Source organism: Castor canadensis, chromosome 7 (genome assembly GCF_047511655.1).
Source record: "Castor canadensis chromosome 7, mCasCan1.hap1v2, whole genome shotgun sequence".
In the NCBI taxonomy this organism is placed as follows: Eukaryota; Metazoa; Chordata; class Mammalia; order Rodentia; family Castoridae; genus Castor; species Castor canadensis.
This window is the reverse complement of record NC_133392.1, coordinates 138,634,227-138,690,619: the sequence shown is the minus strand read 5'-3', so window position 1 is coordinate 138,690,619 and position 56,393 is coordinate 138,634,227. Positions and strand designations below refer to the sequence as shown.

General features: G+C 47.5%; 1 protein-coding gene across 2 annotated transcripts; it reads right to left on the bottom strand.

Moving 5' to 3' along the window:
• Positions 1-14,654: 14,654 nt before the first annotated feature.
• Positions 14,655-40,892, bottom strand: Trim62 (tripartite motif containing 62). 2 transcript variants are annotated; one of them, XM_020181841.2, is made up of 6 exons: positions 40,818-40,892; positions 39,846-40,377; positions 27,489-27,584; positions 23,537-23,793; positions 22,683-22,798; positions 14,655-16,958 (listed from the first exon to the last, which is right to left on the bottom strand). In XM_020181841.2, the coding sequence occupies exons 2-6, from the start codon at positions 40,251-40,253 to the stop codon at positions 16,408-16,410; spliced, it is 1,428 nt and encodes a 475-aa protein (XP_020037430.1). In that variant the 5' UTR covers positions 40,254-40,377; positions 40,818-40,892; the 3' UTR covers positions 14,655-16,407. The 2 variants fall into 2 exon arrangements, with proteins under 2 accessions (XP_020037430.1, XP_073936755.1); XM_074080654.1 differs by having other exon boundaries at positions 39,846-40,889.
• Positions 40,893-56,393: the final 15,501 nt, after the last annotated feature.

Genomic DNA, 56,393 nt, shown 5'->3' with positions numbered 1-56,393 from the left:
CCCGGCGGTCGCCCCTCTGCTCAGAGCAGCAGTGTGGAAGCGCGCTGACCTCAGGACTTTCTCGCCGAGTGAATATTAGAAACCCCTTTTTCCAGGACTCTCAATTTTAAAAAAATCTGAATATTTGAGGCGGTCAGGGGTAGAAATGACGCTCTTAACTACAGCCTCACGGAACCATAATCGCGCGGCATCCAGCCACTAAATTTGCCCATTACAGTCGCTAACCCCCTAGGTGTCCGGTCTGGTGACGTCACTTCCGTCACTTTCCCTCCCCAACAGCCTCCTCGGCCTCGAGCTACGTGCTCTTGCGCCCTCTGCCTGCCGGGAGGAGGCACCGACTTCACCAAACTATAAAAACCCAGTGGAATCCATTGGTTGAAAGATAGAGACGCAGCTCCCCCCCACCCCAACCTTCACCAATGGAAACTGACTCTTACTGTGGGCGGGGCTCCCATGGGAAAGAGGTCAACCCGGGACGGGTGCGGCGTGGGAAGAGAGTGACCTGGTCTCCGCCAGTTTAGAAAGGCGCGGAGTAGTACCGGAAGTGGGCTTCTGGTCCATGAGCTACTTCCGCTTGCACTTAAAAGTAGGAAGCTTCTAGAGTAAACGAACCCGAATGCAGTGGTAATGGAAAGAAATTTGTCTCTGGTGTCCTCCTCAATCGTCCATTTCTTACTTTTCTGCTGAGTTCATGCAGAAAACTGGGGGCTCCGATCTGCTTCTTGGTTTGCAGGCCAGGATGTTTGGAATTTAAAAATAATCAAGACTGCCTTCTGTCATTATTTCATTTTATCCACACAAGCCCGTGGAGTGGATTTTATGACTAGAACTCCCACGCCTCACTGCCTGTGTTGGAATCCGGGTTCTGCCAGTTATTACCTGTGTATCTCAGCGCTAGTTACTTTCTGTGCCATGTTTCTGCATCTGTAAAATGGGATACCATGCCTGTGGTTAGGAGCAGAGAAGTTAACATAGTTAAAACACTCAGAACAGTAACCTGTAACATGGGTAACCACCTAAATGACTTCCATTTACTAATCAGAAGGCTTAGATGTGAAGTAACTTGTGTTAAGAACAGATGGTAACCAAGGGAGCAGGTTGGGAAGTGTTTTTGCCTAATCTGAGGGACCTCTCAATCATTATACTAACCCGGGGTCTCCCTGTGCTTCTAGGAAGCCTGTGATGACCACCAGTGTCTTTACAGCAGCATATGTATTATTAGCACTGTAGCACACACACACACACACACACACACACAAGGCTGCTCTCTGGGCATTTTAATAACTCTAATGGAGTAAGTTTCTATAATTTGTTCCTCAAGCAAGTTGCAAGGTTTCTGGGAGAAATAAGAATGTATGACCTCAAGATGCGTGTCCTGCTAAACCCAGTTGATGGAGCAGTAGAAAAAAACTTCTGAACATGTTAAATTTCAGCTCCTGTGAGACATGCAAAAGGAGATAATTGTGATTTGGTGTGATAAGTGATAATTCTCATTTGGTTAAGGCAGGCTTGGCAGAGGCAGTGAGTCTTGATGGGTGGGAAGGAGTTGGTCAGGGAAGAAAGTCTGGGGAGGCTGAAGGGAGCATTCCAGACAAGGGAATAGTCATGTCATAATTCAGAGACCTTGGGAATTGAAGTGCAGAATGGTGATAAGAATGGAGTGGAGATTATGGGGATATTATGAAGGGTCATGTCTTGGATGTATCAGCATGTCAGTAGAATTTCTGAGCAGGGGAGAGAAGAGGTCATCTTTACATTTTAGGTGTTGCACTAGGAGACAATGAAGACAGTGTGGCAGGAAGTCTCTGGAGATTGTCCCCAGTGATCCCAGTATCCACATCTTGATGTGATTCCCTCTCCCTAAGTATGGACTAGGCTTGTTGATTCCATTCTAATGAATAGAATATATTAGAAGTGGTGAGTTGTTATTTTTGAGATTAGATTACCAGAAGACTGGTTTTTGTCTTGGGTGCCTTCTCTTGCTCTTGGGGAAGACATCATCTTGTTATGTGCTGCCTGTGTGTCCAGAAGCTAATGACTAAGAGCCAGACTTGAGACTTTTTTCCCCCCAAACTCTGGATCCTCTTGCCTCACTCTCCAGAGTTGGGTTTACAGACGTGTTCCACCATATCTGATTCAGACTTGACACTTAACAGCTGCAGGAGTGAACTTGGAATTGGATTTTCCCTTGGGAAAGCCTTAGGATTACTGCAGCCATGTAAGAGACCATGGGCCCTAAGTACTGGCTAAGCTACACCCAGGCTCTTGACCCACAGGAACTGTGAGGTAATAAATGCTTGTGCTTTTAAGTTTTAACTAATTTAAGGTAATTTTTAAAGAGATACTATTCTAGAGAGATTACAAGAAGAGAAAGAGAGAGAGAGAGAGAGAGAGAGAGAGAGAGAGAGAGAGAGAGATTAGGAGGACGTTGTTGTAGGCCCAGGGGAGACAATGAGAACCTGAATAATGGCTGTTGGGTGAAGATTAGGGGATGAATTTGAAATGTTTGGAAAAAAGAACAGAAGACACTTGACAATGGAGTTGGATATAGGAATGAAGGAAAAGGCAGAGGAGAGAATGATGCCAGTGTTTGGTAACATGGGGGAGGGTATCTGCTAGAGCTATTAGCATGCAGGTCACTGGGGATGAGTTTAAAAAGTAGTTCCTTAAGATTTCTGTCAAAGACAAGAGAAATCAACAAAGCCAACTCAAGGGTGGGCAAAGAGAAAACAGCCTCTGTGGTCTGTGGGAAGAAATACTGCAGAAAAATAGAATTGGAGGAAGTAAGTGCTGGAGGGAACGCTGTTCCCTGAGTTACATTTTCTTGTCAAAATACATTGTGTACCACTGCCTCTTCATCCAGTCATTCATTCAGCAAGTATTTACCAAGTGCCTTCTCTGTGCCAGGTACTCTGTTGCAGGTACTGGTGGGGGCGCATAAAAGTGAACATAAAAGTCTCTGCCTTTGTGGCACTCATATCTCTGTTGCAAGGAAATAGTCACTCTGACTTGTTTGGTTAGTGTGATAAATGCAGATTATCCATCCAACACTGTATCTTCTGTTTCTTGGCCTTCTTCAAAGATCTTGTCTTCTACCAACACCAGTTACTCGCTGCAATGTTCAAGCCCAGACCTTACCATTAATCTACATTTTTAAGTGATACTTGCGGTATTTCTAGTTATTTTTTGTTGTATTCTGACTCTATCACAGGAATTAGAATCTATTAATCCTACATTTTGCATTATTTCTCTCTGTGTTAACATTCTTTTTTTTCAGTTATGTACATCAGAATAGACAAGTGGTACTGCAATAACAATTTCTAAATTTCAGTGGCTGCACTGTAAGCCTTACACAATAAAGGTTTATGTCTTGTTCATACTACTTAAACACTGTGGGTCATTAGAGTGCTGTGTTTATTGGAGACCCAGACTGATGGAAAAGCTACCATCTCAAATAATGCTGGTCACTATGCCAGAAGGGAAAGAGAACTCTGCAGGGTCTCCCTGGCAATTAAATGGTCCAGCTGGGATCTGTTGCCAGATAATTGGCGAGAAGTAGGCATATAACCATATTCAATCTCAAGTGGTCAGGGAAGTGCTTTTGTACACAGTGTCTAGAAGTGGGGTGGTATTGGGGAACTGGAATATTTGTGAACAGCACATAAATGTTCTTATGACAGCTTAAATTCCATGGTTAGTTTTTGTAATAATTCCCTTGCATTCATCCTTAATGCCCTTGCCTCTTTCATTTGTTGAATTGTCTTAGCAAAACCACAACCCTAGTTAAATACAATTCTCTGTCTACATCCATGCAACCAAAAGTATTGCTTCTCCCAGAGCTGCCAACAGCTTCCCGGGACAGGAAGCTGTCCCTAGATTGGGGGACACCAGTATTGTTCTTGACTTTCATATTTCAGGATCAGGGCTGTTTAGCCCCTGTGAGCTGGAGCATTCAGAAGATTGAATGAGGAAGTAAAGAAACATTTACTGATCCCCTTCTGTGCACCACTCTGTGCATGACTGCCAAGAAAGATTTCTCAAGGACTGGGAAGGATTTGCCTTTTTGGTTGCCAGAAAGAAAAAGGGAAGATATTTGGGATGGGGTGGGAGGGAGAAGATGTACAAAGGTGCACAGATTGAAAATGGCTTAAGTAAGTGGGCTTTAGTAAGTGGTGGTGATGAGGCATGGAGTGTCTCTTGAATTCAGCTGCGTTTGCATATCACTGATGTCGCTAACAAAGCGTAAGGCACCATCATCTCTTATTTATTTCAGCCACTTCCTGTCCTGTCTCTCCATCTCATCTCAGCTTTTCTCCAGTCCACTCTTGAAATGTAAATCAAAGTAATCCTCCTAAAATGAAGTTTTGGTCATTTATTTCCTAGCTTGAATCTCTTTAAGGGATGCCCACTGCTTTCAGAATGTTAGACTTTCACACCCATCAACATGGCCCTAAGAGTCTAAATCCGTGCTGTCTGTTACGCTAGTCACCAGCTTTTGGTTATGGGGTATGGCCTAAGGCTATGGAGCACTTTAAGATTGGCCACTTGAAATGAGGCTAGACTGAATTGAGATGTGCTGTAAATGTGAAATACACACCAAATTTCCGAAGACACAATTTAAAAGAAGATTGTAAAATATCACATTAGTAATTTTTAAATATGGTCTACCTACTGAAATGATTATATTTTATGTATATTGGCTTAAATAAAAATATACTCTTAAAAGTAATTTCACTGCCCAGTATGGTGGCTCATGTCTGTAATTCTAGCTACTCAGGAGGCAGAGATCAGGAGGATAGAGATTCAAAGCCAGCCTTGAAAAATTTGGGAGATCCCCCCATCTCAACTAATAAAAACTGTGTGTAGTGCATACTTATCACCCCAGTTATGATGGGAAGCATGAACAGGGAGATCACAGTTCAGGCTGACAGGGGCAAAAACATGAGACTATTTGAAAAACGACTAAAGCAAAATGGGCTGGGGGTGTGGATCAAGTGATGGAGCACATGCCTAGCAAGTGCAACACCCTGAATTCAAACTCAAGCACTGCCAAACAAAAATCTCAAACCTTATTTTACTCATTTTTTTAACTTTTTAAAAATGGTATTAGAAAGCTTAAAATTATATATGCGTCTCACATTGTATGCTGACTAAAGCTGCATAATGCCAGCTGCATCTCTCTCCACTCTCTTAATTTTAGTTAATTGAAAGTTTCCTTCATTGAAAGTATCAAAAACTGACTGACGGGAGATAAAGATTTAGGGTAATTGATTGCAAGGGACTTCTGTGTCAAAGGAAGTGTTGATTAGCTAGTCTGAGGAAGAAGCAGGGCAGCTAGGGGACCTCAGCAGCATAGGTCCACAGACATGAATGTGACTGACCTCCATTTCTTGATCTGACATTCTGTATTTCAAATTCCTGGGAAGAGAGAATCTGGTTAGGTCAGTTTAAATCAGGTGTATCTACTCTTGGTCAGTCCACTGTGGCTACAGAAGAAGGACTCATTGTGAGCTGCTTGCTACGTATCTCCCACTTCTACCCTTCAGCTACCATGGTCTTTAAAAGGCACTATGAAATCTCTAAACTTAAGGGTCAGCACACCTTTTGGGCCAGGTAGTAAATTTTTTCTTGCTTTGTAATCTATAGGGTTTCTGTTGCAATTATTGTGTTCTGCTGTGCAGAGCAAAAGAAGCCAAACAATACATAAAGGTTTAGACATTACTGTATTGCAATAAAACTTTATTTCTGAGACCAGGAGGTTAGCCATTGTTTACCAGCCTCTACACTGTACTTCCTGTTTCCTCTACCTAGACCATCCTTTTGTTGTTTTCTTCCAGCAAGCTCCTTGTCTCAGGTCTCAGCATAGATGCCACTCCTTGGAAGTTTTCCCTGAATCTTTCTCTCCTGGCTGTCTAGTTGTCCCTCCTCTGTGTTCCCACAGACCCTGTACCCTATTAAAGCACTTCTCTTATCCTGCTGTCATTGTTTCATGTTAACCACTGGATTGTTGGTTCTGGGTTGCATTTGTTATAAACTCATCTGGCTTGTCTGGCTGATGGTTCACACTTGGGTCCCGTTGGAGGAGTGGAAGAATCTGTGAACTTTGTGGCCAGCAGACAACCAGATCAGCCATTTTGAGATCTTGAGTTCTGGTGAGAATTCTGGGTTTATAAGATTATCCGTCTTGATATGTAGTTTAGGCTGGCCTGGAACTTATGATCCTCCTGTTTCAGCCTCCCAAATGATGAGACCAAATGGATCTTGTTTTCCAGATGGGAAAATGGAGGCTGGCAAGGTGAAGTGTCTTGATTAAGGTCACTTAGCAGGGAAGTGTCAAGGCCCAGATTCAAACGCAGGCTGACTTCTTTTTCCATGTAAGCTAAGGTTCTTAGGTAGCAAAGGATTCACTGCCCCTGCCTCAGTTTATTCAGTTGAAGAGTAGGAAAGAATACTTGGAAAAAGAGTAAACAGAGGACCTTGAAAGGTCTGTCCTGTGGAAAGGAGGTCAGGCTGATCTCAGGGCTCAGAGGACAGAGCTAGGACCAGTAGAGACAGGGGTCCATGTAAAGAAGGAGTTCCTCAGAGATTGTCCAGTAGAGCGGTGAGCTGCAGCACAGTAGTGAGCTTCCTGTCACCACACCCAGGATACAGTGACAGGGCAGACTGCACTCCCATGTGTTCTGGGGTGCCAGGAATTACAGAGGCTGCCAGCTTGCTGAGCCTTTTCTCTCGGGGCTCTATGAAATAGTTGGGCAAAGATGACTAATGCAGCTTTAAAATGGCCTCCAGTGCTCCCAGATAAATCCCTGGCTCCTTACTTCTTCCATCTTTCAGTTTTTCTTCCATTTCACCCCACACTTCAGCCTCACCGGCCTTGTAACCTTCTCTCTGATCTCCTTGCCTCCAGATTTGGTCCACTTCACACAAATTGGACCACACTCTTCCCTTCTTAAAACCCTGTCATGGCTCCCTATTGCTCTCAGGATAGATTACAGCATGTCATGACCCAAGTCTTCTTTTCATCTCCAGCTTCATTGCTCTGTCCCTTTGCCTCACATTGAACCCTTAGCCACAGACTCCTTTCCTACCTTCTGTCCTGACATATGTAATTCTCTCTTTCTGGAACACTTTGCCCAACCCTTCCTCATCTTGTAAGTCTCAGTTTCCAGGAAGCATCTCTTCTCTGAGTTCCTGTAACCCCCTTCTCCATCCTGGCCCTCAGCATATTACTGTGATTGGTTAATATCCACTCTTTGATAGATCCTGGGATGCGTCTGTGGTTGCTTATTTTGGTGTCCAGCACATAGTGGGCACTTGATAAGGGTTTGTAGGGTAAGCAACTGAATGAATGTGTGAGTGAGTTAAGACCACTGGGGGGCTCTATTAGAAGAGCATGGAAAAAAAGGGAGGTCCCTGTCCCAGCCATTCCTCAATCCACAGGTAATGTCACCTTTCCTTTCTGTAGGACTTACCCAAAGTTAAGTCTGCTCTGAACTGACCTGGGGGAGGGTGGCCCTAGGCTGGGCTGAACAAACACAGCCTTCCCTAGCTGACTGCACCACTGCTGCTTCGTCCTGACTCCAGCCCAAGGGCTTCTGGTTTCGCAGCATCCCTTTTCTGAAAATTAGCCTGTGCTGAGCAGGAGGTGAGGGTGAGCCGGGAAGCACAAAGCCTGCGTTAACCCAGCTCTTCCATGGACTTGCCCTATGTCCTTGAGGAGGTCACCTCCCCTCTGTAGCCTGAGTTCTATCAACTGTAACAAGGGAAGAACTACCCTATAGTTATCACAAAGTAGAACAGGAGCTGGAGGACATTAAGGAGCATGTTTTGGGAGTCACCCAGCCCTGGTTCATCAGAGCTCTATTGCTGAGCTGTAACATTGTCTTAACTCTCTGGACTTAGTGTTTTGATCCGTAAAATGGAGATAAAGATAGCACCTCCTCTTAGGATAAATTGTGAGTGTTGAGTAATAATTATCATGTTAATAATGTCTCAAGGCCAGGTGCATAATTGGATTCATGGTAAGATATGCAGAGACTCTGAGAGAAAAGAGAGTATTTGAAATTGGGCTATATCTCAAATATAGAGTATTTGAAAGAGAGTTTGAACTGGGCTATAGAATTCAGAGATGGGAAGTTATCTTAGGAACCACATGGTTCATATTTCGCATCATATAATTGGTGGGGAGACTGAGACCACAGAGCAGAGATCTTGTTCCAGATTACACTTAATTCCATACTGTTTAGCTCAGCTCTTGTCCTGTCCCATAGCTGGTACCCAACTACTCCTGTCCCTTCCTTAGCCCATCCATCTGAGGGAAAGTTGGTCAAGGTACAAGGGCATATAGCTTTGCCATCTGCTCTGTTTGAGTCCAGAGGCCCTCCCCTGCCTCACAATCAGGACCACCCAAGCACCCTCTCCACTCCCCACTCTGGATCTTGGGTTGGCAGAGGATTGGAGGAGTCCAGAATCCAGGGAGTGGCAGAGGAAAGGAATGGGCATCCTTTCATTGTTCTGGTGGATAGCAGTGGAGGAGCTGCAAGAGGGCTGCACACTACTGGTGGGATTCTGGCACTTCCACTTAGGGGTCCTGGAGGAGGCAGGTACTCAGAGCCTTCCAGGGCATTTCATTCCTGAAAGGGAGTGGGAAGGAAGAGTTGAACCCTGGCTCCAGCCACCTGCTGCAGTGTGCTCCTTACTCAGGATGGGGTCCAGACAAGTAGGCTTATCCCAAGGTGAAACACCATATTAAACTGAAGCTTTAGAAGACTGACAATATGGACAAATGCTCACAGTCTTTTATTAAGTGAGAAAAAAACACAGTCTGTGGAATAATAGGTAGAGTCCATTTTGATTTTTTGTAAAATATGCACACATGGGAAATTTTATCACCAAGATGCTAGCAGTGGTTATTGCTGGACAGTGGCTGATGGTTTACTTTTACTTTGGGCAGCTTCATTGTATTTTCCAAATTTTCTACAATGAGCCTGTTAGGAAAACAATACATTTTAAATGAGCAAACCTTTTGACCCACAATTACTTTAGAAAGAATTTGCTGCAGAATGCCTACAATGATTAATAACAGTACGCAATGCTGGGCACGGTCATGTGTGTCTGTCATTCCAGCACTTGGGAGGCAGAGGCAGGAGGATTGGGAATTCAAAGCCAGCTGGGGCTACAAAAGGGAGTTAGTTCAAAGCCAGCATGAGATACAAAGTGAAACCCTGTCTCAACAAACAAAACAAGTAAACCAATATAAACAAACAAACAAAAAACCAAATCAAAACAAAAAAACAGTTTGTGAAGAATGATTGTGTTTTTGTAAAAGAAAATGACACTTGTTTATATATAGGCAAAAATACCTGGAAGGACCTATACCCCTGTCGGCAGCTTCTGACTTCTGGGAGTAAGATGAGAGGACTTTCTATTTTCTATAGTTACTTGATTTTTTAAACAATGGACATAAGTTATTTTATAATTTGTTGCAAAAGCAGACAAAGTACTTTAGTAGTCTCTGCCATCACTCTGTGATTCTCCCTGCACACAGTCTGGCTGGAGATGGTCCATGAGGTTCCTCCCTGGGCATTCACCTTCCATCTGGGCATCTCGAGGGAGGGAAATCTCTGATCCCAAGATCCTTCCCAACTTGGAGATAAGATGTTTTATGATTCCAGCTTTGGCATTACCAGTTTAAGCCAGCATGCATTTTTTGAGGTCCTCTCAGAAAGTAAAAAACAGGGTCCCCACCCCAAGACAGTCAGTGGTAGGGTGAAACCCAAAGAGCTTCAGGAATGTAAGAAAATGAATGCTGCTGAACCTATACGATGACACGTCTGCCTTGAGTGGGACATGAAGAGTAAGATTTAATAGGAAAGAAAAAGAGGGCACAGGTATTCTAGGTAGGAGAAGAGTCTTACAAAAGCAGATGTGTGAAGGACAAAAACATGCTAACCATTGTCTGTTTGGGATGTTAATGACCTTAGTCCTCTGAATCTGACATTACATTCCTCTGGAGGAAGCCCCTGGAAACAGGAAGACTGTGGTGTGGGCCGTCAGCCTGCCTTGGGGTGGTGGTGAGAGGACTGAGGGCTCAAGGCCAGACCAAGAGCAGGACTGATTGACTTGGTAAGCAGGAGCCCTGTCATTTCTAGCCTGATCTGTGCCCACACAGTGACAGCTGCTGTAGTGCTGTGCTCATACAGTGTCATAGGAAGTCTCCTTTCCCTTTCTACACCACCCTGCCCCCTGTAATTTTCTCCTACCTGCTCATCACAGTGTCTAAAATCCCACTATTAGCTATTACTCTCCTGGGAGTGGCTCTTTTCATAAATGTCCACATGTCAGGTAGGGGGAGACACTTTCAACGCTAGTTACCCTGAGGAACACAGGAGGGTAAATTAGGATGGAGGAATGAAAGAGGTGGGGAGGGCATTTCATGAATGTGACAGAGGGAAACCCCTAAAGAGGAAGGGAGAGACTACAAGGGGTGAGCACTATTGGACAAACTCCACGAAGCTGCCTCAGGCTAGAAACTTAGAACCAGGGGCTGCCTCAAAGCTCAGGCCACCCATCTCTCTTGCTGAGCCCAGTAAGGAATGGAAACCCTTAAGGTAGAAACCCTTAAGTGTCCAGGGTCACTGGTGAGTCAGGGACACACTGGAGCTCACCCCAGGTTTCATAAGGTTGGCCTAGGTCTCCAACCCCATGAGTTACATATGCCCTTCAGCCTGTCTTTGTTTTTCCTGGGGCTTTTATCTTCCTCTCTCTCGTTCTGATGGCAAGAAAAGCTGCTGGGCCCCAGGACCCCACTCCTGGTTGGCAAGTCTCGCAGCTTGGTCAGGGAGGGGATGTGGCCTGCATATGCAGTGGGTAGAGGAAACAGGCTTAGTGTACACAGTGAGAGGGGTGAAAACCTCTTTTCTAGGACAAAGGGCCCCCAAGCCTCTAAATAATCAAGGTCATAGGGCTGACTTCAGTGCCAGTGAATCAGAGGACACCCTTGGGCCATTATTCCTCATCCCCTCACTCATCTGGGACTCCTTACAGATTCCACAGATGCCTGGGCTGGACTTTGTCCCTGCTGTGGCTAGTGCTGGCCCAGACTATTGCCAGCAAAGAAGGAACCAGGTATGGGCACGTACCAACTGACTCTGCCCAGCAGGAGTGAAGTTGGGTCCAGGTTAGCTCTTCCTTCCCTTTGGGGAAAGAGGACAGAGGAAGGCTTTTGATGCTTGGGGGGTCCTGCCCACTCCCCTTTCACTGATATTTCAGGTTTCCAGGGGCTGGGAGAGGATGCTGGGATCTGCATGGGGTATGGGAGACTGAAGGTTGGATGAACATTGCTAAGGGCTGGGAGCCAGGTGGCCTGGGGCTGCCCTTGCCTGTGCCCCATGGACTGGTGTCTTCCTATCTGGGCGTCAGTTTTCTTATCTGTAAGAATATGGGATTGAGACCACTGGTCTCTCAGCAGTTATACTGGAGCCTGTGGTGTCAACCAGCATGCCAAGTACTCTACAGAGAGTACTTCCTGATTCTGTCCCCCATCTGGCCCTGTCTTCTTTTCTGAAGTGCTGCAGGTTCCAACTGATAGGCATCACTACATCTCTGCACCTTTTTAGATGTGAGGCCCTTTCCTTCTGAGCCCTGCCCCTACCCCTTCCAGCCAGCCCTTGGTGCTCCTTTTCATTGCCTGGGCTGGGGCCCTCTCAGCTAGCCATTCTCCCTCCTCTGAGTGCGATTGGGAACTAGGACAGCTGCATTCAGGTCTCACTTCTGCAACATACTGTGTACCTTGAGCTAGAAAATAACCCTCTCCGGGCTTCAGGTTGGACTAGAAGATCGCCCAGGTCCGCTGTTTTGAGGAACTCACTGGTACCTTTGACTCTGACTTCAGCCTCCATTACCAGCTACCTTTACTGTGACATTAGGATAGGGACCTCCTGTCCCTCTGGCCCCAACCCTTCCCTCACTTCACTGGATTTTTGTAATAATCAGAAATATGACAGAAGTGTCAAAAATTTGAAAGCAAATATAAGATTGTTCTAGTCTGCCTTTAGGTTAAAAAAACACAATTTTCATAAAAATGGAAGAAAATTAGGAAAATAAGTACATTTCAAAATACAAGCATTCTCTCTCTCTTGCTATTTTGGTTATGTCACCTAAGTCTCTCTTCTCTCTCTCTCTCTCTCTCTCTCTCATCCTGCTTCACTTCCCCCACCCCTTCTTCCTTTATGAGGTTGAAGATCCCCAGAGAGATTGAGTAGGATCATTGGTCCACAGTAAGGATACACAACAGTGTCCTGGTGGGCAATGAGGAATCCGATTCAGCACCTTGGTCAGTACTTACCCCTTTTTCTCTTCCCTTCCTGCCCCTACCCCAGCTCCCAGCATTTAAGCCTGTGACTCAGGCCTTTGCAACCGATCTCCCAGTGGGGAATGGTGGGGAGCTTGGGGGTGGTGAACCGAGTTGGGGTGCAATCAGGAGGGAAGGAAGCAGGAACACTGCTTAGGTATGCACAGTCAGCCTCCCAGGTAACCTCCCTGGCAATCAGGAAGGCCTGTCCCCAGAGTCCCTGAGGTGAGCTCTGTGCTGCTAAGAGACCTTATCCCTGTTGTTTTCTATCTCTGCTGCCACCCCAGGGATAATGGCCTTGTTAGGGGCTGAGTAGGTCAAGCTATAGTAACTCAGACTTAACAGGATCCTGGACTGTTGGGGCTAGAACCCTGGCAACCCATCAATTACATCCCTGAGCTCTCCTCAGTAGACACAGGGAAACTGAGGCCCCTCAAGGGAGAGGGACATGCTCAATGTCACACAGGGTCTTCATGAATTCACCCATGAACCATGAAGACACATGAAGCTTGGCTTGCAATTAGGATTTGACTCAATAGTACAGTTCCACGATGGCTGGTTCAAGCTCTATTTTAAAGCCCAGGGGATCCCAGTTCTGGTGGCTGTTGAGAAGTGTTTCCAGAGAGGTCCAGTGGAGAAGTTGGCTTTAGCTTTGGACAGACCCAGTCTGATTTCTAGCTTTGCCAAGTAAAAGCTGGAGATCCTGGAGCAGTGAGGCTTCCTTGCTCAAACATGAGATAATAACCCTAACTTCATGGGCTTCTGTCAGTGGTTTCATAAAGTGCAGAAAGTACCAGTAAATCTGGAGAACTCAGAGTGGGGTTGCTGTCAATCAATCCTGTCCTACCCTCAGTAAGCTCTGTACTGGTCCCTCCTTCCTGCCAAGGTTGGATTCCTTTGTCCTCCTTTTATCTGTGTTAAGTGTGGTGTTCCTGGTATCAGCCTAACAATCCCAGTCTTTCATTCAAGAATTCTCTGGAAACTTATGCAACTATCTTAGAGGCAGCCTAATTTCTTGCAGTCTCTAGGGAGGTATGCCAATGAGGCCCCTATAGTTAACCCCCAGACACTTGGAAATAATGAAGGCTTAGAAGTGGCCAGTTTTCTTGGACCTGGTGCTGAGCCTGAGGGGAAAAGGGGAGGACAGACATGGAGGGGATGTTGCTCCCCCAGAGGGAGAAGATGTTTACTGAACAAAATCAGAAGGGCATGGTTTGTGGGGAGCCACAGGGATCTGAGAGGATGGGGGCGGTTATCTTAGGGATAGTCTCAAAATCATCCCTCAGCAATTGCTTAGCTGTAAACTGTGTTGCTGTCCATCAGTCAGTCAGAGACCCCTTTGTCTACCTTGCAGCTAGCCCCTCCTCCATCCTTGTTAGTGATTGGGGCATTCCTCTCTTCCCTCCCACCTCCATGCTATAGATGAAGAGCCACTTGGTGACGTAGAGCCTCCAGTCTAACCTCCTCATGCTGCAGGCAAGGAGAGATGAATGGAGCTTTAAGGTGAAATGAGTCACTGAAAAGCCTAGACTTGGCAGGATTCCTGCCATACCGCGCAGCTGCTGAGGCCTTGTGGCCTTTCCACTGCCCCTGGGCACAGCCTGTATGCCCATGTGCAGGACCCTGCTGAACTCCTGGCCCATCAGGTGGGAGTGGGGTTGACTTCCTTCCATAGCAGATCTGGGGACTTTCCTGGTCTACCTGGTCCCTTACCCTCACGGGGCATAAGGAGGAAAATGAATTTCTCAGGGTCAGAGCCAGCTCAGAGGTTCAGAAAACCTACTAAGCTCCAGACACAGACTCCAGAAGGCAGCTGGAGGAGAGGCAGGGTCTCACTAAGTGCACTGCATTTTATAGCTTGCCAATAAATCATATGATGTTGGTACTGTTATCCCCATTTTCACAGGGGCAACTGGGGCCCAGAGAGGTTAAGTCATTTTTCTAAAGTCACACAGTAGTGGAGTAGTCCCAGAAGCCAGGCTCTCGCCACTGTCCCTGCCTGCTCCCAAGGATACTCCTTTTCTCCTCCAGACAAAGTTGCAGTCATCCCTGACTGGTAAGTTTCTGGACAGGGCTATGGTGTGAGTTGGTATGGAACTCAGTTCTCATATTCCAGTGTGGGCATTGGGAGCCTTGGCAGTTGTATCCTCTCTTTGGACCTCACTCTTCCTCCTCTGTAGGAGGAGGAGCATGAGGTTTCCCCAGGAGGGCTGCCTGCGGACAGGACTAGTGTCCCTGCCTCCTTGGGATGGAACAGTTGGGACTTTATGTTTCTCAGAATTAATGGAATGGACCACTGACATCTTGTAACTTTAATTTAATAAAAATCGATAATAACTCACAAAATGGGTAACATTTTAAATAAAAATACTGCTGGGGGTGGCCCAGATTCTAGGAGTTGGATTCTGGGGGTGGATGAGGGCTGAGGATTCCTCTTGCTCAGGGGAGGCCCCAGTGCCTGGCAAATGTGATTTGGAGCCCCCCATGTCCAGCTATTCTGTCTCCTTTGGAATAGGTGTGCTCAGAGACCCCAAGCACAGAATCGAGGCCCCAGGATTAGAAAGAAAGGCCAAGGCTAAGGAGACATTTTGGCTCCATCTTGGAGGCCCACTCCTCAGGTTGTTGCCTCTGGGCAGAGATTCAGCCACAGTGGGACACCTCCAGCCTGTGCTGCTTCAAGGTCAAGGCCTCGAGGTGGACTCTTCTCTCCTGAGTTCTTCATGGTTGAATGCCATGACAAAAAGTGCAGATGGGTTTGCTTAAAATCCATGCTAACTTTCTTGTAAGTGTGCCTTTTTGTATGGCTGAGGTTGGAAAGAGGAAAACTACATTCCCCAGACTCCCTTGCAGCTAAGGGTGGGGATTTGACTCAAACTTCCACCAACAGAAGCCCTTCTAGAGGTGTGGATTTGGGACCTGAGTTAAGTGGAGAGAGGCAGGCCTCAGGACAGCCACTCGCTGGTGGGGACAGTGGCAGAGGAATCACAGTTCTGCAGTCAACAGCTTCTGATGCAGTGGATTCCTGCAGGTGGGAGCAGCTTTCTGGTCACAACAGACATGATGAATCTGGCAGCTGGAGTTGTTCTTGGAAATTCAACAAAGACTCTGCTCCTCTAGCCTTTCCAATGATTTTGCAAGCAGCCAGGGAGCTGGTAGTAAATCCCTGTCTAATTAAGCCAGTTAAAATGGCTCTTGTTTCTGCAGCAGGATCCTAAGTGAGATAGATGCCAAATCTGAAAAGGGTCCCAGCCTTTCAGGCTGTCCTAGCAGGTCACAGAGGCCTGGCTGACAAGGGCTGGCTGGACCCTCATCCAGAGCTGCTTGGGACCTTGTTCATCCAGTGATGTGTGTCCTGCTTGTGCCTTTAGCTAATGGGCTCTATATCAGCCTGTGGGAAGAGGGAACCCTCATCCTGCCTTTTGGCTGTGGGCAGGAAGGTGGTGACACAGTGGCTGTAATTTGTGAGCTCAACTACTTTGTGTCTTCCACAGGCCAGAGCATCATTTCTGACTGGCCAATCCCTGGAAAAGAAGAACCATGTAGCTCTGGGTACAGGGGCAGCAGGAGAAGGTGGTTCTCAGACAACCCAAGGACCAGCTGCTGCCTGTGTCCACTGTGAGCTGAGGTCAAGGGTAGATTGGCCCATCACTGGTGTGGTTAGGGGCAGGTCTTAGGTCATGAGCATAAGAGGATTCTGTGTCCTTTGGGCTGCTAACTATTGGCTACATCCTGAGGCCAGGGCAGCCGGGCAGGAGGAAGACAGAGGGAGGTAGTCCCCCGCCCTTAGGAGGATGGGAATGAGGGCTGGGCAGGGCTGCCCTGAGGAGAATCCATGTCACATCCCCATCAAGGTCAGACCTACAGAACATCACTGCTGGAAGACATTGAGGAATCATGGAGTACCACCTCCATGTCACGAACAGAACGACAGTAAACAACCAGCTGGAGGTCTCAGAGTGGCTGAGGTGGGCTCAAGTCCAGACCTCCCATTTGCTGGGCAGGGCGCTTGCTGGTGGTAGTGGCCCCAGGAGGCTGTGGTCCCCCCTTGGCCAAGACTAGATGCGAACAGTATTGATCCGCAGTGGCTGGACGTTCTTGCCATTGGCGTGGCTCTGGCCGGGGCTGAAGTAGGAGCAGAGCTTACCAGGGAACTTCTCACGGAAGGTGTAGAGCCAGGACATGTCGTCGGCATTGTAGAAGATGAGCAGGCCCTGGTCGTAGTCCAGGAAGACACCCACCTTATCAAGCTTGTCCCGGACGTTGAGCCGCGTCCAGGGCTCTGTGCAGGCGCTGTACTGGTTACCGTCATGCATGACGATGCAGTAGAAGCCACGGCTTGGCTGGATCTGGATGCTTCCCTTACGGCTGGCAGCCTCATGTGCCAACCCGATCACCCACTGGGTCTTCTCCGCCACCACTACCTCCCAGTAGTGGACGCCACTACTGAAGGCCTCAGAGCCCAGCACTGACACCTCCACGTCAAAGCGCTTTGGGGAGTCCTGCAGAGGCTGTGGGTGCAGGTTCCCATAGGCCACAATGGTGCAGTCGTCGGATAGGATCAGGCGCTGGTGAGCAGTGCCTGGGTCCAGGGTCAGGGCGGCTGGAACTGTGGGAGGGGGGTGAAGGAGGGAGAGATCAGTAGAGAGAAGGCTGACTCAGTGTGTGACCCTGACTCACTGTGTGACCCTGAATACAACCCACCCTCTCTAAGCTTTTCTTCCTACCCTGTAAAATGGAAGGGTGTTGGCTAAGGTCTGCCTGCTTTATACTCACCTACAGGCCAGCACTAGTCTGGCCGCTTGGTCATTGGCTGATGCCTGGGCAAGGCATAGAGTGACTACTCCACTAATATTTGTAGAATTAACCAGAAGGAGGTTCAGAACTGGAGAATTTCAGAGTTGGGAGGGAGCATAAAGATTGGCCAGGTGCTACTGCCCCCTAGAGGGTTGCTTTGAAATCCCTGAAGGTGTTTGGATTGTCTCCTCCACACATAGGATCCAAGGATGCCAAAGACCTTGAATGATTCTTTTTTTTTTGGCAGCACTGGGGTTTGAACTCAGGGCTTCATTCTTGCTAGGCAGGAGCTCTACCACTTGAGCCACTCCACCAGCCCAAGACCTTGAATGAAAATGCACAGGTTTGTCCTGCCAAAGAAAGGACTATCTCACTGCCTACTCCCACCAGTGATGTCCACATGTCCCCAGGTGTTCCATCAGACATTCATATAGATGAAAAATCTTTTTATAATGACATGAAACTATAACCTAACTCCATTGCATGTATAAACTTTAAATAATTTTTTCAGTTTTAATATACACTGAGCATTTTGGAATGCAACTACTAAACTGGGGGAAGGCTGAATTTTTTTGTTTGGAACTTCACTAAGAATTGGTCACCTTTTTAGAAAATATAACCCTAAGGTCAACTCCTCTGACTGATCCAACCTCCCTCCGTGGGCCAGCAAGTGAGTTGGAATAGTGTTTTATCTACAATATGAGTGCCTGACTACAACACTGTTTTCCAGTGTGGTTCTACCTAATGACAAATGTTTTATTATAAACAATTTCCTTCTATTTTTCCTTCGTATGATAGTCAGAATATATATACACACATATTATATATGTAAACACACATATATACATTATATATATAAGGATATTCTTGAAATTGTGAAAAAGTTAGGTGATCTTTGAGACATTACTAATTACTTGTTATAACAAGTAGACATTGTGTCTGAAAAAGTTGAAAACCACTAATTCTAAGCCAACTTTTCATTTGACAGATGGAAAGACTGAGACCCCGAGAGGAGACATGACTGATCTTAAGTCAGCAAATACTAACAGAGCCACTGGCCTCCTGGCTCCAGCCCTTTGTACCAGTCCACTTCTCACTCACTGCCCCACTCTGCTCAGGCCCAAATTCCTTGCTCACACTGTCCCTTCACACCTCCTCTCTGCTACTGTGATCACCCCCAAAGGTCAATTCAAAGGGCCCACTCTCTGGAAGCCTTTCTGGCAGCCCAGCAGGCATGTTCCCTTTCACTTCTGAAGTTCCTAGTTATGTCTGTGCCCCTGTCCTGGCATGGAACATGATCTCCTGTGCTCAAATCTTACCATGCTTGCACCAAGAGGTCAAGGGCTAGGTACCCTTGAACTTAACTTTCCCCTGTGTGCACAGTGCCCAGCACAGGGCCTGGCACAGGGCAGGCCTCTGGAAATGTTTACTAATTTAAGTGATCCTGTTTGTGTTGGGCAGATGGTACAGGCTGGGTCTCCTGCCTCTGGGCTGGCCATACCGGCTAAGCAGGTCAATCTCAAAGTCTCAAGAACCCTTGTCAAGACCTCTGTTTACTTTCTTCTTATTCTGATGACTAGCTAAAGGATCAGAGACAATCTGGGATTGGTGCCCCTCAGTCTAGATGGCCAACTCCAGGCCAGAACAAGACAGAGGGGAGAAGTGGGAGATGGGCTCATGCCACAATTCATTGGTTGAAGGACATCTCCATCCAGCTCCCTGGCCCTTCCCTTCTCTATGTGAGCAGGGACATCATGACACTCGCTGGAGTTTTACTCCCTACTTCAGTCGCCTGTGGGCTGCGTACATGCAGAGAAATAAAATGCCTCAGTGGGGGTGATGGTCCCAACAGGGAGCAACAGCCAGTGCCTGAGCTGCACTTCTGTTAACACGTCCACTAACGAACTGGCCACTGACCCAAATCAAGCCCCTTCTGTGGTCTGTTGGAGTAAATTTAATTTCTACTCTTAGAAGTCAGAGAGCTGAATGAGAACAACAAGCCCTGTGAAGAGAGGGGCCAATGGAAACAGTTCTCTATCCGGGCACATAAAAGAGAGACAGCTGTGAGAAGAAAGACACCGAGTCTACAGGTGAACCTTGCCTGTAGTCTGACTGGTCACAGGGCAGCTGGTTAGAAGCAGAAGGCTCCTGCCCTGTGCAGTGTGTGTGTGCGTGTATGCGTGCGTGTGTGTGTATGTATGCATGTGTGTGTGTATTGTATGCGTGTGTGTGTATGTATGCATGTGTGTGTGTATTGTATGCGTGTATGTCTGTGTGTGTATGTGTGCGTGTGTGTGTATTGTATGCGTGTATGTATGAGTGTGTGTATGCATGTATGTGTGCATGTATTGTATGTGTGTGTGTATGTATGGGTGTGTGTATGTGTGCGTGTGTGTATATTGTATGTGTGTGTATATACATATGGGTGTGTGTATGCATGTATGTGTGTGCGCATGTGTATTGTATGCGTGTGTGTATGTATGTGTGTGTATGTGTGCATATGCGTGTGTGTGTGTGTGTGTGTGTGTGTATGGTGGGGGACAGATGGGGAGAGAAATTCCTAATCAGATAGAGATGGGGTTAGCCCAACACACAGTACAATGTGTCTGCAGCAGAGGGCAAGGGCTGAGAACAATAGCAGTTTGGAGTGCCCTTGCTAGGCAAGTGCTCTACTGCTTGAGCAATGCCACCAGCCCCTAACCCTCCCTTTCTTCTTTTTCAAATAGGGTTTTGTGTTATGTCCAGGCTGGTCTAGACTTCAGTTCTCCTATTTATGCTTCCCTGGTAGCTGGCATAACAGTTATGAGCCACCAGGCCCAGCTTATTGGTTGAGATGGGGCCTTGGTGACTTTTTGCCCAGGATGTCTTCTAACTTCAACCCTCTGATCTCCACCTCCAGAGTAGCTAGGATTACAGGTGTGAGTCATTGGCCCATAGGCTTCGTATTTTACAGGTCAGAGCTCATTTCTAGGTGGTAGGACTCTGAGTTCATAACCACAGAGGCTGAGTTGTGAGGGGGCCTGTCTGGCCTCTTAGGTATGTTGTCCTTCCCTGAAGCCTCTAAGCCAAAAGGCACTCAGGAAGGGTCACTACTGGGGGCCCTGGACATGCTTCCCTGCCCCTAGGCCATTACCACCCAAGAAGCATAGCCCAGCACCATTGCTTGGCAGCCAGTGGCTGGATTTCTTTGTTCTCAAGGATAGTGGCTGGCCTGCAGGGGCCTGACAGGACAGGAAATGTGTCAACTCTTTTCTCCCACCAGGCTTTTCAAAGAATCCGTTTCCCCAGGCCCTCAGCTGCATAGGGTAGGCACCACAAGACAGCTTCACATTCCTGACACTGAGAGGAACAGCATGACAGTCCTGGAGGCACAAATTACTGTACCCATTTTCTTAGGAGAAAAAATGGAGGCTCTCTGAGTTAAGTGACTTGCTCAAGTTGCCTCTTGGGCTGAAAGTGGAGTTGGAACATGAGCTGAGTCTTTTCATGTCATGTTCTGACCTTCATGTGGCCCCAGAAAGCCTGTTCAGTAAGACTGAGGGAGCAAGGATCTGATGATTCATGATAATGGTTGCAAATAGTAGCAAGTCTTACTAAGTTGCAGGATTATTACCCCAAATTAAGAAGTTAATGTAATTCTCATTCCTGCCCTGGGAAATAACTGTGGCTATCCCTGTTGTAGAGATGAGGAAACTGAGGCTCAGATGGGGGGGGGCTCTTTGTCTTGGGTCACACGGCTAGGCAGAGAACATGCTGGACTCCAAAATGATTGGATCCAGATGAGCAGGGAGTCGAGAGGAGCAGTGTCCGGTGTCCTTGGGACAACAGGCTGTCTGACCACTGCAGAGATTTGGGCCTGGGAGCTGCGTGATCAGACCAGGTTGGCAGAAGGATGGCTGGGGGGGGATGGGCAAGGGGTGGGTGGTGGTCAGTGGAAGCTAGCAACAGGTGCTAAGTGCGTCTTGCAGGCAACCTAGTAGGAAGCCTGAGCTATGGAGGGGAGAGAGGAGGCAGGAAGTTGCCAGAAGCCACAAGCTAGGTCCCTGGGGGCACCCCTCCCATCTGGACATAAAGGGCTCCTATGCTGGCAGAGAAGCCAGAGTGACTTCACAGGCCCCACAGACAAAGGAAGGGGCCCAGTCAACTGGGTCCCTGTTCTCTGACATCCCAGGGGCCTTTGTTGTGGGCCGGATGTTCAGGGTGTACACTGGTGCTCCCTCAGCCCTTTGGAAGGCAGCATTCTCTGCTCAGTGGTTTCAAGTAGGGCATTTTTGCTTCCCAAGGGAACGTCCAGAGACACTTACATCTAGTGCATAGAGGCCAGGGACGCTGCTAAGCATATTGCTGTGCACAGGTCAGTGATAACAGAACGTACTCAAGGGTCAGTGGTGCTGAGGCTGCGAAACCTGCCTGGGGCAGCCAGCAAGTCTCCCATCTATTTGCCTACCTGTGAGGATGGTGAAAAGGAGCCCTGGCATCTGTGTTAGTCAGAGGAGGAAACTGAGGCTCAAAGGAGGAAGGGGCTTATCCAAGACTGTGCAACAAGCTCCTTCATTCAACATTTAGTAAGCACCTGCTCTGTGCTAGAAACTTCTGGTACCAGAACCAGGACAAGGTCTCTTTTCTTCATTCACCATGACTGTGCTGGCTGCTGGTGATGGATTAGACCCAGTCTGACTCCTCAGAGCTCACAACAGAGACACCCCAGGGGGATGGCCCAGAACCACTGCCCTGCCCTGTCTGCTAGAAAATGGGCCCTTCCCTCAGCTGCTGCCCCGCTGCTGCCCCCCGCCCCCCATGTCAATGAGGGCATAGAACTGGGCTTTCAAGAACTAAGGGCTTCCTTTCACATCTATGACATCAGGAGTGACATATCAGATGAGGCCTGTGGTCCAGCACTTACATGTTCAGCAATTGTCCCCAGCCCTCTCTGTCCCTCCAGGGGCTTGACTGTGAACATCCTGGGGTCAACCATGTCCCTGCCTACCCCCCGCTCCTCACTCAGAAGCAGCGCCCAGTTCAAACATCATCTGTTCTGAACTTCCCTGGCCCCTAGACTATGGCCTCACCCACAGTCTCCTGTTGGGCTTCCATGGCACATGTAGTCCCTTGCCCACTGGACTGTCAGAGTTTGGTTTCTTGCTTGTCTCCCTTGACTCCTTCAAGTACCTCAAGTGACTTTTATTGTTAATAGAGTGGAGAATGAATCCAGGTGGAAGAACTCTGACTCCTGTGTGACCTTAGGAAGTCAGTGAAGCCCCCCTGAGCCTCCCCAGTTGCCCTCAGTGGTACAAGTGGAAGAGCATCTATACCACCACCTGGGGTACAGGTATGCTAACAGAACTTGCCTCATGTAGCTCAACAGGAGTCCACTGAGCTGAGTGGTTGTGTGGGTGCCCAGCATGGGCTCTGGGGTACAGCAGGTGCTCAGCAAGGCATCTGTGCATGTTCCTGCCCTGCCCACCCCCTCCTCCCCATCCCATGCTAATCCATGCATGTTACTGGGCTCCTTTAGGGATGGTGGGCAGAGCCTCACCTGGGTGGATATCCTGGAACAGGGATTTCCAGATGGTGTACTGCAGGGGACCCGTGTACTTGGAGGTCGGGAAGTCTTCATACGTCAGGTTGGTCTCATGGATTTTCCCCTTAAGCCTAGAAGGACAGCAGGGGAGAAGGCTACATGGGGGACAAGATTCCTGACCTCATGCTGGGGCTCTTTGGCCGCCTTGGGGCAGCTGATAAAAGGTGAAGTCACGAGTGATTTGTCTGCAGGACTCGGATACACGTGCCTGCTTGTGCCAATTCTGGCCTCTCTAGCTATTACTCTGCTTTCTCATCTTTAAAGTGGGTGCTACACTAGCATCAGCCTTTGAGGCTGTGTTAGCAATCAGTGTTGCTCCCCAATGAACCAATAACTGTTATTATTAAAGGCAGCTTTGGGGTGCAGGTGCCTAGAAACCTGGGCTTCAATCCTGGGCCCATCACCTAGCTGAAGGGCCTTGGCCAATTGATCTAGCTTCTCTAAACCTCAGCTTCTGCATATATGAAGTGGGGGGTGTCAGTGGTAACTACCACTGAGAAGGTTGTCATAATGTAAAACTTTTATAGAATAATACGTAACATCAACACCATTATAAATAATACAAGTAAACATTACATGATTATAATTAAATCACTTACCCTATATAATATAGACGCAATGTATTATATATAGACTAACATATAAAGCCTTCAGCCCAAGCTCTGGCACACATAGTTGTGCCATAAATAATTGCTAAAGGTGTGAATGAGTGGATTCTCTGCTGACAACCCTATCCATCAACCCCACCACCTCGCATGGGCTGGGAGAAGCTGGCCTCCTGGGGAAGACCACTGGCAGGTGGCACTTACCGCTCAGACAGGGAGGCCACCCCAGCCAGGAAGGTGTGCCGGTCGGTTTCAGCCAGCCGCTCCTGCAGGATCTGGGCACCCTCCTGCACCTTGCGCAGCTGCTGGCTGTAGCGCTGGACCTTCTGTTCAATGTCAGTCAGTGTGCGGGCTGTGTCTGCCTCCAGCTCCTCCAACATGGCCTTCTGCCTCTCACGCAGCAGCCGGTGCAGCCGCTCGAAGGCCTCACCAATGGTGGTCCGCAGGCTTTTGGTGGAAGACTGTGTGTGGGGGGACAATTGCCGGTAGTTATGGCAGGGGGTGCAGGTGCTAATGGAATGCAGCATGAACCCCACTGTGTTCAGTCCCCAGGGAGAGGAGGAAGCTGAGAGCCTCAGCTCTGCAGAGAGGGAGAGTGGGAAAGACATGCTAGGTGGGGGCGACTTGAGCATAAGTGTAGCTGTGAAAAAGGACCGGCACAGTGGGGACAGCACATAGTCAAGTGGCCAGTTAGGAAATGAATGAAATGGTCCAGGAGAGACACCAGGCCATGGAGGTAAAGGGGAAGGTATTATTATGCCCAGATTTCCAGCACACCTTCCTCCTTCCTGGCTGGGGTGGGAGCAGGAGGAACGGGGAAGCTGGAGAAGGAGAAGGAGCAGGGAGAAGATGGGTTCAGCTTGGGATGGAAGCTTTCATTTAGAATGACTCATCCATGAGGCTCAAGGGAAGATGACAAGGACATCACAGAGGTCACAGAGCTTCATAAATTGAAAGATGCTTGGCAAACCTTGGTGGTCACTTGCCTGTCCTGCTACCCCTAAGATCCTTAGCTGAGAAGATTGTAAGGCTATTGTCAGTGAAGGACAGCACGGACCTGTATGGTTCCCTCTGCCCTGTGGGCATGGAAAGGCCCAGGAGGACAAGGATGAGGAAAGGACACAGGATTTGGTGCCTGGCAGCCTGGAAGAGTCTCAGCTCTGGATCTCTAACTGTGGCTTAAGCTTCATGAACCTTAGTTTTCCTATTTGAGAAAGGAGTAGCAAAAATAACATCGCGGGAGATGATGAAGATAAAAATGGGTGTCCATTAAATCTGTGACATGGTCCCAGATATGGAGAAAGAACCTGGATATAGAGAAGGAACAGGTTTTATTTGCATCCTGGGAGTCAGTCCTCATGAAGAGATGCTTCTGAGCAGGGGTCCTGAGGATAGGCAGGTCACCAGTTGCTGATGGATGGACAGGCAGAGGGAACAGCCAGAGGAAAACTGAAAGTCAGGCGACACAGGACACGCAGCATGTGGGGATTGCCTCTGCAATTTCACTTTGTGGGCTTTGGGCTGGCAGTTCATGGAGTCAGACACCCCACTGTGTTCAGTGCCCAAGGCTCTGTGGGAGGCTCCACAAAGGCTCAATTAGGGCTTGTTCCTTCCCGTAGTGGCTGCTGGCCTGCAGGAAGAGTTGCTGGCAGTGGGCCAATCTCCCTGCGCATGCCCACCCAGCACGCCAGGCAGACAAAGAGGGGGTGGAGGAGAGGCTGGGGATGGACAGCCAGGCTACAGCTGCCTCCTGGAGCCCCTCACCCAGGGAGGGCTGAGGCTGCTGCTGACAGGGAGGATGGGGTCTGCCTCCCCAGCCCCTCTGGAGCTGTACTTCACAGTTCCCAGGTCCCATATCCACTTGGTCTGGCTCCTCCTAGTCCACCCTGCAGCAGTGTTCACCCACTGGTCACTTTCTGCAGATGGAAAGTCCTAGTTTGCCTCCCACCTCAGGGGCCACTCCTCATTCCAGACCCAGCTTGAAAGTTCCCTTCCCCAAGATGCCTTCTTTACCTTTTTCAGAGAGTTAGATGTCTCCAGAGCATTTGCAAAAACACTTCTAATACACTATGCTCCCTGGCTAGCGGGTGAGCCCTTCCTGGGTAGGAAGGACAAATCCCCAGCTCTGTCCCCCAGGGCCCATCTCAGGGGCCTGGCACAAGGCTGGCAGTCAGGAACAACTTGAAGGGTGAAGGAGGGAGGGAAGGAGGGTCATGATCAAGATTATGCCACAAAGCTGGGTGTGAGCTGCACCTTTTTTCCAGGCTGGGGCTTCCAGTGTCCCAGGACAAGGGTTATGAGTAGAAAAAGAGGATGGAAGGCAGCAGCTCAGAAGTGGCATGTCAGAGTGACAGCCAGGAGCCCCCATTGTGTCTCTGATGGGCCCTCCCAACCTCCCCAGTTTGCTAGCCACAAGGCCATACATCTTGCTGAGGACAATCCAGGAGACATCCTATTGTGAGGCTGGAATACACACTACGTGGAAGTCCCCAACTTGTCACTTACTACCGTGGGGCCTCAGGTTGATCCATCAGTTTCCTCACTAATAAAATTTGGATAACAACAGTTCCTACTCACAAAGGTGTTTTATTTTTCTTTTTACTCATTCGCTCTACAATTACTTATTGTGGATCAGACACAGTGCAAGGTTTGGGAGTCCCAAAGTAGTGGAGGTGACAATGAAGGGGAAACTCAATTCTCAGTGCTTTCCAGGGCAGAGACACCCTGCCCCCAACCCTCCTTTTGGTACCTTGGCTGGGAAAACAGCCCCCAGCCCAGCTCAGCCTGCAACACACTAGGCCTGGGGCAGCTGAGGCCCTTTCAGAAAAACACCCTGTCAAGAACATGACACCCTCAGGGTCGACCAAGGAAAACACAGGGCCAGAGGAGGGAGACTAGACAGGACCCCAGGCAGGGCCACTGGAGGGCAGGCACTGCAGGAAAGCCAGGCAGGCACCAGGTGAAATATGGCCTCAAAGCTGCCATTGGCATTTCTTGTATAAATATCCTAGTCCAGACAGGAAGCAGGGCTGGGGGAACTGGAGAGGGAGGCAGCCCTCACAGGACCCCCCAGAGGCAGACAGATGGACAGGAAAGCAGGGCAGGAGGAGGTCAGTGGAGAAAAATAAATGTGAGGGAAGAAGAGAAGGGAATGCTGCTGGGGTGGGGGGGGAGCGGGAACAGACCCTCAGATCCACGCTTCTCCAGAGAGAGGCTTCTATTTGTTCCTTATCACTGGAGAAGTGCAGAGTCACCAGAAATGTGGGGGAAACTGAGGCTGTGAGAAGTATTGAGGCCACAGCCCTGTGCCTGTTTCTCATCTGTTGCCAACTGAGCGTCCTGCCCAGAGGCACTCTGGAATGTTCTCTGAAGAAATATGTGTCATGACCTCCCTGAGACTTCACAGCATGTTGGTGGTCACGCTGGGGTACAGATCTAAGCTTCTAAAGGCATATCAAGGGCTCAGGGTGACCGCTGGAGGTCTGAAGTTTCCCGGCTTTGCTCCAGCTGCTGCGGCTCTCCTCTAATGGGAGGGGGCAGCCTGAGCCCCCCTAGATCTCATTCCTCTTTTCACAGGGATTCTGCAGGGCTCCTTCCAGCCCCGGAGTTCTGGGTTGAGCCCAGCAGAGTTTCCACTGTACAGATAACAAGGCTGGGGGCCCAGAAAACTAAACTATACAATTTACTCAAAGACCCGCCCCCCATCACTGCAGCTAGACAGAAGGATTTTGCCTTACTTTATGGCCTGAGCAGAAAAGGGGAGATGACACCAGGGCTGGCTTAGAGGGGACATGCCCAGGGTTGGCTTGCTGGGCAAAGGACATGTTTAATAAGGGGAGCAAAAAGAGACTGGAGACACTCTCCAAGCCCATCAAGGCACTGGAGATTTTGGGAAGGTTCCTGGTCCCATCCCAATTTCCATCTAAAATAGGAAAGGAGAAATGGTCCCATCCTCCCCCCAGGCATCAACCCAAATCCTTGACCCCTCACCTGGGGGCCATTGACTGTCACAGAAACCCCACCCTCAGCCCCCTGCCCTGCTTCTCTCATGCCAGGTTTGGCTCCTCAAGTCAGATCCCCTCTGGGGACCCGAGGCCCGCCCTTCTCCTTCCCAGATGACCCTGCCCCCAAAGTCCCACCCCAGTGCCAGGCTCACCTTGGTCTCCGCCAGCTGTCGCTTGAGCAGCTGCAGAGCCTCCGTGTGCTCCCGCTCGCTGTCCTGAAGGGCCTGAAGCTGCTCCTTCAGCTCCCTCTAAAACACATGCACGTTAGCACAGGGGAGCAGTCCTCACTTGGCCTGCAGAGTCCAGCCTTGCTCTCCATGAAGGGCATCATTCTGACCCAGCCCTTCACCCCAACACCCCTCTCCCATTACACTCCTGTAACCATCAAGTCCTGTACAGTCTGTTTCCTAGACAGCTATAGAATCATCTCTATCTTTCATCTGGATTTTTGGTAACAGCCTCCTCTCTGCGTATCCTAGGAGTTTTGGTCTCCCTGAGTCCAAATTACCTCTCCATGCATGCTACCCTGTCATATCCCCACTTAACCATTGGCTTCTCGCTTAGACCTCTAATGGGGAACACAGTTCACAGCTACAGACTCGCCCCCACATTCTCTGAGCGCTCGCCTGGGCTAGGCACTGGTCTCTGTCCTTAATTTGTAATAATTCACTGGAGGCTTTCGCTAGCCTTAAAGTCAGCACTACGATTATTCCGATTTTTGGATGGAGAAAAAGGTACACAGAAGAAATGTGCAACTACACATGTAACCCTAAGGCCAGAATGGGAACCCAGGCATCTATCTGATCTTGAGGCCCATGACCTAAGTCAGGGGACACATTTTCTACAATGGTGATACCCACGATGACTAACGACAACAAACCCACAATAGTCGAGACATCACCACGTGAAGTAAAAACAGGATCACTACACTGATTTTCCATTTGTCTCAGGTAGGCCTTGCCTACATCGCTGATACCTTATTTGTGATGGACTTTTTGCACTAATTTTGGTGAAGAAATATTGCATTAAATATGGTTCATGTCGATACTGGAGTTGTTTGGCACCTGCTCCGATCCTGTGCCTCCCGCCCTTCACCCTCTGTCTCCATCCTCCTCACTCTCACTCTCACTTTGCCAAGTGGGCTTCTTCTGCTGCTCTGGCATCCGAGTTTATTCTAATTGCAGGACTTTACACTTGCTGCTTCTTCGGGCTGGTGCCCTCCACTGTCAGCTTTTCTCATGGTGACTCTTGTGTCATTTTCTCACCAACTCTGAGTCTTGTCTGACCACCCCGTGGACGTGGGCATCTCCTTACACCTGTCCCACACCTAACTTCACAGTCCTGGTAGCATTATCCCCTGTCCGAAGTGAGTACTCATTTACCTGCCTGCATGTTTATTGCTGCCCTTCACTGGGATGTGATTTCACGAGGGCAGGAATCTTGTCTGGCTTGTTCTCTGCTGTATCCCAGGGCCCAGAATGGTGCTAGCATGAAGCAGGGCCTCCGTAACTATTTCTCAAGTAAATGAGTGGGTTGTGGAGGTGGGTGTTCTCCTGCACAGCATCCAGCTGCCTGCACTTACTGAACCCCTAGCCTTTGTACCATATCCAGTTGACCTCCTGTCTGTCCCTCTTCCTTCCCCAGTTAGCCCACAAGTCCTCCAGAGCTGGCCTTACTGCTCTCTCCCTATGCCCTGTACCCAGCAGTGGCCTTGCCCAGAACTAGGGCTAGAAGTTTGCTGTGTGAATGAATTTCCATGGAAACAGCCTCTGAGCAGGGCCTGGGGTCCTCAGTCAGCTTCAGCTGAGTGATCCCAGAGATCAACCCACTCTCCCACTCATTTACCTCCTCAGAGTAGGTAGGATCCTCAGCAAACATCTGGCTCGACTAATTTTACAGACTAGGTAACAACATAGGCAAATGGTCATGATGACATGTGGAGGGAGGAATGCAGAAAATAAAATTATCTTTGCTGACTATCACTTATTCATTCAACAAATATGTATTGAGCAGCTATTATTTTCCACTGAAGACAGATACAGTCCCTGCCCACAAGGATTTTCCTGTCTAGTGGAGAAGACAGACCGTATATAGGAAAAGTGATCACAGAGCAAGACAATTATCAGTGTTGTCTGTGTTATATAAAAAATAAAATAGTATGGGGTGGGGGAAATTTTAGATCCCGTGGTCAGTGAAGGTTTCTGAGAGGAGGTAACAAGAGCGATGACAGCTGAATGATAAGGAGGAGCTAGCCATGAAGAGAGGGTAGGAGAGAAGGATGGGAGCAGTGTGTTTTGTGGGACACCATAGTGTCTGCCCATTTCCACGGTGTAAACGCTCCTGCCGAAGTGGACCTCTAACTGTTGGTGTGAGCTCACCGGACACAGGGGCTGGTGCAGCACACCATGGCCTGGAGCCCTCTCCCAGGGACATGTTTTCTGGGAGAGAGACAGACACCCCATTGAAGTCAGCTATGGTTAGGTCTCTAATGGTAACAGTTGATCCCCATGCATCTGAGTCTTCAGAGCAGAAGACCCTCATACACCCGAATGCACGATGACCTCGCGTCAGGCCTGCCCTGACAGCCTTGGGCCTGTCCAGCTTGGCACTTAGTTTGGCCAAAAGAGAGCTACTGGAGGCGATGGGCCAAGTGTTACCGTTCTCCTCCTATGTGGTCCCCCGGGTCCACGGAAGGCCCAGCCACATGGGCGGCTCTTGAGTATTTCTCAGAAACAGCCCTGGAGACCATATTCCTTTGCTCAGGGCACCCAAGGGACTTGGACAAATTCCTCCCTGATGTTGGACTCAAGGAATAAGGAGAGCTGGCTTGCCCCTTCCTTCTGAACTCCAGGAGTGACAGAACACTCATTCAGTCATTCCACAAATGTGCTGAGGGCTCCTCGGGCCCCCATGGTGCCACATCAGGGGTGGGGAGAGGGATGAGGGACAAGTCCTGCCCCGTGATGGCATAGGGCATGCATGAATTGGGGAGATGGGGACACAGACACATCACAGCAAATGATGTATAGTGTTAGGGGCCCCCAGACCTGCCCCTCACTAGGGAGAGATGCTTCCATCTCTGTGAAAGGCATCCCACCCACACCAACCAAGCCAGAAAGGCGTCATCTTGACACCTCCCACCCCAAACCAGCCCAGTCACAGGTTTGCCCCGCCATCTGGTCCCTCCTCTCTTTACCATGGTTCCTGATTCGGTTTTTATTACTTCTCTTCTGGGCTGTAGCCTCAGGCTCCTCCCTGCCTTTGCACTCTCCCCACTGTCCCAAGCACCCCACACAGCACCTGGAGTGACAGATGTGAAAATGGTTCTCCCCCTACCCTATGCCCCTCTGCAGTGTCTGGGAAGAAGGGCACAATGACCTTAGAGCAGCAATCAAGACCCTTCACCCCCTTCCCCAACCCTTGCCAGTCTTATCTCTTGGTTTGGATCTGTGCTGTCCAATATGGTAGCCAAGAATCCCATGTGGTTACTTAAGTTGCAATTAATTAAAATGAAATAAAATTGAAAATTCAGTTCCTCCAGTTGCACTGCCCTCATTTCAAGTGCTTAATAGCCACCTAGGACTAATAGCTACCGTATCAGACAATGTAGATGCAGAACTCTCCCATGTTCCAGAAAGATCTATCAGACAGCACTAAGCATCTCACAGTGCTCACCTCTGGGCCTCTGCATGTGCTGTGTCTGCAATGCTCACACACAAGAGTTTTTTTCCCCTACGTGTGGGACTTGTGGACCAAAGGTTGCCTCCACTGAGAATTCATCTGCCTCCTCCCACACTGTGGTCAGACACTTCTCTGTGTGCACAGGCCTGTCCTTGCGACACTACTTTAATTGCCAGATTAGCTGTCAATCTCCAGAGGGCAGAGACCATCTGGGAGATTTTTATACTCTCGGTACCTACAACAGGACCAGGCACAGCCTAGCCTTCTGTTTTGCAGGGTGGACCTGCCCAGGGATGAAGCAATGCCAGGTGTCCACTCCCCTCTGCAAGGATGGTAGGAGCCAGCCATAAAAATGGGGTAAGACAGGAGAATGGGGGCAGCAGCCCAGTATGCAGCTCTCCCCAGGTAGGCCAGGTTTGGAGCCTAGAAAACAGCCACCTTAGGAAAACCAAACACTGGGACCTGCTCAGATAGGCTAGGTTTAGGAAGCAGTCAGTGCTGTGTCACCCTACCCCACAGGTCTCCTTCTCATGCTGGGGCCAGAGAGACTTGGGTTAGGAGGCTGGCTCTGCCACCCACTAGCTGTGTGCTCTTGGGTTGTCACCTAATCTGTGTCCTGATCCCTTGTTTGCCAAGTGAGGATAATAATATCTTTGAGGGTTGGGAGGGCAAAATGGGACAACAGTAGGGAGTGTTCACCCTCCCAGGGCACAGAACCTGGCATATACCAGGTGCTGAGGTATGTGATGAGGCTCCTTAGTCATTTCATGTCCTTGTCCCATACTGTGTCCAGGCGGCCCCTTCCTGCCTCCTCCTATGCCAAGAGCAGGAAGGGCCAGAGGGACCATCTGTTCCAACTCCCACAACTGCCAGGACAGGAAACAGAAGTCCAAGGAAAGGGAGTGACTGGCCCACGGCCACACTGCTCACCAGTGGAGAGTAAACCGGAAAGTCTACTCACAGCAGCAAGGCCAGACAGGAAACAGGATCTGTTGATAAACTCCTAAGTGACAGAGCCAACCCAGAGGAAGGACACTGTGACTACAGCCATGCCAGAAGCTCAAGACCAGAGGGGTTGGAGGTGGACATAGTTTGGATTTGAATTTCACAGGCGTCGCATCATCTAATTCTCACAACAGTCCAGTTAGGGTCCATCTTATGGAGGGAGGAATTGAGGATCAGAGAGATTAGGCAGCTTGCTTGAGGCCACACAGCTAGTAAAAGACAGAGGCTCCGAGTGACTCCAAAAATCCACGTCTGAAACCACTCAGCCTCTCTGCCTCCCATTCAACTCAAAACAGCAATGATTTCTGAGCACCTGCTGAGCATCAGGCTTTGTGCTGGTGACCCTGGGACTAGAGGTACAGTCCATGTCCCTGAAGTGTTTACAGTTAGTTGAGGAGGCAGAACCTCAAACAGGTACAAGGAAGACTAGGATTCACATGGGGGATTTGTCTAGAATCTGATGCAGCTGTCACTGCCTGGCCATGCCTGTGACACCTTTCCTCTACCTCAGTTTCCCAAGCTGAGTAAGACTTAACAGCTTCAGCTTCTCATGGTCACAACAAGCATTAAATGACTTAATTCCTGACCTGACATGCTGCCCAGGATGGGCTCAATCTAAATTGTCACTATCATCGTAATTATATGCAATCGAGGCTCGGAGCTGGGGGAGCATGGAGGGTGGACTTTATTTCTGGTGAAAGGGTGGGGAAGGCAGATGGGAAGAACTCCTTCAGTCTCCAGGCCATTCCAGGCAGAAAGGATTGGTCAAGCATGGGTACACTGTGTGTGCAGGAAGTGGAGGGGTTGGGAATGGCCAGAGCCACTTACGTGACAAGTAGGTGGAGTCACAAGCTAGAAAGGCTGGCTGGGGCTAGCGAGGCTGGGGTAGGGGTGGAGGAGGCCTTAAATGTCAGCTGGGAAGATGTGGACTTGGCAGGGCCCCATCAGAGCTGGGGCAGGGCAGGGTGAGGGACCTGGGGAAGGACACATTTCAGAGGGCAAAGTGAGCACAGTTACACGAATCTATCAGCTGCAAGTCTCTGGGGCTCCCATTGGTTTGGAGAGGTCAGGACTGGGAAGTGACCAGGGGAAGGCAAATAGCAGGGCTCCTCCCTAAGGGGAGGACAGAGAGCCAGGGCTCAAATGCTTTCAAGGCCAAGACCAGCCTTCTTCCCAGCCCAAGGGACAAAGATGCTGTGGAAGACATCTTGGCTCTGGCTTTGGGGACCTTTCTGACTCTGGAGTCAGAAAACCTGGGTTTGAATTCTAGCTGTGTGGTCTTGAGCAAATCACTTCTTGCCCTCCTGGGGCCCGGCTCCAGAAGTCTTATCTGTAAAATGAGGGTAGGAGCCCTTACAGGGTTGTGACAAGAGTCCTGAGATGCCAGCTATGAAAGCGTGAGGCATGGCCTTGGGGCCTCCCCTATTCTCCAGGCCTGGGCACTGCTCCCATCCCCTCTCCCACCCAAGGACGCCAGAAATCTTAACATGGTGAAGTGGACACCCCTCCCACCTCTGTGCTCAAAGACGCAGATGCACCTGCTCCTGCTGACAGACATGAGTTCTCTGGCTCTGATATCTTTAAGCCTCAACACTTTTGGGTCCTTTGGAGCTGCAGAGACCCTGGCAACAAAGGCTACCTCCTGCTCCAGGGCCTCCCACAGTCTACATATTCTGCCCTAGGGAGAATCCAACAGGCCATACTTGCCTGTTCAAACCTGTCCCTGGCTCCCCAGTATCTTCAGGATCAAGTTGTGTGTATGTATGCATGTGCAAGTGTGTGTGCGCGTATGCTAGTGTGTGTTTACACATACATGCGTTCAAGGTCTTTCCTGAGCTGGTTGAGCTTCTTTCCCATTCTTGTGCCCCTCCCCCACCCACTCTTCCACTCCAACTAAAGGTGTGCTCACACCTCCTCCCTCATCCCTGTCACGCTCATAACCTGAGTTTAAGTTCCAGCTTCCGGGGTACATGGTGGCGGTGTTACCTGAGACACAGCAGGGGGTTGCTCCAAGGATTAAATGAGAGCCCTGTCCCTTCTCAGTGCATACCCTAGCCACCGAGTCTGTGGATGTGTTCACTCCTATGGCCCATACCCTCTCTGCTCTCACCACAAAACACTCGGCACATCGTTCAAGGCTCGGCTCAGCCAGATAAGCCTTAGTTGCAGCAGTCTACCAGCGTATGGGTCTGGCTCTCAGAACCACTCTGGGTCGGTCTTACGTGGCCCTTGTCCTAGGCCCAACACTGGGCTGGCCTCAGCAGCCATGTTGGGAGACACGATTAAGTGCATCACTGAATCCACACAGATCCCTCCTCCAAATCCTCCACGTCCACCCTCTGTGTCGTGTCCCACAGAGCTCAAGGTCAGGAGACAGCTGACAATGCAGAGAAAGCAACCCTGGACTGAGCGGGGACAGAGCTCTGGTTCCCCTGCAGTGAGCCAGTTTCCCCATCTGTAATGTGGGGAGAGAGTTGGCCAGATGGCTTTTGGGGCCCCTGCCCTTTCAGATGCTCCCTGAGGTGATTAGAATGCTGGTGAGGAGGGGCTTCCAAGTCAGACAGAACCAGTGGATCCCAGCTCTTCCTCCTACTCACAGTGAGATTTTGGTGAGTTCTGAGTCTCCCAACCTCAGGGTCATCATCTGGGAAATGGTGCTGATCCTCATCCCTCTCAAAGGAAAAGGGACTGTCACAAGGATTAAATGCCCCTCACACAGCACCTGACACATAGTGCCCAAAGCACTTTACTTTTTAGAGTTGTTATTCTGTTATTGTCACCTTTTGTCACTAGATTCTTTTATTTCTAGAAAATAAACATCTTGGGGTCACCAACTTCATTGAGTTTCAATACTGTGGCCTGGCAGAACTGGGCTTTCCTGGCTGTCCAGACAGCTGCAAAGAGGGAAGCGCACATGCCGGCAGCCAGCCCTGGGTTTGACCCCTTCCAGCCTCGCCCCCACTGATGCTGCTATGTGCACAGAGACCTTGTCCTCTCCTGGGAAAAGTGACAGGAGAAGCTGTTTCCCTAGAATGCAGACAACCCAGCTGCCTCCCTGAGCATGGTACACAGTAAGTACCTTGGCACCCGTCATTTCTTGGAATAGGCAGCATCTCTCTCTCTTAGATTGAGAAAAAGGCGGCAGAGAAGGCCACACCTTCTACCCCACAGGAAGAGACCAGAGCCAAGATCTAAACCCCTCTGCTCCCATCCCTGATCTTTCCTCATGGAGTGGCCTTGGCCTCTCTGGATCACTATGCCAGCTCATCAGGGCTCCCATCCAAGGCCCATCCCCTCTCTCTGCCTTTGTTGGCATGAAGGAGGCCTTGGGAAAAGCTCCAGTAGTCACATGAGGCCTGGAGGGGGTGGCTGAGATGAATTGGATCCTCTCTCCAGGGGTCAGGAACCTGAGATGGCCAGAGAACCGGATGCCATGCCTGAACAGGATGACATCCCAGTCACCTGCCCTTGGGGCATCAGCTGGCACCAACAGACTATGTCCCTAGTCTGGTCCTGTGCTGAGTGTTCTCAATGCAAAGACAGGCAGGGTGGTGGGGGATGATCCCCCAACCCCTGAGGCAGTACAGAGGCTGCATTCAGTCCAGTAGATTGTTCTCAAGTCCTGGCCCTGTCCTTTACCAGCAGTGTGACCAAATAAGTCACTTAGCTCCTCTGAGCCTGTCTCCTTGCCTGTACAAGGAACAAATGACAACAGTACCCATCCTACAGGTGCTATGAAGATGAAGCCATATAAGAAAGCTCATGAGGATTGGCTGAGAAGCCCCAAAGCCTTTGGAGATGGGTTTCACCCTTTGCTCTGTAGTCCAGGTGCTCAGCAGTGGTAGGAAAAAAAAAAAAAAAGAAGATACCAACACACACTTCTACACAACCATATGGTAATTGTAGCCATGGGTGCAATTCGGGGGGGGTTTTGACTTTTACATTGTATTACTTCACTTCCCATGTAAATTTTATCAATAGAATAAATGATGATATTTTAAAATCACTGGGTACCTGCTGTGCCAGGCACAGTAGGTCATATTATCCCCATGTTATAGATGACACTTTGAGGCTTAGAGAAGTGAAGTGACTTGACCAAGGACATGCAGTATGCAGGATCTGACCCCTGAAATCTGAAGTACAGAGCAGGTCTGCATGGCAGGTCAGGGAAGAAAACAGCTGCGGATTAAAATTCGAGTTGAATCTGGAAAGCTGAGTGAGATTTCCCTAGGGTAGGTTCTTGACCAGGGGTGATTTTGACCCAGGAGACAGTTGTCAATATTTGGAGACATGTTTTGCTGGTTATAACTTGTGGGAGAGTGTGTTGCTACCAGCACCTATTGAGTAGAGCCCAGGGATGCTACTAAACGTCCTGCAATGCACCGGGAGCCCCATACAACAAGGAATTTCCTGGCCCCCAAATATCATTAGTGCTGAGTATGATGCAACTTGCTATAGCTGTCACTCACTGAGTTTTTATGCAGCAGCTCAGTACTAAGTTCTTGTAAACATCACTTTATTTAATCCTAACCCCATTAGGGAGTTAATGCTGTCAATAAAGGACCTGAGGCACAGATATGGCAAGCCACTTTCCTAAGGTCACTCAGCCAGGATGGAACTGTCTGAGTACAAAGCCAAAACATTTAATTTTTCCACTCTGCTGCCTCTAGGCTTTAGAATAAATGTAGAAGCTCCATGCTAACTGCTAGGTAGGGTGTCCAGAGACTCCAGCTGAGAGCCTGCCTCCTCTAGCTTCAAGGCCCTGGGCATGTCCCCTCCTCCCCCCTACTGTTTCTCCATCTGTCAGTGAACGTTGCACCAGATGATCTCCAAGACCCTGCCAGCTCTGAGACTGTCATTTTCCAGCACAGAGGCCCCAGCCCAGACTCCAGCAGCTGCTAGCTGCTAGGGGAGGTGGGGAGTGAGGGTGGGTGCAGCCTCAGTCCCAGTGCATTAATTAATAGCTAATGAACCCTGCTCCCCAGCCCTCAAGGAGGAAGAGGTGGGTGGAGGAGGGTGGCCCCAGGGGGGAGGCAGATTTCTCTGCCACCACCTGGCCAAGCCCAAAGGGGATACAACTCAGGCCTCCTTTTCAAGTGAGACAGGTGGAGCTGGGCATTCACCCAGTGGGGCACATAAGCTGTCAGAGTCAGGAGGAGAAAGGATGGGAACATGAATTGACCCAGCCCCTACTAGTGCCAGGCACCTTGAATAGCAGGTTCATTTCAGGATGGCCTCAGGAAAGTCCAGGTAGGAAGGGATCATTCTGACTCTATTTCACAGACATAAGCATCAAGGTTTACACAACACTACTTGCTGAGTTACACAGACAGTAGTGTATAAGGCAGGTCTGGGACCCCAGGGTGTCTGACCCATAGGACAATGCACTAGAGAGTGAGTGACAGTCTTGTTTCTCTTCTCACCCTAGAATGAAAGTGTTTAAATAATATTTAGAGAGGATTGGAGGTATGGCTCAAGTGGTAGAGTGCCTGCTTTGCAACCACAAAACCCTGAGTTCAAACCCCAGTCCCACCAAAAATAATATTTGGAGAAAATATATACTAAATTTCTCCTGCATTCCCCCATTACATTCCAAGACATTAATTTGGATTTCCTGGTCTGCACATAGGAGAACCAAGGGTTCAGATAGGGACAGCCTATCTGAAGTCAGATAGGAAGGGAAAGGGGTAAGCAGCAGGAGACGTATCCAGCCCAGACTAGCCTGGGCTCTCTAGACCTGGTCTCTTCCTGTCTGGCAGTGTGGCCTTGGGTAAGTCACAGCATCTCCCCAGACCTGTTTTCACATCTGTAGAATGAAAAGGTTAGGCAGGTGACTTCAAACTCTCACACCTGTGCCCAGTCCTGCCAAAGGCTCCTAAGTGACTTCACAGATGGGGAGATGGGGATACCAGCACCTTGTACCGGGGGCTCTGGTAGGGAGACTGGCCCTATACAAGCTCTCAGAACCCCCAGTCTTTGTTCACCCTCTGATGGGGACTCCATCATCAGGCAGTCAGACTGGAAGGGGGTTAGTGGTGTCTGGGGATGAAAGGAACTGGGGAGCAATGATGGTGAATATGGGGCCTTTCTCCTGGGGTGCAGTGATTGTGAATATGGCCCTTTCTCCTGGGAACAGTGATCATTTCCATGGGCATCTGCTAGATGCAGGCTAACTTGAAGAAACTTATGTATGGAGGGGGATGAAGGAGGAAGCTGAGACCACTTACAGCGCAGGGGAAAGTAATTATTTAGCTCCTAATTAAGTATCTTCAAGTCTGAAGAGTTTACAGCCTCCCAAGCTAGCCTGCTGCATATTAATAAAGTATTTTAGTCAAAAACCTTCCACTTTCAAACATTCCATAGTGTGAGGCAGCTTAGGCCAGGACTGGTCATTCATTCATTCATTCATTCAGCTCTTACTGGTATGTAATATGGGCTTAGCCTTGTGTCAGGCTTTGGGGCCATTAATATGAGAAATAAGAGACTGTGCCTGACCTTTGGGAACTGTGTACTAGAACAATATCCAAAGGCTAGGAATATGGGGCTGCTGGGTTGAAATGGTTTAGCTTAAGAAAAGGATTCCAGGTTCAAATAAGCTTGAGAATCAAGAACAGAGGAAAACAGATTACTTTGCTGAAAGATTTCCCTAAGCGTTTAGTTTCAAATGAACACCAAGAATCCTCCAATTGGGGGGAATGGAAAATGTTATACTGCCCAAATATAGCTGATCTTGGAACACACCATACTTATTGATAAAGAACATTCAGGAAAGTACGGTTCTGGTGCTATTGCTTTTGGCAGTGAAACCTGAGGAAGGCTTAGTAGGGAAGACATTTTAACAGGGCCTTGAGTTGAGTAGCAGTTGGTCTGTGAAGATAGGAAGGTTTAGGCTGACTGTGCTCCACAGACTTTCACTGAGTCCTCAAAGATCCGGATGTGGGTGAGAGAGACAAAGAGGCCATCAAAAGCCCATGGAGAGGGCTGGGGGCGTGGCTCAAATAGTAGAATGCCTGCCTAGCAAGTTCAAGGCCCCCAAGTTCAAACCCAAGTACTGAAAAAAAAAAAAAAAGCTCTGGAGACTCCTAGAGATACACCTTCCCCCACACCCAACATTCCCAAATCACCTCTTGACTTTATTCTCCAAATCTGGAATCTTCAAGCCCTGGCTTCACTCTGAATTGGTCTATCCTCTGACTTCACTTCAAAATGGTTCTTGCAATATCTAGATTTGATCCCTTAACCCCTCACAGACCTTGGCCTAACCTTTGGCATCCGAACCTGCCCTTTCAGTAGTTTGCTGATCTCAACTCCTACCCCTATCTTGGACTTAACCCGCACAATCCAGCCTCGTCCTCCCCCTAGGTCATGATGCACACCTGATCCAGGGTCTGCCCCACTATGCCTGCAAACCTGCTATAGCTCAGCTGTAAATATATGCAGACACCGCTTCGTGGCCACGCCCCCAGTCTAGCCCTGACTGTGGTCCTGCCCTTATCCAGCTCTGATGTCTCCAAATTTGCCTCAGCCAGTAACTCTAATCTAATTTGTTCCCGCAGTCCCACCGCACCCTCGACCTTTCCCCAACCAGGGACACAATCCCATGCCAGATCTGTGTCAGACACGGCTTGGCACAGACGGCCTCAGGCCCCGCCTCAGGTCCCGCCCCTTGCCGAGGTCCCGCCTCATCCCGCATTTAGTCTCATCTGGCCCTGACCCTGCTGGCAGCCCCGCCCCGTGACAATTCTGACTGGGTCCTGCCCACGGCCCAGCCCGACCCCACCCCCGTCCGGACCCGCCCCCGTCCGGCGAGTCCTACCACACACCTGCAACTCCTCGAAGGCATCGTCGATGCCGGTGACCTGGTGCTGCTCGTGCAGCGCGGGCTCATCGCAGAAAAAGCACAACAGCGCGCGGTCGGTGAGGCAGAAGAGCTTGACCTTGTCGTGCGCCTGGCACGATCGCGCGGCCCGGCGTGCATTGAGGATGGCGTCCAGCGGGAAGGCGCTGTAGCGCTCCACGATGTTGGCCAGCTTGAGGCTGGGCGCGAGCGCGGGCTCAGCAAACGTGCGCCGGCACTCGGGGCAGTCGCGGGCGCCCTGCGCCTCCTGCCGCACCCAGTGCTCGGTGATGCAGCGGCGGCAGAAGTAGTGCTCACAGCCCAGGCTCACCGGGTCCTGGTAGATGCTCAGACAGATGGAACAGAGCAGCTCGTCCTTGAGGCTGCACGCCATGGCGCCGGGGGCGGTGGGGAGGGGGGCCCGAGTGGCAGGGGGACGACGGAGAGAGCGTGGCGCGGCCGGGGACAGCACCCAGGGAGCTGCGCGGGGCCCAGGCCCGCAGAGACACAGGCAGCAGCTACCGGGGAGGGAAGGGGGTGCCGTTCGGGAGGGAGGCGACAGGAGGACCGGATATGGGGTACAGACTACCCGGGATGCGCGCCCGGGAGGGAGGTTTCGAGGTAGTGGGTACCCCAGAGCGATGGGTGCTGGAGGGAAGAGATCGAGGGTGTCTGAGGGGAGGGGCTTCTGATGAGAAGGTTTTAGAGGACGGGACAGTCCGAAGGGACGAGGGCTGGGAGAAGGAGATCCAGGAGGGGGGCGGAGGCCACAGAGGGGCTGAAATCTCTGGACAGGGGCAGCTGGGGGAGGGGGATAAGCTGGGGATGGGGAATTCTGGGGGAGAGGGCAGTAAGATCGAGTCGCACCGCGGCTGGGCCGGGCAGAGGCGAGGAGTGGCACCGGTCCGCTCAGCTGAGCGATGCCGGCCACAGGTCCCAGCCCAGCGCGGTCCCTTACCCCCGCCTGCTCAGTGGCCACAGCTTCGGTCCAGCGCAGCCTCTCAACCCGGAACCAGCCGAGCCAAGCTGCCGGCAGCCGCGGCTCCCTCCCCGCCCCCGCGGGCGGGACCGAGAGGCTCCGCCCCCGCAGCGGGCGGGGGGAGGGGAGGAGCCTCCTGACTCCAGACCCCGCCCCGCCTCCACCATCCTGCTCCCAGGAAAGTGAACCCCAGCTGTTCCTTCAGGGTTTGCATAGCATCCAGGTTTTGCATAGGGTCCCCGCGGCAGGGGGCGAGGAGGAGGGCAGCTAATGTGAGAGGGACACCGACTACATAAGGAGCATCTTTCTGGATCATCAGTTTGAAGAGCTGGAAAAAATATTTTTTATTAAACAAGAACATGTATAATTTACATAGAAGGTAACTTTTGCATAGATTATAAAGATGAAACTCGAGAAATGCACTCACACTCTTAAGCTTTGGGTCCCCTTTGCTCTTCACTTTCTTAAGGACTGCTTGGGGGAGAAGTTTGGGGGAGTCCTGGCTCATGCCTGACCCCAGGGCTTCCTTCCATACAGGAAGCATTTCTGCAGTGCTCTGTGTGTGTGTGTGTGTGTGTGTGTGTGTGTGTGTGTGTGTGTGTGTGTGTGTCTGTGTGTGTCTGTGTCTGTGTGTGTAAGGAGGGTGGAGCAGGAAAGAGGGAGAAATAGTAATGGGAGATTGTCTTCTGTGCCAGATGAGGCGAGGGATTTCTAAGCAAATGAGAGGGTGTGTGCAAAAACAGATGCGTAAAAAGGGAAGGCGCATTTGGGGAAGTGCGAGTTGAGTCTACTGTACTCGCACAAAATAGGGTGGGGTGAGTAAAGGGCTGGGGTGAGGTGGAGGGCATCCAGGGTCATGGTAAAGAATTTCTTGAAGGAACTGGACTTTCTAGCAGGGAAATAATCTGGCGACATTTGGGTTTCATGAAGTGTTGGAGATGCTCATCATGCCCTTAATGAAGTGAAGTCAGGGCCCCCTTTGCCATGTGTTTATATATATATATATATATATATATATATATATATATATATATATGTCCTAGCGCTGGACAGTCAGTAAAGATGTGCAGCTGAGTAATAGCAGCAAAGCCTTGGATTGCAAGAGGAAGGAAAGACTGGCCCCTAGGGAGGTCGCTGTTACCATAGTGCATGCAGTTGAGACCTGACTGTAGGTCAGGAGAGAAGGCCAGAAGGCTAAACATCAGAACTTGCATTCAAACCCCTTGTTCACTCCATTCCAACAGTACAGAATGACTCGCACTTCCCGAAGGTGCCCTCCCCTTTCTCACCTCTGTTTTTGCACAAACACACCCTCATCTGCTTAGAAATCCCTCACCTCCTGTCCATCTGGGACTGGAAGACACTAGGAAATTTAGTGATGGATTGGGTATGGGAGTGAAGGAGAGGAGGCATTGAGTGAGGGTGGCTTTCCAGTTTCTGTCTCCTCCAGACATGTCTTCACTAGAGTTAATCTTTATTGAGTTGCAATTTAAGAAAGAGCTCTAAGTTTAGCCCTTTGCTGTTGGCATGTCCTCCATCACACCCTCATCTGGTCCTGTGTTTCCATCATTGCCAGAAGCAGGTTGGTTGCTCATACAACAGCCATTCCTGGAGTTTTCCTTGCACTCAGAGTCCTGATTTTGTTCAAGTGGTCCCCTTCCCCATGTGACCGAGGGAAAACTGACCCCAGCTCAGCTCCAGGAGTGAGTTCTGTCTGGTCCAGATCCATCATGGGGGTTGTACTCTTCCTGTCAGTGACAATTTGGGCAGATCTGTCTTAAAAAACTAGGGGGGAAGACTATGGTGGAGAGGAGACTTCTGGAAGGAGTCTCTTCATGCATGGAATTTCGGCAGCCATCTTGCTCCCAACCTGAGGATGCAGCCAGTACCCAGGGGTCTTAGGGAAGAGGAGCTGTTGCTTTGAGCCAATCCTGGACTTTTGAGTATGTAAGATGGTCCATCTTACTGCTCAAACAACTTTTTTATTTTTCGCAGTACTGGGGCTTGAACTCAGGATCTATGCCTTGAGCCACTCCACCAGCCCTTTTTTGTGATGCTTGTTTTTTAGATAGGGTCAAAACTAGTTGCCCAGGGTTGGCTTCGAACCATGATCCTCCTGATCTCTGCCTCCTGATTCTCTAGGATTACAGGTGTGAGCCACCAGTGCTCAGCTCTCAATCAACTTTAATAGTGGCAGACAGTAACTTGGCAACCCAAGAAATTCTAACTGATTCACTGACATGCATCCTCTCCCCTCCTTTTTTTTTTTCCAAATAGGTAGGAGTCTAAATTATTGAAGCTTTTCAAGTGAAATGGAAAAAGCTTGATGATGGATAAAACAGTGGCTTCATTAGTCAACATGTATTTGCTGATAGTGACTCTAGATAGGCCTTGTGTGAGGGAATGGAATAAACTATGCTTCTTACTCCCAAGGAGCAGTCTAGAAGAAAAAATTCTTATCAGGCACAGTAGGGTGCACTGAGAACTCTCACACATATTACTGGATCTGAGTGTTAGCAATCTTAATTTATATATGTATATAATTATCTCTATTTTATAGAGGAAGATAGTAAGACTCAGAAAATGGAGATGCATTGGAAATTGCCAGTTGTCCATCAAAGGCCTTCCTCCTGCTCTGTAGTAGTAAAGCTGGAGGAGTGGCTGGTCTGCTAGAGAGTGAGTTTTTCTGCTTCTCTTACAACAGAGCATGGCTTTGTGACTAGCTGTTTCCAATAGATCAGAAATAGAAAAAGGCCTTAGGGCAGTGGGCTTTTGCTCATCCATGCTCCATTTCCTCTTTCCTTGCGTTGGAATGCAGATGTGCCAGGGACCCAGCTTCACCAATACTCCAAAAGGGCTGACAAAGAAAACAGAAGGAAAATCTGGGTTCCTGAATGACTATGTGGAGTCACATCCCATGACATGAATGTGAATTGAGGGTCTGAATTAAGAATTAGAGACCCTGGCTGCAGTGTCTGTCATCTGCCTCTATTCATACTCTAAGAAATAACATCAGTAGTTTTTGTTTGTTTTTTTTGAACAGTCTCAAAGAGATAATTGTTGAGTGAATGAAAAAAATAAAACAGGGAGACACAAATGCACATGGATATATAGACACAGACTTATACATGTGCAAGGCATAATTTGCATAGCAAAAATTCTGCAGAACCATCTAGAAATTCTAACTGGGCTCATCTATGGACTGGGATTATGAGGGGACTTTAACTTTTACATTATATAGCTCTGCTTATTACATGAATTTATAATCAGAAAAATAAAGGTATAGTTGATCCTCATGATTCATGGACTTCATGTTTGCAAATTCACCTACTTCTTTTTTTCTGGTACTAGGACTTGAATCCAGGGCCTTACACTTGCTGGGCAAGTGCTCTACTATTTGAACTACAACTTCAGCCTCAACTTCACCTACTCTTAAAATGTAACTCCCAAATCAGTACTTGAGGCACCTCTGCAATTATTTGTGGACATATGTATGGACAGAGAGGAGAAAATGGGGCTAGTCACAGGTCCCTTCCCTAATGAGATTGAACAAGGAAACATTCTGCTTTCTTATTTCAGCTCTCAGGTGTAAATAAGTATCCTTTTTTGTGACCTATTTAGTGCCACATTTTTTTCATTTTGGGGGATGTTTTTCTTGGTGATTTTGTTATTTAAAATGGTCCCCAAGCCTAGCACTTGAGTGCAAGAAAGCTGGGATGTGTCTTAGGGAGAAAATAGATGTATTTGTTAAGTTTTATTCAGACATGAGCTATAGTATCATTACCTGTGAATGTAATGTTTATGAATCAAAAATATATAGTTGCCCTTTGTAATCACAGGTAAACTATATGTAGATCCAACCAACTGCAGCCTGAAAATATTTGAAAAAAATTGCATCTGTACTGAACATGAACAAACTTTCTTCTGATATTTTTCCCTAAACAATACAGTATGGCTTCACATAGCATTTAGACTATATTAGGTATTACAAATAATCTAGAGATGATTTAAAATCTATAGAAAGATATGTGTAGGCTAAATGCCAATACTATTCTCTTTTATATAAGAGATTTGAGCATCCTTGGATTTTGGTATCCACAAGGAGCCTGAGGATATTGTGGAATAACTGTATGTATTAAATAAAGAGTCTTTAAATAGAAGCACACATAAAACAAAGTTATGTATTGATTAATTTCTGAAAATGTGGCCAGAATCTTGCAGGAACCTGATTTTATCTTCCCTCTTGGGGCAGTGACTCAGTATTTGCTAATTCAGTTTTTGCAGTGACTTTGTAGAATAACTACCATGAATGATGAGAGTGAAACAGCATCCACCAATCCAAAGTACCAACATCCAGGTAACATCGCTCAGGCCCACTCAAAGGAGGAAGGATGGGAGGGTGAACAGTATCCAAGCAGCTCTCAGTACCAGGCACTGAGCTAGGTGTTTCATGGCATTGTTTCATAATCACAAAAGCTCTCAGACTTGACATTTTTCTCTTTTACTTTTTTATTGGCAGTACTGTCATTTGAACTCAGGGCCTTGAGCTTGGTAGGTAGCCACACTTTAGCTTTTTTTTTTGCTTTTTGATTGTACTGGGGTATGAACTCAGGGCCTCACACTTGCTAGGCAGACACTGTACCACTTGAGCCACTCCCCCAGCCCATAGCCCTTTTTAGATTTAGTTATTTTTCAGGTAGGGTCTCACACTTTTCCCCTAGGGCCAGCTTCAGATCGTGATCCTTCTACCTAGGCCTCCCACCTAGCTGGGATTATAGATCTGCCCTATTTGTTTGTTGAGATGGGGTCTCACTAACTGCTTATCCTGGATGGCCTTGAACTGCAATCCTCCCAATCTCTGCATCCCAACTAGCTGGGATTACAGGCATGTATCACCACGTAGAACTTTTAATGTTTTTCTCTCTATTTGCAAGTCAGAGCAGGGAAGTGGCCCGTCTAAAGCCAGAGCAGTACATGCTTCTTTATCCCAACTGCTGGAGCAGTTTCCACAGCTGTGCTGCCTGGACCTTTGTCAAATCTGGGCTTTAATTTCCATCCCAGAAACTTTAGAAATGTTCCAGGAGGGTCGTCTCTCAGTCCCTCCCATCATGCCAAACCTTTGCCCTACTCCTCTAACCCAGCAAGACACCCTGCTGCTTCTCAGTGGGGAACCTGGCCTCCTACCCCAGGGAGGAAGTACAGTCCCTCAGTGAGGACTTGCCTACCTCCAATCCCCCTCAACCTACCAATGTATCTATGGGAACACTGCATATTAAATAAACTGATGAAGGAAATGCACCTCTAACTTTATTTTCACCTCCCTCCTCCTTCAGAGTATGAAGCTTGCCTTCTGTTCAAAACTCGCTCCTCCACCTGGGTCCTGGTCTAATCTTTGGGACAGTAACTCCTTCAGATATCCTCCTCTTGGCTCTGTATGTCTCCTTCCTCCTCATTGGCTGTGACACATACTCTATAGCTCCCCCACCCTTAGCTACCATCCATTCCTTGCCGTCCTCCAGCCCAGCTTCTTGAAAGAATGGGCTGCCATGCGCCAGTCCACCACTCCCCCGAGCTCATTAATAATCTCCTAATTGCCAATTAAAAATAGCTTCTGATGCACAGTGGCTGCTGTACAAAAACTAAGGAAATTTGAAATATTCATGATTCCACTACCCAGAAAGAACTGCTATTAATACTTGGATTATATCCTTACAGGCCGTTATCACATATAATATAGGCACACACACATAGGGAGGATGATGAGAGAGAGAGAGAGAGAGAGAGAGTTTTAAAAATAGAAATGAGTTTACTCTTAAACCAGAGCTGTTCAGGACACAGTCCTTGAATGGCATGTCTTAGTGTGGGCTCTTCCAAGAGCTAATATGGAGGTAAGGACTCTAGTAAAGAGTTTATTTGGGAAGTGATTCCCTACTAATAACATTAGTAGGGAAGTGATTGGGAAAGTGATGCAGGGAAGGGTGCATTCTTACCACCAAGGGAGCCCCGAGAAATGGACAAAGCCCCTGCTTTAGAATTATCCCAGCAGAGGGACACAAGAGCCCAAGTATTCATCTGCCATGCTGGGGTGTTGAAGCCACTCCTTAGCTGTGTTCAACTCTTGGGTACTTGTGAGCTGTGATGTGTGCAGCCAGCTCTTGTTAGTTTTGGGGTGATGCCCCCTCAACCATGATGCAGATCCTGACAATTAGGTCTTGGGAGCACACTAACAGGTTTCAAGGACAAGGGTATGTCAGTAACACAATTTGTTACCATTCCCCCTTGCACTTGCTCAGATACACTGGCAACCCGCAGTATGTTCGTGGTCTGTCACTGCTTCTCACCATTTGTTAAAAGAAGAAGGAACAGGAGCTGGGCAAAGTGGTACCCATCTGTAATCCCAGCACTTGGGAGGCTGAGGCAGGATTGAGAGTTTGAGGCCAGTCTGAGATACATAGGGAGGACTTGTCTTCAAAAAATAAATAAAAAGGAAAAAGAAGTCATGAGAAGACAAAAATATGATGAGGAATATAGAAGAAGCTCCATAGTTGGTTCTTAGGCTGAAACTCATCATCTCATCCTCTTCCTCCTCCATCATACACGCTAGACACCTCTTGTGGCCAGTAAGGATTACCAAACTGACAGTGCAGTGACTCCTTTCTACTGGCATGAGGAGCCCGAAATTGCCAGGAGCAGATGTAATTTTAGGCTTCATAAAACCATCACTAGGTCCTCTGATACATGTGTTTTCCTCCTACCCTCTGGGAACTAGGCTCTTCAGTCTAGTTTAAGCTTTGGAGATAGAATGTATCAGTTTAACAGAGGAGTCATTAGGAATGAAGGTGAGGACGGTCACTTAGTTTCCACCCTTATGCATTCTGCCTACCAGGGATGCAGCACAGATACAGTGTTATTGGATCAAGGGTCAGCCCTGTCTTCCAGTTGATGCCTTAGTTCTGCCATCAAGCGGTTCTTTCAATATTTTATCATGATGCTTCTGGCAGTGTATAGTAGGACCAGTGAGTAACAGTCATGTGCCCACTTCCTTCATGGTTGTGTCATGGGGGATCCCATACTCATAAATTACACATTGTCAGGTCACTCCGATAGGGGTGCTAGCCAAGATATTATGGACAGAGTCCATATGTATCAATCCTGTAAAATTCTGGAACCACAGCCCTTCCAGAGCACTTGGGCCCAGTGTAATCAACCTGACTGGGTGCTTTCCTCCAGGTTGGTACCAAGTCAAGAGCCCAGATTTAGGCTCTGTTTACAGGTTTGACATTTAGTGGTAGCAATACCTAGATCACCCCTTGGTGACAGGGAGCCTGTGCTGTTTGGCCATGTGTGGCTTCCGTTCTTGCCACCATGGTTACTTACTTCATGGGCCAATTGTGCATGCTTTAGGGTGGCTGAGGAGCTAATCAGCTCATTTCCATTGGATGAGTCATCCTATCTACCTGGTTGTTTAGTGCCTACTCTTGCCAGAGGCACTCCTGTGTAGATAATAAAATAGGACAGAAGTCTACACATTTCGCATCTTTTCTCAGATATCAGTCCACATGTTTCTTCCCCAGACCTGCATTTTTTCCTTCCTTCCTTCCTTCCTTCCTTCCTTCCTTCCTTCCTTCCTTCCTTCCTTCCTTTCTCCCTCCCTCCTTTCCTCCCTCCCTCCCTCCAGGATCTGGGGATTGAAGTCAGAGTCTCACGTTTGCAAGGCAGGTACTCTACTACTTGAACCACACCCCCAACCCTTTTTTGTTTTAGTTATTTTAAAAATAACTAAAAATTTATGCCCAGGCTAGCCTTGACCATGATCTTCTTATTTATTCTTCCTGAATTGTGAGATGATAGGCACACACCATCACACCTAACTTTTATTAGTTGAGATGGGAGTCGCATGAACTTTTTGTCTGGGCTGGCTTCAAATTGAGATCTTCCTCAGCTCTGTCTTCCTAGTAACTAGGATTACAGATGTAAGCCATGGTACCTGACCAATTAACTGCAATTTTTCAATTTTGTTCTTTACAAGACCCCAAGCAATTGCCCAAACCACTCACCACTGCCCAGGAGTCCTTGACTTTAGGCTGCTTCTCTTTCTGCACTTAGTTGATGATACACTGGTTGAGGTCCTGCCTCCTAGGAAAAATTTCCCCTTGCCACTATTCTTTCAGGAGCCCCTGGGTGGGACTCAGTGCAACAAAAGTGCATTTTTGTCTTTCACTAACCTATGGTGCCAAGCTGTCCATAAGCCACATCCACGCTTTTCCTCCTCTCTCACCTGATCATAAGGAATCCTTCAGTAGTCAATAGCTATAAACTGAGGAAGAGATTCCAGCATAAACAGAGGTGACAACACAGGGGTCTTGGCATGCTTATGTAATTTATTTTCAACCTCTGTTCCTGCTCAGGCCTAATCCTGAATGTTCCACTTCCAACCTGAAATGGATTGCTATTGCCCCTGCCTGACTATGGCTCAGAGGATCTGAGAGGACACAGCATGCACTAGGAAGCTCTGGTCACACGGTAAGTTCATCCGCTATGGTCAACTGCTCCATTTTTAGTGGAACCAATGCTAGGCACTGATTTTCAGATATTGAATGGTTCCCTGCTATGCTAAAAGGCCTTTTACTCCAAAATCCTAGGTCCCAAGGCTCCATAATGCGTCTTCATTTACTATGAATATTGCTATCACAGAGCATCTGATACATAGATTAGAGCAATGTTCCCACGTGAGATGCATGCTGTCTCTAAAACCCAAAGAGTCTACGGAGTGCTTTACTCTTGCTGGTAAGAGGCGCAAGGCTCAATTACTGTCCATTACTTTGGAGGGGATGTCTCTGCAGATCCTAGACCATTTAATCCTAGGATTTTACTGTTGGGCAGACCCCTGAATCTGTTTATAGTCCACCCCTCATGTTTATATTTAGAGAGCATCCAGTGTACTTTTCTTGCACAGCTCTGATTAGCATGGTATCCTCAGCAGAGTGAACTGGAATGCTCTTCTGGGAATGACAGGTGCTAGACTTGTGACAGAGGAGGGAAGTGAATGTAACCCTAAGGTAAGACCATGCAGCCACAGTGTTGCCTGTTCCAAGTGAATGCAAAGTACTTCTGCTCTTCCTTCTTAAAATGACTGAGGGAAACAAGGAAAATGCACTTTCCAGAACAATTGCTGCATACCATATTCCAAAGGTTGTCCAGGCTAATTTTAATCAAATTACCACAGCTGGCACAAACTACAATTGAGGCTACAAATTGGTTAAGTTTATGGTAGCACTCAATTACCCACTGTAATGTTCAATTTTTTTAATTGCAAATAATTTTTTGTAGTGACCAATGGGGATACCATGGGGTCACCACCCCTGGTATCAAGGATTCTTCAAATCCTTGAGGGTGTTGCTAATCTCTGCCACTCACTACATAGTATAGAATTATTTCCAATTTCTTTTTTTCTTTTTCTTTCTTTCTTTCTTTCTTTCTTTCTTTCTTTCTTTCTTTCTTTCTTTCTTTCCTTCCTTCCTTCCTTCTTCCCTCCCTTCTTTCCTCCCTCCCTTGTTTGTTTTTCTTCCTCCTTCCCTCCCCCCTCTCTCCTCCTCCCTCCCCCCTTCTCTCTTACTTCAGATGCTTCCACTTGGTCTTCCTACCATTATGGGGATCTTTCTTTACATATTAAGAAACCCATATGAGAGTTCTACTATGTACTAAGCTTGATCATCCCAATTAAGTATTCAGTGATGGAGAAATGGTCATAGGAGAGTCTGCAGACTCATTGGGCCCACTGTGAAATGGGCTTTGGCAAAGACCCGTTTGATCGTCTTGCCTCATATCACCCTACTTTAACAGGGGCACCATAGTGGCATTTTAGATCCCTAGTATCACTGTCAGACCAGGCCCTGTGTCCAATCAGTACGAAAATATCAGGATAGTCTTCATTCTCCTCTGTATAGTTAATAAGGTTAAATAACCACAGGCTCCCCCTGAGGAAGGATTGGGACAATGAATTCTGTATGTACTATTGTGTGACATTGTGAGATCCTTGCTCAAAGGACCCAGTCTTTCCTTCAAACAAGAGGGTCTGGGTCCCAGGACCAGCGTGGCAAAGAAGATTGTGATTTTCCATAGTAATAAGTTCCCTCAGCCTTCAGATCACAGGCTTTTGATCTGGTTTGATTATAGTGGTCAATAATACCCTTGTTGGTTTCCCACTGATTTTACCTTTAAGAACTCCAGATGGCCACAGATCCCTGTGGATAAGGGCCCGTTGGCTTTCTGATTTTACTGCCCATACAGTGATGCTATTCATGTTGCTCCTGATGAACAGCCTTGGCTGTTCTGCAATCCAATGGTCACCATCAACAAACACTAAGGAGTCTGGTTCCTTAGCACCCTCTCCTATTGTCCACCTAGCTTAGAAGAGACAGCTACCACTGAGCTGCTCAATGATGCCAGTGCTCATTCCTTTCCCCTCCAGTGAAGGGAGAGTACTGGGAACATATGCAGTGACTGTGTCCTCTGGTTTTACATAATGAATTTCTTCTAGCAGGCCCATCTCTCTGAAGCCTTTGACAGCTTCCTCTGGTTCTAGCAGTTCATGTGTGTCTTCACCATTTATTTTAACTGGTCTATTGTCTCTTAGTGCCACAACAAGTCTTCTGTACCACATCATATAATGATGGAACTGGGACTCAGAAAAATCACATTTCAGTATTTCCAGTTGCTTCCTGCTAGGCCCTACCAGTGAGGAGTGCAAAAGGGAACTGACAAGGCTACAGCCAGAAGAAGGACTTGTTTCTCCTATTGGCTTCCTGTTCCTGTGAGCGTCACCCTAGCAACGCTTCTTCACCCTGGCATTGGTAGTGCCTTCCTTTGGCAGCAGCTGAACCTAGTTTGCAGTTTTCCCAACACTTGGTAGAACCAGTTTCCAACATGTTGGCACCCCTCAGAGTCTGAGTTTCTGTTTCTTGGAACTCTTCCTCTAAGCTTCTAAATTTGATAATGTTGTGGACTTACCTTGTTTCACCAGCCTGGGTGTACTCCCACCATTGCTTTCTGTATGATGACTTCGCACTCTTTTCACCTTTTCAGTTACCTGAAAGTAGGTATAATAACTTGATACCTACTTCACAATAATTTATGTTAGATTCTCCATTTAAACTAGTGCTGTCCTTTCTGACTCTGATGAAAGAAAGTCATCCTTCCCCAAGGTTTCCAAAGCCCAGCCCAACTCTGAGCGTTCTTGCCAGGATGGTAAATGCTGTGACTCAGAACAGTCTCTCTTACCAACAAGCCCTTCTCTTCTCTGTTCCTATGTTTTATCCCCTTCCCCACTCAACACCCCAATATCCATTCCCAGACATGTCCTCCAGCTTTCTTTTGGTTCCCATTAGCCAGGTTCTGCATGCCTTTTAGTAAAAAAAAAAAAATCCATTTTCTTCAAGCAGAGATAGTTCTTCCTCAGTGGTACATTATTGAGATACAACCCTAGTGATTGTCTTAAAGACACAGAGGAGATAGGGCAGGTCCTGAGGAGGATAAGAATCATCTTATAAAGTATCTGCTTAGATGAGGCCTCTAAACAAAGGGAGGGAGACTACTGTCCTCTGGCAAAGGGAAGTGGGACATTTCTGCTATCCTTACTGGGTCTGATTTTCAACCCTATCTGTTCTCCAGCTTCAGGAGATTGGGGATTTAAAAAATAATGTCATGGGGGTTTTCTGTTTTTCGTGCTATGCCTTAGGTTGGTAGTTGGCTCATTTGACCCTATAATTTTCTTCCTTCAGTACAGTCAGCACACTCCACCAGTTACTTAGTTACCATTTCCTCCATAACACAGGTGCCAGAGAGAGATACATAACCCAGTGTGCCCCTTTATTTTGTGTCCTAGTCCCCAGTTCGCCACAAGTGAGAGTCCTTATAATGGGGCTCCTACCACATGTTAAAGACTGTAGGCATGGGATCTTGCTGCCATTGGCTGGCAAGTTATGAGATTCTAGAATCCATCCTCAGGATTTGTTTTTTATGACCATTTCTGGTAAAATTGTCTTATCTGAGTCTGAGACAAAGAATTGAATTAAATTAGCTTGCTTGGGAAGTGTTAGTTACATTGGTAGAGAAGCAGGAAGTGATAAGATAAAGGAAAGGAAGGCAGCCAATAAGAGTGTACCATTAGGGAGAATTTGATCAAAGTATATTATCTTCATGTGTGGAACACTCACAATTAACCCCTTGTACAATTAATATACACTAATAAAAAATAGAGGAAAAGAAAAAGAGTGTACTATTTACTCAACTGCCATAGTTGGCTATTAAAGTTTCCTCCAGCAGGAAAACGCTGAGAAAAGGTGCAAAACATAAAATATATTTAATATATAAAAATATTTTTCAATATTAAACATATATTAAAATAATATTATTATATATTAATATATCAACATAATAAATTATTAAAGTAATATCTTATATTAATATTAAATAATATTATTTAATATTTGTCTATATTAAATATATAAATATATTTAATATTGAAAAATAACCTCTCTGAGGAGTGAGGAAGCTGATATACTTACAAACCACCACTGAGAGTCACTGGTTAAGGGTGGACACTACCAGGTGGCAGGAAGATCCAAGGGATATGGGTGAGAAACTGACAGCACCTGCAACAATTCGCATCCATATTTGAGCCATCTGATCACTTTCTTCAAGTGTAGGTTCCTGATTAGGGGAAATCATGTGGAGAGTTTATTTCAAAATAAAAAGGTAAAAAATAGATAATAAACTATATGGAAATGCAGTTAAATACTATATATGAATATATACTACCTATAAATAAAAAAAATTTGTTGGAACTAAGGTTTGAACTCAGAGCTTTGTCCCCAGCTGATGGCTACCTTCCCAAAGATTTTATTACCTTCCAAGAGTGCCATCAGCTGGAGACCAAGCCTTTAATACATGAACCTTGGGGGGACAGTAAGATCCAAAACATAACAATAAGGAAGAGAAAAACCAGTTAATCAAGATGGCCCCAGAAATGACACATGAAAGAATTAGGAGGCAAAGACATTTAAATACCTTGTAACTGAGTTTTATGTGTTCAGAAACTAGAGGCAGATTAATCATGTTAAACAGAATATAAATCAAACTTCTGGAAAAAAGTAAGAATGAGATGAAAAGCATACTGATAAGGTTAATGATAGTTATGACAATGAAGAAAAAAAATGTAGACATAGGAATAGGAAGTATCCAAAATAAAGCACAGAAAGACAAAGAAAAATGAGTAAAAAGAGCATCAGTGAGTCATGAGATAATTTAAACCAGTCTAGTGTATGTATATATAAAATCCCTGAAGGAGAAGAGAAAGGAAAGGACAAGAAAAAAATTTGAAGAAATGCCTGAAGAATGTCCAAATCTGATGAAAATGGTAAACTCACATTTCCAAGAAAGTTAACAAGCCACAAACACAAGAAAGAGAAAAAAAAATCATACATTATCAAGTGATAGTGAGAAAATCTTAAAAGCATTGTGTGGAAGAAGACATTACATATAGGGGAACAAAAATGATAGCAGATTCATTACAATAAATAATGCAAGTTAGAAGACAGTGCAAGAACATCTTTAAGTTACTTAACAAAAAAAATCTGTCTACCTAGAGTTCTACACCCAGTGAAAATACAGTTCAATCTGAGCTCAGAGCATGGCTCAAGTGATAAGGTGCCTGCTCCAAGTTCAAACTCCAGTACTGCCAAAAAACAAAAAAAAGAAAGAAAATATATAATTCAAAATGAAAGTGAAATAACTTTTTCAGGCATACAAAAATTGAAGGAAAGAAGGGAATGGTGGAGTACACCAGTAATTCCAGCATTCAGGAGGATTGCAAGTTGGAGGCCAGCCTGAGCTATATAGCAAGACTGTGTGAAAAAAAAGAAAGAAAGAAAAAAGAAACAAAGCCGAGCAAACTAAACTTCTGAAGGAATTCATCACCAGCAGACTCTACCTACATGAAATGTTAAAGGAAGCTATCCAAACAGAAGAAAAATATACCAGAGGGAAATCTGGATGTATATCAAAAAAAGTAAAAAACAATGGAAATGGTAACTGTGTGAGTAAAAAAAATAACTCTTTTCCCAATCATTTAAATCTTCTAAAGATATTCAAGTATTTAAAGCAAAATAACACAACAGCACAAGGTCAAAGTTGGTAAATGGATGTATATTGTTATAAAATTCTTACTCTTGAAAAGTGGTCTGATTTCACCTGAAAGCAGTCTGTCCATAAGTTAAAAGATGTATACAATGAACACAAAAACAACTACAGAATAGTGTAATAAAGTGTTATAGCTAATAAACCAAAAAGGAGACAAAATAGAAAATAGAAAAACCTAAAGAAAAAGAGAAAAAAGGGAACAAAAAACAAATGTAGCAAGTAGAAGCCAAATAGCAAGGTTTAAACCCAAACATATGGATAATTACATTAAATGTAAAAGGCCTAAAGATTCCAATTTAAAAACAGAAATTTTCAGGTTGCATAAAAAAGCAGGGTACAACTACAGCTACCTATAAGAAACTCACTTTAAACATTAAGACACAAATAGATTAAAAGTAAAGTGATTAAAAAAAGATATGCCATATAATAGCCAATCAAAATGGAATAGATTTTAGAGCAAAGACTGTTTATGGGGATAAAGTGAGGTGGTTTTTTGTTTTTGTTTTTTTTTTTTTTTTGGCCAGGCTTGTGACATACAACTGTAATCCCAGCTACATGGAAGGTAGCAGTAGGAGGATCTCGAGGTCAACCCAGGCAAAGTTAGTGAGACCCTATAAAACAAAAACAAGAAGTCCAAAAGCATAGCTCAAGTGGTTCAACACTAAACATGAGGCCCTGGCTTCAATTCATTGAACTGAAAAAAAGTGAGTTATTTTGTAATGATAAAGAGGTCAATTGGTCAGGAGGACAGAGCAACCTTAAACATTTCTGCAACTAAGAGAACTTTGGATACATTGCCCTGGGCTGAATTATGCCCCCTTCCAGTCCCTGTGTTTAAGCCCTAATCTTCAGTCCCTCAGAAGGTGAGTGTATCAGAGATAGTGCATTTACAGGCAATCAGGCTATAAATTAGGGTACACACTAATTTAGTATGATTGTTGTCTTTATAAGACAAGGACATTAGGATATAATGTGGAGAGGGAAGACCATGCAAAAACAGCCATCTATGAGCCGAGGACAGAGCCTCAAGTTATCACTGATACCTTGATCTTGGACTTAGAGCCTCTAGAATCATGAGAAAATTAATTTCTGCTGTTTAAACTATCCAGTCTATGGTACTTTGTTATGGCAGCCTCCGCAAACTAATACATACATGAAGCAAAAATTGATAGGATTTCAGGGATGTGGGAGAGTTGGACAATACCACCAGCATACTTGACCTCAAGGTCATTTACAAAACACTTCTTCTAGTATCAACAGTACAGATTCATTTCAGCTGGCGTAGAACATGAACTAAGACAGACTTTTCTGTGCTCTGAAGAAAGTGTTAATAGATTTAACAGACTCAAATTCTAC

Bases quoted from the DNA above. Each gene is read 5' to 3' on its own strand.
- Trim62 (XM_020181841.2), bottom strand. From the start codon at position 40,253: ATGGCGTGCAGCCTCAAGGACGAGCTGCTCTGTTCCATCTGTCTGAGC. The intron at 23,794-27,488 runs GTGAGCCTGGCA...CCCCACACACAG, and splicing joins GACAGCTGGCGGAGACCAAG to TCTTCCACCAAAAGCCTGCG. The intron at 22,799-23,536 runs GTAAGTGCCACC...CTGTCCTTCTAG, and splicing joins GTGGCCTCCCTGTCTGAGCG to GCTTAAGGGGAAAATCCATG.